At 53.3% G+C, this 69,105-nt stretch overlaps 3 protein-coding genes across 6 annotated transcripts in view; 2 read left to right on the plus strand and 1 right to left on the minus strand.

Moving 5' to 3' along the window:
* Positions 1-14,534: 14,534 nt before the first annotated feature.
* On the minus strand, positions 14,535-41,116 carry P2RX3 (purinergic receptor P2X 3). Of its 2 annotated transcripts, XM_077820807.1 has the most exons (13): positions 41,045-41,116; positions 39,309-39,428; positions 36,758-36,893; positions 22,580-22,651; positions 22,266-22,332; positions 21,747-21,840; positions 20,693-20,770; positions 19,567-19,708; positions 19,167-19,303; positions 18,529-18,622; positions 17,839-17,904; positions 15,833-15,910; positions 14,535-15,549 (listed from the first exon to the last, which is right to left on the minus strand). In XM_077820807.1, exons 2-13 carry the CDS (start codon positions 39,425-39,427, stop codon positions 15,436-15,438), a joined length of 1,197 nt encoding a protein of 398 aa, XP_077676933.1. In that variant the 5' UTR covers position 39,428; positions 41,045-41,116; the 3' UTR covers positions 14,535-15,435. The 2 variants fall into 2 exon arrangements, with proteins under 2 accessions (XP_077676933.1, XP_077676932.1); XM_077820806.1 differs by lacking the exon at positions 41,045-41,116 and having other exon boundaries at positions 39,309-40,018.
* Positions 41,117-41,140: 24 nt separating this feature from the next.
* Positions 41,141-55,377, plus strand: SSRP1 (structure specific recognition protein 1). Its single transcript, XM_077820805.1, has 17 exons — positions 41,141-41,209; positions 41,956-42,185; positions 43,781-43,966; positions 46,105-46,210; positions 47,080-47,270; positions 47,425-47,655; positions 47,937-48,040; positions 48,528-48,656; positions 49,186-49,407; positions 49,704-49,776; positions 50,333-50,471; positions 50,758-50,803; positions 53,036-53,153; positions 53,717-53,887; positions 54,252-54,343; positions 54,563-54,725; positions 54,819-55,377. Exons 2-17 carry the CDS (start codon positions 42,132-42,134, stop codon positions 54,885-54,887), a joined length of 2,094 nt encoding a protein of 697 aa, XP_077676931.1. The 5' UTR covers positions 41,141-41,209; positions 41,956-42,131; the 3' UTR covers positions 54,888-55,377.
* An 8,862-nt stretch (positions 55,378-64,239) lies between these two features.
* Positions 64,240-69,105, plus strand: part of TNKS1BP1 (tankyrase 1 binding protein 1) — a 19,205-nt gene continuing 14,339 nt past the window's right edge. For all 3 annotated transcript variants that reach the window (XM_077820808.1, XM_077820810.1, XM_077820809.1), the window contains exons 1-4: positions 64,240-64,368; positions 65,408-65,558; positions 66,248-67,025; positions 68,194-68,266. In XM_077820808.1, coding sequence (XP_077676934.1) covers positions 65,456-65,558; positions 66,248-67,025; positions 68,194-68,266 — 954 coding nt within the window. In that variant the 5' untranslated portion in view covers positions 64,240-64,368; positions 65,408-65,455. The remainder of the gene's footprint in view (positions 64,369-65,407; positions 65,559-66,247; positions 67,026-68,193; positions 68,267-69,105) is intronic.

Here is a 69,105-nt window from a genome sequence, read left to right on the forward strand (position 1 = left end):
CCTAACATCCCTTGCACTGTGATTACTCTTTTTTACACAACTGTACCCTGATTACACTTCCATCTTGTACAACTAGACACAACTAGGGGCAGCCAAGTTAAGTTCCAAAAGAAACCTCTTCCATCCTTTAGTGATTTTGATTACATTACCCAATAGTCAAATAATTTTGCTCAGATTCTCTCTCTGCCTGCTGCCTGCAGCAGTCCCCTATAGACCATTTCTGTGGGAAAAGGGCCGATTTTCCCCTCAGAATAGCTATAAAGGCTTCTGGGGACAGAAGCATAGTGGTGGTAGTAGCCACTCGACCTGACCCCCTTGGATAATCTAATTACCAAGCTTCCATCCAATGTGACTGCCCAGAGTTGCACATACAGTTACATTTATATAACTGGGTTTTATCATTAAACAAAAACTTCCTTCTTGACATCTCACATAAGTATCCAAAGTACCCTCCATTAAAACTTCAGAAAAACAAAAGAGTGTGGAAAGGCAGGTTGCACTTTGAAACTTTTATTTTTTTTTTTTTCTCCACTCCCCCAGGACCAAGTCTCAGATCCAGTCTCTAAAGGTGGTCTGTTAACTCTGCTTTTGACCTTAAACCTTTTTGTGCCAAATCATCTTTCACTACCCCTAACTAATTTACAACCCTTCAGCAGCCCTTGCTGAAGCAGCACCAAACTTGAAAGATTACTGGCAGCTTCCCATAATGCTGCCCTTACTTCAAACCTCTCAAGCAGACTGAAGTGCCTCTTTTCCCTGGGAGGCATTCAGTCCCCATGGGCAGGTACCTTCTTCCCCTACCCATATACCAAGGAGGGTGGGCTCCTCAGCCACCCCCCATACCTCTGGGTCCCCTAACACTTCCTCCATTTCCTTTTTAATCTTATCCCAGGTTGACCCCTGTACCTGGTATGGGCCCTGGTCCTCCCTTATCCATTCATCCAAAAAATCCTTTACCCTGGCTTGCCAGAACCCGCAACTACCATCACGAGAGTTCGCGATACCCCCTCCAAGCAGCTGCGCGGACTGTTGGGGAGGGGGACTTACAGGCTGCCACTCACCTATCCAATGCGATGCATCCGAGTCACTGGCACCAAGATGTTAGAGGGCTTATTCCTTCACCCACTTACTTCCCTGGTCCTTCTCGCATGAACAGAGAGCAACAATACCCGAAGTCCAAAGGTGCAAACAATTCGATGTTTATTGGGGTGAACTTCCAGCAAGCATGATTCCAGTTTCCTTCCTTAGTATCCTCCTTCCCAGCTCTGACACCACAGAGCCTTACACCTGTGTCCCTGTTCCCATTCCTACCCTTAGCTAAACATGATTCCAACTTCCTTACTCCCATTCCCTGTTCCCATTTCCCCCTTTAGCAAAACATGATTCCAATTTTCTTACCCCCATTCCCTGTTCCCATCTCACACACCCACATGCCCACCCCCACCCCCACCCACACCCAGTCACTTCCTCATTGACTACAGATTATATAGTAAAACTTGACTTCTGCTTAGCTATACCTTAACCAATCATTTTCCTGAAATTTAACTAACCAATCCTAACATATTGTAACATGATTATGTAACCAATTATATCCCACCACCTCAATTAGTTTACACCCAGCAAAATTAATTATACAGCAGACAGGAACAATCACAGAACCAGACAGAGATTATACAGACAAACAACAGCAAAGTGGGAACTATAATGACAAAACAATACAGAAGTGAGGATTTCACATCCCAGCTATTGATAAGTGAGTTCTTGCCAGACAGGATGCTATCAAACTAAGTTTCCTTTTACATTGTCTAGGCACTTCCCTTTCTCTGGAGGTGATAGGAACTATCCTGTCCTGATAGTGCCTAACAGCCCAATAGCACCTTATTTCAGTGTGACTAGTTTGGAATGTGAGGATGTGACCGTTCGCTTCCCAGCTTATGGCTGCCTCTGCTGCTTAGCCAAAGGCCTGAGCCTAAGCACAGGGCCACAAACTGTCACAGTAAGAGAAGGCCCTTACACTGGCAGACAGTGGTTTTGATTCTTTCTTTTATACCTCTATCACTAGCCAAGTGATAAGAATACACCTAAATTCTTAGAGTATAGGCCTTTATAGACAGGCCTGAATATCTATATCCTAACACTCCACCCCTTTTTTTTTTCTTTTTCTTTTGGGATCCTCCTGCCCAGGTATCCCTGGAAAAGCATAGGACATATGGCGACACATTTCCTGATAGGGCCAGGCATCAAGGTGGAAGGTGTCGATATTCCATTTGTCCCACTGCCCCTTGTGTAGTATTGTGCCCTGCACCTTCTCTCATACGGGCATACCACACTTATTCCAATTAGTGTTCCAGACTTCCCATTAGAGTGGGCCTGAGAAGGTTGGGTCCGGGTTGTCTAGTACACTGCAGGGTTTGGAGGGCTTATTACATTCCTAATAGGTTATCTCCCTATGCAACGTAACACAAGTATAGTTAACAATACAAAATCCACAGCAACACCGAGTCCTGACCACTGCAGTATGGTCCAACATCCGAGACACCCCCAAAATACTGCCTCTCCTCCTTCGATGGGGTCACGATCTTGTGTCCAGTTGCTGGCAGTTGCAACAAGCTGCTCCTGCAAGTTTTGTATGCTTTTGTCCATATCACAAGTCCATTGAATGTTCACAGAGAAATGGGATATTGTCCAAACCAGCTTGACCACTTGGTATGGAATCAGGCAGTAGGCACTGGCTTATTCACAGCAATAAGATTCACAGATCCATTTGTGCACCAAAGTCCATATAGCAGCATGTAGATGGGTGTAGTTTGGTTATGGGCCGGTGTAATTGTGCCCCCAGTAATATGTACATTCCCAGCAAAACACCTTATACACAGTACACCCAATTGTCCACCCCTTGCATAGGCCATTGATCCTGCTCCTCTATAGTCATAGGAGAGGGGCACATCCAAACATCTTCTATTGATTTACACTATTTTACACACCCCTCCATTAATTCCCAGTGAGCTCCTCCCCTTTTCATTATTTCCATAGGGCTTGTGGGGGCCACCTTAGTTGCCATTCCATTTCCAGGTACCACGGTAGCTATTACACAGGTCCTGGCCTCCTAGTTGAGAATTTGCATTCCCATACACATCTTCCCCCCCCAAGGCCAGCCTTTTGAAGCCACCCCCCACCCATATCATGAGGTTTTCTGTTCATTAAAACACAACAATGCTAGCAACAAGACAAACACCACAGACAAACAACACAAAACATAGATCCATGGTATTCTGGGTTATTTTTCCCGCTGGCGCCAGCTTGCTTGTAGAGTGTCTGAAAAACAAAAGAAACAATTTCCTTCCCCATGGTGGGGACAGATTATTGCTTAATAATAATACCACTTTCTTTTACAAATGTCCTTGCTACTTGCAGGAAAAACAGAAGAATTACCTCCAGACTGTCCTTATTTTGTTCTATAGTCAGGCTAGTGAATTACCTCACTCACTGGTCATTTATGAAATTCATGAGATGGTGTACCTCAGTTTCCCCTCTTGTACAACAGACCAAGTTTGCAATAGTTTCTCTGCTGTACCAAGCTTTAAGTTTATTCTCAGGTAATAGCTGAGACACAGCTTCAGATTTTAGCACTGTACACACACACACACACACACACACACACACACCCCTTAAGGTTAACCTGTCCCCCTTATTTTCAGGCTTGACTTGTTTTTTTTTTTTCACCTCCCTTTCCTGAAGGGCCATAATCTGAGTCTTCTAGTAGCTTGTTTGCTGACCAGATGTATTCAGTTATTTGCAGCTCCTTTGTGCCCATCAGCTAGGTAATTTGCATTTGCACACAGAGGCTTACTAGCTTGCTTCTGGGTCCAAAGCTGTTAGCAGCTCAGACACTGTCTTAAAAGGGAAGCATTTTACTTCCACCAGAGTTCTGATTACTTTCCACTTTCATCTCCTGCTCCAAAACACAACGATCTGAAAAAGAAAGCACAACCTATTGTGGCTCCTTTTGGAGCCCTATTAGGATTTTAATGAAGTACCATGTTTTATTTGCATTTCTTTTACTCCTTTTTCAATATACACTGCACATGTCCTGGGAAAATGCAAATTCCTTCCATATAGTTTAACCTCCATAACATCATATTAGCCAAATTAATTTTACACAAGGTATAACTGCCTCCCCCATGCCTACAGAGTTTTCATGCACACCCACCAAAGCAACAATCTAATCCCCCAGAGCCATCCCAAGGCTCAGTGTTCCCATCATTCCTCCCCTTTTCCTTTTCTTTTACCTGTGCACACACACACAAAATTCTGTTTTGCCTAACATCCCTTGCACTGTGATTACTCTTTTTTACACAACTGTACCCTGATTACACTTCCATCTTGTACAACTAGACACAACTAGGGGCAGCCAAGTTAAGTTCCAAAAGAAACCTCTTCCATCCTTTAGTGATTTTGATTACATTACCCAATAGTCAAATAATTTTGCTCAGATTCTCTCTCTGCCTGCTGCCTGCAGCAGTCCCCTATAGACCATTTCTGTGGGAAAAGGGCCGATTTTCCCCTCAGAATAGCTATAAAGGCTTCTGGGGACAGAAGCATAGTGGTGGTAGTAGCCACTCGACCTGACCCCCTTGGATAATCTAATTACCAAGCTTCCATCCAATGTGACTGCCCAGAGTTGCACATACAGTTACATTTATATAACTGGGTTTTATCATTAAACAAAAACTTCCTTCTTGACATCTCACATAAGTATCCAAAGTACCCTCCATTAAAACTTCAGAAAAACAAAAGAGTGTGGAAAGGCAGGTTGCACTTTGAAACTTTTATTTTTTTTTTTTCTCCACTCCCCCAGGACCAAGTCTCAGATCCAGTCTCTAAAGGTGGTCTGTTAACTCTGCTTTTGACCTTAAACCCTTTTGTGCCAAATCATCTTTCACTACCCCTAACTAATTTACAACCCTTCAGCAGCCCTTGCTGAAGCAGCACCAAACTTGAAAGATTACTGGCAGCTTCCCATAATGCTGCCCTTACTTCAAACCTCTCAAGCAGACTGAAGTGCCTCTTTTCCCTGGGAGGCATTCAGTCCCCATGGGCAGGGACCTTCTTCCCCTACCCATATACCAAGGAGGGTGGGCTCCTCAGCCACCCCCCATACCTCTGGGTCCCCTAACACTTCCTCCATTTCCTTTTTAATCTTATCCCAGGTTGACCCCTGTACCTGGTATGGGCCCTGGTCCTCCCTTATCCATTCATCCAAAAAATCCTTTACCCTGGCTTGCCAGAACCCGCAACTACCATCACGAGAGTTCGCGATACCCCCTCCAAGCAGCTGCGCGGACTGTTGGGGAGGGGGACTTACAGGCTGCCACTCACCTATCCAATGCGATGCATCCGAGTCACTGGCACCAAGATGTTAGAGGGCTTATTCCTTCACCCACTTACTTCCCTGGTCCTTCTCGCATGAACAGAGAGCAACAATACCCGAAGTCCAAAGGTGCAAACAATTCGATGTTTATTGGGGTGAACTTCCAGCAAGCATGATTCCAGTTTCCTTTCTTAGTATCCTCCTTCCCAGCTCTGACACCACAGAGCCTTACACCTGTGTCCCTGTTCCCATTCCTACCCTTAGCTAAACATGATTCCAACTTCCTTACTCCCATTCCCTGTTCCCATTTCCCCCTTTAGCAAAACATGATTCCAATTTTCTTACCCCCATTCCCTGTTCCCATCTCACACACCCACATGCCCACCCCCACCCACACCCACACCCAGTCACTTCCTCATTGACTACAGATTATATAGTAAAACTTGACTTCTGCTTAGCTATACCTTAACCAATCATTTTCCTGAAATTTAACTAACCAATCCTAACATATTGTAACATGATTATGTAACCAATTATATCCCACCACCTCAATTAGTTTACACCCAGCAAAATTAATTATACAGCAGACAGGAACAATCACAGAACCAGACAGAGATTATACAGACAAACAACAGCAAAGTGGGAACTATAATGACAAAACAATACAGAAGTGAGGATTTCACATCCCAGCTATTGATAAGTGAGTTCTTGCCAGACAGGATGCTATCAAACTAAGTTTCCTTTTACATTGTCTAGGCACTTCCCTTTCTCTGGAGGTGATAGGAACTATCCTGTCCTGATAGTGCCTAACAGCCCAATAGCACCTTATTTCAGTGTGACTAGTTTGGAATGTGAGGATGTGACCGTTCGCTTCCCAGCTTATGGCTGCCTCTGCTGCTTAGCCAAAGGCCTGAGCCTAAGCACAGGGCCACAAACTGTCACAGTAAGAGAAGGCCCTTACACTGGCAGACAGTGGTTTTGATTCTTTCTTTTATACCTCTATCACTAGCCAAGTGATAAGAATACACCTAAATTCTTAGAGTATAGGCCTTTACAGACAGGCCTGAATATCTATATCCTAACAGATCCCACTGAGAGTTACCAAAAGAAACTACAGCATTTGCTCAAGAAACTTCCTGAAAAAGCACAAGATCAAATCCGCACAGACACATCCCTGGAACCCCGACCTGGGATATTCTATCTACTACCCAAGATCCATAAACCTGGAAATCCTGGGCGCCCCATCATCTCAGGCATTGGCACCCTGACAGCAGGATTGTCTGGCTATGTAGACTCCCTCCTCAGGCCCTACGCTACCAGCACTCCCAGCTACCTTCGAGACACCACTGACTTCCTGAGGAAACTTCAATCCATCGGTGATCTTCCTGATAACACCATCCTGGCCACTATGGATGTAGAAGCCCTCTACACCAACATGCCACACAAAGATGGACTACAAGCCGTCAAGAACACTATCCCCGATAATGTCACGGCTAACCTGGTGGCTGAACTTTGTGACTTTGTCCTTACCCATGACTATTTTACATTTGGGGACAATGTATACCTTCAGATCAGCGGCACTGCTATGGGTACCCGCATGGCCCCACAGTATGCCAACATTTTTATGGCTGATTTAGAACAACGCTTCCTCAGCTCTCGTCCCCTAACGCCCCTACTCTACTTGCGCTATATTGATGACATCTTCATCATCTGGACCCATGGAAAAGAAGCCCTTGAGGAATTCCACCATGATTTCAACAATTTCCATCCCACCATCAACCTCAGCCTGGTCCAGTCCACACAAGAGATCCACTTCCTGGACACAACAGTACTAATAGACAATGGTCACATAAACACCACCCTATACCGGAAACCTACTGACCGCTATTCCTACCTACATGCCTCCAGCTTTCACCCTGACCACACCACACGATCCATCGTCTACAGCCAAGCTCTGAGAAACAACCGCATTTGCTCCAACCCCTCAGACAGAGACAAACACCTACAAGATCTCTGTCAAGCTTTCTTACAACTACAATACCCACCTGCGGAAGTGAAGAAACAGATTGACAGAGCCAGAAGAGTTCCCAGAAGTCTCCTACTACAGGACAGGCCTAACAAAGAAAATAACAGAACGCCACTAGCCGTCACCTTCAGCCCCCAACTAAAACCCCTCCAACGCATTATTAAGGATCTACAACCTATCCTGAAGGATGACCCAACACTCTCACAAATCTTGGGAGACAGGCCAGTCCTTGCTTACAGACAGCCCCCCAACCTGAAGCAAATACTCACCAGCAACCACATACCACACTACAGACCCACTAACCCAGGAACTTATCCTTGCAACAAAGCCCGTTGCCAACTGTGCCCACATATCTATTCAGGGGACACCATCACAGGGCCTAATAACATCAGCCACACGATCAGAGGCTCATTCACCTGCACATCCACCAATGTGATATATGCCATCATGTGCCAGCAATGCCCCTCTGCCATGTACATTGGTCAAACTGGACAGTCTCTACGTAAAAGAATAAATGGACACAAATCAGATGTCAAGAATTATAACATTCATAAACCAGTCGGAGAACACCTCAATCTCTCTGGTCACGCAATCACAGACATGAAGGTCACTATCTTATAACAAAAAAACTTCATATCCAGACTCCAGCGAGAAACTGCTGAATTGGAATTCATTTGCAAATTGGATACTATTAATTTAGGCTTAAATAGAGACTGGGAGTGGCTAAGTCATTATGCAAGGTAGCCTATTTCCCCTTGTTTTTTCCTACCCCCGCCCCCCAGACATTCTGGTTAAACTTGGATTTAAACTTGGAGAGTGGTCAGTTTGGATGAGCTATTGCCAGCAGGAGAGTGAGTTTGTGTGTGTATGGGGGGGGGGGGTGAGAAAGCCTGGATTTGTGCTGGAAATGGCCCACCTTGATTATCATACACATTGTGAAGAGAGTGGTCACTTTGGATGGGCTATTACTAGCAGGAGAGTGAGTTTGTGTGGGGGGGGGCGGAGGGTGAGAAAACCTGGATTTGTGCTGGAAATGGCCCAACTTGATGATCACTTTAGATAAGCTATTACCAGCAGGACAGTGGGGTGGGAGGAGGTATTGTTTCATGGTATCTGTGTGTATATAATGTCTTCTGCAGTTTCCACGGTATGCATCCGATGAAGTGAGCTGTAGCTCACGAAAGCTCATGCTCAAATAAATTGGTTAGTCTCTAAGGTGCCACAAGTACTCCTTTTCTTTTCACCTGACAAAATGGGGCATCAGCCCGGCTAGGGTCAATGGGCGGGATCCAAGCTGGTGTCAATCAGCCGTAGCTCCACTGGAGTCAGTGGGCCAGATCCCAGATGGTGTAAAGCATATTTGGCTCTATTGACCCCAACCTCCCAATGGGGGCGGGTCCCATTGAGTTGCTGTGTGTGTAACATTCCCCTCCACACCTTGGCACCCAGTGCTGGGGACACCAGGTCTGGAGTGAGATCCCAGGGCCAGGGACCCACATGGCTCTCACAATGCCCCTCAATCCCTTCCCACCCCCACTGCTGTCCCAGCCCCCCCACAGCTCAGAGTCACACCTCAGAGCCAGCCTTCTTAACAGCCTGATATTACACAGTTTAGATGAAAGGGGATGATGTGACTTTCTGCTTCTTAGCTCATGGCTGCTGCTGCTTACTAAAGAAAAAGGCCACAGACCTTACAACACATCCAACACTCCACCACCCAATGTACTCCCCCATCATCTACAGCCCTCCCCGTACTCCCTAAAGCCTCCAAACACCCAACACCCCCCCACACACACACCCCTGCATTGCCCCAGGGTCCCATCTCTCAGACAGATGCTCCCACCTTGGGGTGAAGCTGCTAGAACCAGGGCAGATGCTGACAGGCAGCCCTTAGGGACCCAGCCCTCTCTCCCCAGTCTGGCCACCCTGGCTCCACCCCTCACTTCCCCTGGCCCAGCCCCATGGAGCTGAAGGGCAGTTGGTGCCCTGGTCCTGGGGCAGGAAGGAGCGATACCAGGGGATGATGCAATTTTTTACTGCAGGGAGTCACAGGCACTCACCAAGAATAGGGGACAGGGGCTTCCCCACCATGTGGGGAGCTGGGGCCAGGCTGGGAGCAGAGCCAAGTCCACGGAGCAGAATGGAAGGGCTTTTTCTGTTGCTGGTCAACATGACTCTCTCACTGGCCAACACGACAGTCTTCAAACCAAGCTGGGCATGCGGCACAAACAGTCCACGGCTACTAATGGGCATAGAAGACTTTTGGCCTCTAGATTGCTGGGTCAAATACAGCCTGGCTTTGAACTCCAAGCCCATACCGTATGACAGCTGTTTGGTGGCTTATGGCATGTGTGAGTGTAAGCAGAGTCAGGATGAGCTCCACCCTGACATCTGGTGGTGAGGTGTGGCAAGTTGTGGAAAAGAATTTCAGGGGCTGATCTCATTTGCATAAGCACACCCACCCCACCTAGAATGAGGCCACAGCTGCCCAAATGGTCACTTTGGCTGCTGTGGGATCCTCAGTGTCTCTGTTATTGGGGCAGGAAGAATAAGTTGTTATTACCCTGATAATGGGAATAAAGGACAGTGGAACTGTACTTGGCCTTTTGTTATGATGGAGGGACTCACCATCAACTAAGTAGCACTCGCTAGGCAAGGGACATGGGTTCCAAAACTCTGTGAATAGAGAAACTAGGAACAGGTATTAATATGTGGTGGTGTGAGGGCTTTATATGCTAATTGCACTTCCTTCTTTCTCCACTGTGGAATATCAGAGCTAATTTTAATTCCATTAGGAGTCTAGTTACAGGCTACTGAACTGAATTCACTTTGGGCTAATGGTATAGCAGCACTGTGGCTCCCCTACTAGAAGCTGAAATCACTGAGTGTTGTGTTAAGTAGTAGGGAAGCCTGAAGCTATATGGTAGAGCCGTTTGCAGCATGGTGAGTGGAGTGGCTGGTGGAGCAGTTCAGTTTGTGGGATGGTGAGTGGAGCAGAGTGGCTGGCGGAGCAGAGTGGCTGGCAGAGCAGAGCGGCTGGTGGAGCAGAGCCCCATGGAGAGGTGGGGCCATCAGTGTTGGACCACGTAAGGTGCCCCTTAACACCCCCTGCCCCAAACTCCACCCAGGTTGGGAGGTAAAAACTCTGCAGATAAACTTTTGAACTCTGGGGCTGCCCTGACCAAGGACAGAGACTTTTGGGACATTGGACTCAACAACCAAAGGGAAAGGACATGCCCCAATTTGCTGGGGGTGGGTTTTGCTCGTGGGTTGTGTTATGAATCCTGTTGGTGGTGTTTCCCCAACATAATGCCACATTGTTTCTGTTATTAAAAGGCTTTTTGCTACACTCAGACTCTGTGCTTGCGAGAGGGGAAGTATTGCCTCTTGGAGGCACCCAGCAGGGGTAGTATATATTTGTCCCAGGTCACTGGGTGGGGGCTGGAGCCGGTTTTGCATTGTGTTATTGGAATGGAACCCCTAGATACTGAACCCGGCCCTTGTTGCTGCCAACTCTGCCAGGCAGAAGGGTTACATGAGTTTGCTGTCTTGCGTCAGGCCACAGCAGATGAGTGTATACAGCACAAAATAGCTCTTGGCAATTAGCGTTAATCCCCTTTCCCGCATACACACACCTTCTCCTTGCTGGTGATCTGCTCTTGCACCTTCCCTTGAAGCATCTGGCACTGGCCAGTGATGGGGTACTGAGAGACAGATCTCGGGTCTGACCTAGCTTGGCCCTAAGGGGATTGAGCTTGGTCCCTGGGAGCTTTGTCAGTGCTGCCATCTCTCCAGACATGAGGATGCATCTTTTCATATGTGGGGTTTCTGTTACAGCCCCAGTTCCTGGAGTCAGGTGATTCTGTGGGGCTCCCAGCATCCATTTAACAGGGAAAAGAAGTCTCACCCTCGTGGCTGCCCAGAAAGGCTTGCAAACATGACTGCAAAGACTCCAAATGTAGAGGAGAACCGAGACTCCAACCTTAAAAATCTCACGATCGTTAAACCAATCTTAGGAATTTTGGAGGAGCTGAGACCATTTTTGAATGCTTGGGGGTGACACTATTTCATAGATTTGAATGCCAGAAGGGACCACTGTGATCATCTAGTCTGACCTCCTTTATAACACAAGCCAGAGACCTGCCCTGAAATCATTCCCAGAGCAGAATTTTAGAAAACCAGCCCATCTTGACTGAAAAATTGCCAGTGATAAAGAAGCCACCAGGACCCTTGGTCAATTGTTCCAATTGCTAATGCCCCTCACTGTCAAAAATGTACACCTTATTTCCAGTCTGAATTTGTCCAGCGACTGTTTCCAGCCTTTGGAATAAACTTGGGATTGCTCAGCCCACATATTGTTGTAGAAATACCACTGGTTGACTGACTGTGCCACTGGGAGCATATATTTTTTCCCTTGGGGTGGGTCAGGGCCAAGATATTAAACAAAGAGTGAAATAGCCTCATGGACTGAGGCCTGCTCAATGCGCAGCTTGTACTGAGGTATCTCTGGGATGAACATGCCAAGCAGACACCTATGATTCCCATCAACCCCCTCTCCACTGGCCAGGTAGGAGGAGAGGGCAAAAAATCCATGAAAAGATTCTGCCGCAGGAAATGGGCATGTTCTGTTGGGAAGTTGGGTGGCCAGTTTTGGTTGGCTGTATTCCTGGAGGTTTCCTCACATGACATAATCTTTAATTAAAGATTAATCTTTAATTCCTGGAGACTCCAGGACAATCCTGCAGATCACAACCCTGTGAAGCAGTGACTGCCTGGCAGCAGGGAGCTGCAGAGAAGCTGGATGCAGAGAGGCACACCCAGGAACTGTACCCAGGGCTGCGTGCGGAACTGGCTGCGAGTGCCAGACAGCACAGCCGAGTGCAGGTCTGTGCGCGGCAGCAGCAGAGGGGCCCCAGTGAGAGATGCCAACTGAGCCTGGCAGGGAAACCTGCAAGCTTGTTTGCTTGACTGGAGTGGTGAGGGCACTGTAGGCACCAGCCCTGAAGAGCCCTGCCTGTCCCGAAACAAGAACCTCTATTGCTCATTGTGGACTGTCACAGCTTATGCCTCTTGGCACCCATGGGGGGCTAGTGCCTACAAACCCTAGCTGCTGATGCATTGACAGTGCTTGCCTCCAAGTCCTGGCACGGTCGAAGCACCTCTAAGGGTTGGGGTCGCCAGTGCTGAGCAGCCCCAATAATTACCATGGCTACAACTGTGGGTAATTTACTGGCACACTTATACTGGCACCACCCCTAGGGCAGAAGTTATAAAAGTGCTGTGATGGGGTGGCCTGGCTATTTAAGGGCCTGACCCCTGCTGTCACATGACCCCAATTAGTCCTGCTTTCATAGGCTGGGAGGCCACTGATTATGGCACAGCCTGGGCTGATTGAACTAGGGCTGGTTAGACCAGGCCTCCTGGCCTTAAAGGGGCAGGTACCCTGGCACAGGTGTCTTACACCAGGGGAGCTCACTCCCCTTCCCAAACAGGGGTCACTGTCTCAGTATAAAGCACCATTACGCTGGTCTGACTTTGACAAGTACAACAATAGCCCGCACAAACCTTACAGAACAAAGTTGAACCTCATTGAATTAAGTGTCAGTATTTTGGGAGGCCAGTGTATTGAAAATGCAAATGTTTCTGCTCTTATTGGGAGATGGCATAGGGGGAAGGCCACGATTAATGCAATTGTGGGAAGACATTAGGGACGTCAAAGGACTTTTGGGGGCAATACATCTGAAGTGGATTTGCTGGGAAATCCACGGAGGGGCAGGAAAATGCAAACAACCCACCTCAAATCCCTCCTTTTGCAGCGGCACGGTGAGCAGTGACCCAGTGTCTGTCTGATGGCCTGTTCAGGATCTCTTCACAGGCCCAAACGGGAGCAATGATTGACTCAGTCACAGGTTGTTCTCTTTCTGAGCAAAGTATGACAAATGTGTAATGCCAGGGTGGCTCCTGCCAGCCCCATGCTAGAGGGGTTGAGCTCGGATGAGCTGAGTAGCAGGCACGTAGGTTCTTTTACGGTTTGAATGTTTTCTCTGTAGTGCCTTTACCACAAGAATAAAATGCGCTTGCTTAGAAGAGCTGAGTGGTACCTTCTAACTGTGGGCAGTTACGCTGTTGTTAACCGACGGCGAGAAAGCAAGCAGGCCTACATAGGCAGTCTGATCCTGAAAGGATGGGCCAGGACACATGCGAAGGGGAAAGGTGGGGAAAGCGCTCCCTGCTGGGGGATGACTCCCCTCTCTGTGCACTGTGAGGGAATAACACTGTGCTGCCTGGCAAGAGAAAGACAAACATGGGTCTCTCCCTGTGAAAGGCAGTGGCTGGGGAGCTAGACAGGGTTGTCCCTAGCTATTCTGGGGCCCTACGCAGCCCCCCCGCAAGGGGGGCAGGCCTCCACAGGGTGGGCGGGGTTTGGCTTGCGGGGCAGGGCGGAACCACCCCCCAGCACTCACTGGCAGCACAGCTGGGGCCGGGTTGCTGCACTTCCTGCTGCTGGTGAGTGCAGGCCCGGCCCTGCTTCAGTCCTCATGGGAGTGGGGGTGGGACTGGGGCAGAGTGGGGGCGGGAAGGGGCGGGGCAGGGGCTTTGGGGATGGGGTTGAGTGGGGGCAGGGCTGGAGTGGAGCAGGGGTGGGAAGAGGCAGGGCTAGGGCAGAGCAGGGGCGGGGGCCATGGGGAAGAGGCGTGGCAGGGGCTGGACAGCACACAGCTGCGCAGGGCACCAGGAAATTTGGAGCACCAAATTTCCTGGTGCCCTACGCAGCTGCATACTTTGTGTATGGGTAGGGACCGCCCTGGAGCTAGAAGCCTTCGGATGGTGGCCTGGCTGGACTAAGGAAGGGAAATACAGGTGCAGTCGCCCCAACTAGTGACACTAACCAGGTCCACACTGGTGGGGGTCGTGCCAGGACTGGTAAAACTTCTGCTGTAGCTGAGGGCTCAGAAGCTGAGGCTACACCCCAAGGAGAGCCCCAGCCTGAAACAGGCTAAGATGTTTCTGGTAAGCAGCAGTACGACCGCTTCCCCAAGCAGTGCGGTCATGGTGCTGAAATCTCAGCAATCTCCCTAGTTGGGCTTGAACAGATGAGCCCTGGCTCTGGCCAATCCAGCGCTGATCAGTGGTGATGGTAACACCGGCCATGCAGAACAGAAAGCTCCTGTTACATGTGCCTGCCACCTCCATGTCCCCCAGCAAGCCCTGGAGAGAGCCGCAACCTACACGCCTGCCCCAGCACAGTCCAGAGGGACACCGACAAGAAAGTGAGTTTTATTGATTAAAAAGCCCTGGCGTGGGAGAATGGAGTCAGCACTGGAGGGGGGTAATAGCATGTCCCTGGGTCCGGATGCCCTGTCCCGCCAAGGCCTGCTTCCTCCTCCTCCCCCCTCCAGAATCTGGAAATCTGCCAGGATGGAAATAGGAGCGAAGATGGGGAGAGAACCCCCCGCTGGCGAAAAGAGATCCCACACTCCCACCCTTGGGGTGCCCCTCTCAGTGCTGGAGAGAGTGCCTGAGCTGGAAGGACAGCCCCCTGCTGGGACAAGGGAACCAATCCCATCCACCCCTCCGTTGAAAGGGTGCCCTCCTGAGCTCTCAGCACCCAGCCAAACCCGGAGAGAGTGTGCCCTGCTGAGGAGCATGTGCTCCCCAGGGTGAAGAGTGCTGCCCATTTCTTGTACAGTGCCAGGCATGCTGGTAACTGAGTGGTGCCAGTACCAGCAGCCACCACATTGGCCTCTGCCTGCCATGCCTGCTCCTTGGCACTGTCCAGGTTTGATGGGGAGGGAATGGTACACGCTTCCTGAGGGAGATGGCAATGCTTTCTTGAGGACATTCCGGAGGAGAGATTTCCACCCCCTTGGCGAAGGAACCTATGAGGAAGACTCTGGTCGGTGATGAGGAAGATGGAAGAAGCAGAGGATCAGAGGAGGGGAGTGTACAAAAGATTCCCTTGCCAATGAGCAGGGGCAAGGTGCCTGCGGCAACAGAGGGCGGGCAGGAAACTGTCTAGTTGCCAGGGGCAGGGGCACTAGAGGCCGATGGAGTAGGCCCCCGAGTCGGTGGATTGCTTCTCATCGTTCCGGCCTCCCAGCATCTGGCTGCTCCTGTACACGGGGCTGTGGCACAGGGTCACATCCGTCACCTGCAGGGGGCACAGAGCTGGGTCAGTGCCCACCACAAGGGCATGGAGTGATCTCTCCTTGCCCGACAGCCAGCGCTCCCAACCCCACTCCCCCCAGTGCCCCCTTCTTGGAGAGGCTGGGACTGGAGCAGCCGGAAGCTCCCCACACAGCCAGCGCCCCCACCCTGCTCCCTGCAGCACCCCCTGCTGGGAGACATCAGGACTGGAGTAGCCAGGAGCACCCCCAGGAGCCTGCACTCCGCTCTCTGCTGGGTATGCCAGGCTCCGCCTCCCTTGGACTCACCTCTTCGAACTTCTTTGCCTTGTACTGCTCTGCGCCCTTCAGGAAGTTGAGGAGGATGATGTCGCACAGCACAGTTCCCTGCAGGGGAGGGGAGACAAGCTGAAGGGGGGCCCAGCCAGGCTCAGCAGAGGGTGTGTGTGAGTTATTGACATAATCTGGGACCATATAGATCATTGTTGCAACCAAGGTCCTGTAGTGGCACCAAATCTTGTATGAAGACGGTCAAATGAGGTGTCTAAGACAAGGTTATGATTTGCTTGTTAGGATTATGCTGTCTATATGTGTGTATCATTTTGTACTTAAAGTTATGATATTGGCTCTATACTGTCTGTATTTACAAACTTGTGCTATGGTTCTGGGGAACACCCCAGACAAGTTGGTGTCAGCTCTGCCTAGCCTGCTTGATGGCCCGTTAAGGACCATCAACTATACAATTGACCCATTGAGAGAAGGCAGATACGCCTTGCGACTCAGCAAGGTATGCAGGGACCTGCCTATGGACAGAACTCTGAGGTGTTTCCAGGCCATGTGATGGACAGCTTGTCTTTGGAACAAAGAAAGAGAGACCACATGGCAAGAGACTATAGAAAGCTGCTGCAGCTCCTCCATCTGGTCTTCAATCCTGCTTCTTACCTCTGGAGGAACCTTACTACGCTGAAGCTTTGAACAAAAGTCTGAATGACCCATCCCAGCTGTGGATGTGCTCCAGAGACTTGATTTGAACCTGCAGTTTATTCTATCACTGCTGCAAGCCTGAACCAAGAACTTTGCCATTACTGTATGTAATTGATTCCATTTCAGCACTTCTAGCTCTCATCTATATCTTTTTCCTTTTATGAAGAAACCTTTAGATTTTAGATTTTAAAGGATTGGCAGCAGCGTGATTTGTGGTAAGATCTGATTTGTATATTGACCTGGGTCTGAGCCTTGGTCCTTTGGGATCGAGAGAACCTTTTTTCTTTTACGGGGGTACTGGTTTTCATAACCATTTGTCCCCATGACGAGTGGCACTGGTGGTGATACTGGGAAAGTGGAATGTCGAAGGGAATTGCTTGTGTGACTTGTGGTTAGCCAGTGGGGGAAAACCAAAGTCTTCTCTGTTTGGCTGGTTTGGTTTGCCTTGGTGTGCAAGAAACCCCAGCCTTGGGCTGAAACTGCCCTGCTTTAAGCAATTTGTCCTGAATTGGCACTCTCAGTTGGGTCCCGCCAGAACCAGCCTCGTTACAGCGGGGCCTTCCTTTCTGGGTGTGGGGCCGTCCCCAATCACCTGGGGATGACAGGGGCCCAAAGGTAGCAGGGCAGGACCCACAGGCCAGGGGGACTCTGGGAGCAGGAGGCTGGACATGGATCCTTAGCCAAGAGAGGCTGATGAGCTGGCTTAGCCCTTCCCCTTCAGAGCTGGGCTGAGCGCAGGTGCCCGGACTCGTGTGTTCAGAGCCTACACTGCTGGAGCATCAGTAACTTCTCTCTGGGGTCCGGCCACCATTAGCAGGGACAGAGCCCTACACTGCGTGTGGTGGGTGACAAACTGCTGAATGGAGGTTAGAGCACCTCCCGTGGCATCGCCATGGTGCCATTTTGGATTCCCCCGGGCCACTGCCATGGTGCCATCTTGGATTCCCCCTGCACCGTTCCACAGCACTGTCTTGGATTCCACTGTCTTGGATTCCCACCCTGTTTCTATGGCACCATCTTGGATGCCCCCGTGCCATCACCACAGTGCCAACTTGGATTCCCCTGTGCCAACACCACAGCGCCAGAGCACCTCCCGTGGCATCACCATGGTCCCATCTTGGATTCTCTCTGTGGTTCTGCTGTCCCTGGCAAGCCTGGATTTGACCTTTGACTCAGGGCTTCACTAAGCAGCGAGGAGGCCTGCCCAGATGAGCAGCTCTTTGCTCGGCCCAGGGCCTCCCTTTTCCCTGCAGCCCGGGGCTTGCTCACCCTGGCTCCTGTGGAGCAGGCGGAGGGGAAGAAGAAGGAGGCAGAGAGACTGTTGCACTCACCACCCCGACGGAGGTGAAGGCTGCCACGGTGTTTATCAGGGTTGGGATGATGTTGAATTTCCCAGCCTGAGAGGACAGAGAGTGGAGTTAGTGGTTAGGGGAGGGAAGGTTTGCCCCTAGGACGCCACATGAGGGGGGGCCCCCTCCTTCTTCTGTACAGGGTGGTGTAACCCCCTCTCCACAGCCAGCCTCAGGATCTGTGTCCCCTCCCCTCCTGCCTTGTGGCTTCTGTTGGGCACGTGAGTCTTAGGACTCTTGTCCTCCTTCATTAAACGTGGCCACCAGGTGGCACTGCATATCCAGATGCATGACCACACCCAGCCAACTCCTCCTACACCCCATGGCGCTTCGGCAGGGGCTTGAGTCCATGCGGGGGAGTCCTCCATTCTCATTGCATGGGGAGGAGGGATAGTGAGGGGCCAACCTGGAACCCTTCTCACCAACAGGAGGTGGGGTGGCATGGAGAGTCAGGCACATGGGGGCAGTCCCAAGCCTGGACCACATGGAGGTGAGGAGGAGCTCCAATGTTTTGATTGGCCAAGAGCTACACATGCTCACAGGGTGGTCTCTACAAGCCTTGTATAGACCCCTCAGACACATTGGTGATTCCCCATCAGCTCCCTTCCCCTGTCCTAGGGCTTCAGTGCTGGTTCCTCGCAGTGACCCTGCTGGCTGCCTGGCCGTACATACGTTCCCGTAGACCAGCACATCGAAACGGATGCCGAAAGCCTTCATCAGGGTCCGGTACTCGGTGCCATTCTCTCGCCTGTAGTACTTGGCATACCTGGGGGACAGGGAGAGGGACTGTGACTTGCCATCCCCTGGTCCCCGCTGCACCAAGGTGTGCACACCGACGGGCGGCTGTGTATGAGGGGGGGGGTGACACACAGTGTGTGGAAGAAAGAGTCTGGTATGAAGGTAGTGGTTGCGTGTGTGTAGCAGGGAGGGTGTATGTAACTCGGTGAGTCAGTATGTAGGTGTGGGTGTGTAACTAGGAGAGTGTGTGTAACAGTGAGTCGGGTGTATCTAGTGTGTATGTGGAGGGCAGTGTGCGTTGTGTGTGTAGTTGGGTGTATCTGGTGTTTTAGTGTGTATCTGGAAAGCGGTGTGTGTACTTGGGAGTATCTGGTGTGTCAGTGTGTATGTAGAGGGCAGCGTACATAGTCAGGGGTATGTGCTGTGTCTGTGTGTAGCTGGAAGGTACAGTATGCCCGTGTGAGAAGAGGTATATGTGCCCAGAGAGTGTCCAAGCGAGTGAGTTAACCCCAGGGTCTCACACAGCTTTTTCCTTGTGTTTGCATGTGTGCATGTACACCCTCTGTGCTTGCCTGAAGTTGTAGCCGGGAGAGACGTTGTTCTTCTCGGAGACACTATCAAGGCGGGTGAAGGTGTAGCTGGGCACGCAGTGCTCCCATGAGCGATCCAGGTCACACACCCACCCGATCTTGATCCCCAGAATTCCTCCCTGTGCACAGAGATGGGGTGTTAAGCCAAACTACCCCAGGCAGCATCATAGAGGGGCCACTACGCTGGGTCACTGGGCGGACCCCTTCCCCCATGCTAAGGGACTGACCAAGGCCCCAGAGTCCCCTGCAGCTCCCCGCTTCCGCTGCGTGTTGAAGGACACTCCATGGAGATGGTCCTAGCTCACATGCGCCATCACACATGTGCTCTCTCCTGGCATGAGGCTGTCAGGCCACAGCCCATGGGGGAAGCCGTGAATCTCACCGTGGAGGCCAGCTTGGCAAAATCCTGGCCGGCAAAGCGGACGATGTCGCCCAGGCGCAGGATGGGGCAGAAGGGCTGGGTGACGGGATGGAAGCGGCACGTCCGGATGTCCTGGGCCGTGAGGTTGGGCAGCAGGTTACCCCTTGGAGGGAGGGAGACACAGAGAGGGGACTGTGAGAACAGGGTCCCATGGGGAAAGCCCATCCCTAACCCCACCCCATCCATAAACCCAAAGCCTACTCCCAATCCTAACCCCCTTCCATAGTCTCTAACCCTAACCCCAACCCCAACCCCTGGCTGGCTCGGCCACAGGCTCCCCTGCTGTTATTCCCAGCTGGAGGGAAATCTTGACCATCACCAGGAGGAGGGTGGCTCCAGGAGCTGGGAAGTCCTGTTTATCTGCAATGCAGCCGCTCAGACACACACAGCCTGGGGGCATGGCTCTCTGTGAGGCAGAAGGTCCAATCCTCAGCTTGCCAGATCCTGTGCTTGGGGCAGGCTCAGATGGGGAGGTAAAGGGGCTTCAGACCTGCTTTGCACTCGCCATACTCTGGGGGCCTGCCTGGTCCTCAGTATCAATTAGAGCAGCCTCAGGGCTGCATGGACTTAGACCTTACTTTCTATGGCCCATGGGGGGCAGATAACAGCCACAGTGCCATCACCCCCAGTCATGACCCTGCTTCATCTTCTATGGACTTGGGGAAAATGGGGGGGCAGAGAATAGCCACAGCGCAGACACCTGGCCATGCCCCCGTTCCACCCACTATAGGCCCTGGGGGGCAGAGAATAGCCACAATGCAGTTCCATCTGGCCAAGCCCCCAATCCACCCCCTATGGGCCCTGGGGAGCACAGAATAACCACAATGCAGTGCCACCTGGGCCATATTTCTGATTTAGTGTCTGGGAGCAGGGTGCATGCAGGGCCCTTGCCCCAGTCCCATGCCAGCTGGGGAGACTCCTCCACCATGGGTCCTCAGGGGTCATTTCCACCCACCTCAAGGCCCATCTACACTGCCAATGCAGGGCAAAGCAAATTCCATGTCCCTGAGTGTCAGCCCCTGACCCCAAGGTGAGCTGAGGCGGATGGGTCCTGTACACACCCCATGCAAATGCCCCAAGTACTCACTTCTCGAAGTCAAAGAGCGGGAAGCGGATGCTGTTCTTAATGAAGAGGGTGAAATTCTCTGCCTCCAGCATGATGGGCCTGCAGGGAGAGTGCCCCGAGAAATCACCCACATTGGATATAGGCAGGGGGCCGTGGCCTGGGGCCTGCCTGGGTGGCAATGTCCCATTCCCATCTGCCCCCCTGCTCCTGTTATTTACCCACCGCAGCTTAGGGCTCTTTGTGTCTGTGGAGTCTGTGCAGCTCCTTGCACAATCAGGGAAAGCTGTACATGGCCTGGGCTGAGGGGCGCTGATGTGATTGAGAATAATCCTGTCGGGCTGGATGGGCTCTGAGGCCAGGTACAGTGTGGATGGCAGTAGCTTGAGCTCAAGGTGACTAAACAGTAAAGATCCCTTTGGGCCTGTGGGGCAGAGCATAGTCACAGCACAGTGCCACCAGGCCATGGCCCCAATCCACCCTCTATGGACGCTGTGGGGCAGAGCACAGACACAGCACAGTTATACCCGGCCATGGCCCCAATCCACCCCCTATAGGCCCTGTGAGGCAGAGAATAGCCACAGCACAGTGCCACCCGACCATGGCCCCAGTCCACCCCCTATGGACTCTGTGGGGTACAGCATAGTCACAGCACAGTGCCACCAGGCCACGGCCCCTATAGGCCTTGGGGGGCAGAGCAGAGACACAGCACAGTACACCCTGGCCATGACCCCGATCTGTCCTCTCTTGGCCCTGGACAGCAGAGAATAACCACAGTGCAGTGCCACCTGATATACCACATTTCTGCTTCACCCCCTATGGGTCAGAGAATAGTGCACAGTGGGGTCCCCCCTTCATGTCAAGAGCTGAGGATGTGAGAGGCTCTCTGCACCTGGCCATGCGGAACAGGTGACACAGCCAAGCACAACTGCCACCAGAAGGTGGCCCTGGTACGGCGCCCCAGACTCCTCTAGGTGCCAGTGACTTCCAGGAGGGCTCTCAGAATGGGGACCCCTACGCTGACAGAACAGGGTGCTGAAGCGGGGAAAGGGGGACTGCCCCGAAGGGCCCAGCTTACGCCTGGACGGTGTCCACCTCAGCCGGGCACCAGCCCTGGATCTCACAGGTCCACAGGCTCCTGTTGTAGTTCACACACCGGCCAGTCAGGATCCCTGTGGAACCACCCCCCATTTATTAGCATCACAAATCCCACTCCCAGCCCCTCCACCCTGCCTCCTGTGCCCACATTGGTCCCTGCTGCCACCCCCACAGAGCCCAGATCCTGCAGAGAGGTTTGAGTTGGCTACCACCTCCCAGCTGGCCGGCCTGGCCTTTCGATCACGCCATGGCAACTCCTGATTTTACATCCAGATGCAGCAGGTTCAGACACTGCCAGACATCAATCCATCCATCCACCCCTTCTTCTTCCACTCATCTATTCTTCACTCTCTCCTCCCTCACCGATCCCTCTCCCTCACCCCACAGGCTGATGCTGCTCCCTCCTGGCCATCGCCCCATACTAGGGCATCCACCCACCATTCCCACATGCTAGGCCCTAGCCTCCTGTTGGAGCTGCTGTGTGGTTCTGGGTTCTTACCGCCTCCTGTAGTAGGGACAGGCCTCTGGCAATCACTGTCAGACACACAGCTGTACTTCACTTCGCTCTGGAAAAGGAGAGCAAGGGGGAGGCAGGCAGAGGGAATGAGCCCCAGGGACAGACAGGCAGGCATATAGATTGCCCCCCCCCCTTCCTGCCACCGCTCTGATGGTGGTGGGGACCCTAAATGCCCCAACACCGGGTACCTCAAGGCAACCTCTCCAGAGAATAGCTTCACTTTCAGCGGGGAAGATCAACCCTTCTTCCCCTTCCCAAGCCCTCCCACCATTCTCCCTTACTCCTCACCTGCTTACCTCAGGGCAGAAGCCTTGCACCTGGTTCTCCGTGACAATCTGCTTAGTGATGATCACGAAGACAGACGTCCCCTGCAGAGATGGGATGGGGTCAGAGAGACAGGATAGGGAAGGGCGCAGAGAAGAAACAGAGCAAGTGAAACAGCCAGGAGCTAGGGCGTGTTGAAAACTGTTAAAATTGTGATTGAACACTTTAAATTCTCTGGGATTTTTCCAGGCCCGCATGCAATCAGCATCAATCTGCAGAGAGCCCGCCTAGAGTAAGGTGGGGGGGTGAGTTGTGCTAGAGAGCAGCCTGCTTTGTTTCGCTCTGCTTTTGGTTTTAGTATGTTAAGGTTCTGAGTTCTAAGAAATAAAACCATGTTATGTGGCAGCCTTCCAGCAAGAGCATTTGATAATTTTATTAGGGCTGTCAAGCAATTAAAAAAATTAATCATGATTAATCACACTGTTAAACAATAATAGAATACCATTTAAATATTTTCGGATGTTTTCTACATTTTCAAATATCTTAATTTCAATTACAACATAGAATACAAAGTGTACAGTGCTCACATTATATTTATTTTTGATTACAAGTATTTACACTGTAAAAAAATAAAAGAAATAGTATTTTTCAATTCACTTAATACAAATACTGTAGTGCAATCTCTTTATCGTGAAAGTTGAATTTACAAATGTAGAATTATGTGCAAAAAACCTGCATTCAAAAATAAAACAATGTAAAATTTTAGAGCCTGCAAGTCCACTCAGTCCTACTTCTTGTTCTGCCAATCACTCAGCTCCAGTCTACACTATGAGTTTAGGTCGAATTTAGCAGTGTTACATCGATTTAACCCTGCACCCGTCGACACGACAAAGCCATTTTTGTCGACTTAAAGGGCTCTTAAAATCGATTTCTGTACTCCTCCCTGACAAGGGTATTAGTGCTGAACTCGACATCGCCAGGTCGAATTTGGGGTAGTGTGGACGCAATTCGATGGTATTGGCCTCCAGGAGCTCCATTGTGACCACTCTCGACTGCACTTTCAACTCAGATGCACTAGCCAGGTACACAGGAAAAGCACTAGGAACTTTTGAATTTCATTTCCTGTTTGGCCAGCGTGGCGAGCTCATCAGCAGAGGTGACCATGCAGTCCCAAAATTGCAAAAGAGCTCCAGCATGGACCGAATGGGAGGTACTGGATCTGATCGCTGTATGGGGAGACAAAGCCATGCTATCAGAACTCTGCTCCAAAAGACGAAATGCCAATATATTTGAAAAAATCTCCAAGGGCATGATGGACAGAGGCTATAACTGGGACCTGCAGCAGTGCCGCGTGAAAATTAAGGCGCTCAGGCAAGCCTACCAAAAAACCAAAGAGGCAAACAGCCACTCCGGGTCAGAGCCCCAGACATGCCGCTTCTATGATGAGCTGCATGCAATTTTAAGGGGTGCCCCTACCACTACCCCACCCCTGTCCGTGGACACCTGCAAGGGGGGAGTCTCAAGCAACAGGGATGAGGATTTTGGGGATGAGGAAAATGAGGAGGAGGAGGAGGACAGCACCCAACAGGCAAGTGGAGAAACTGTTCTCTCCAACAGCCAGGAACTGTTTATCACCCTGGAGCCAACACCCTCCCAAGGTGGGCTCCCGGACCATGAAGCCGGAGAAGGCACCTCTGGTGAGTGTACCTTTGTAAATATAATACATGGTTTAAAAGCAAGCGTGTTTAATGATTAATTTGCCCTGAAGACTTGGGATGCATTCACAGCCAGTACAACTACTGCAAAAGTCTGTTAACGTGTCTGGGGATGGAGTGGAAATCCTCCAGGGACATTATTAAGGGGACATTCAGAGGTTGCCATTCCTGCTGGGCTGTTTGCCTGTGGCCGAAAAGAAATCATCCCTGCCTTTAGCCATACGGTGGTGGGGGTAGGGGGGGTTAATGCTGAGCTGTCTGCGTTTGGCTGGGAGCAATCTTCCCTGATACTAGTCCCTAAGTTCCATGAAAGTGCCCTTACGGACGCAAAAGTTTCGCAGCCACTGGGAATCATCCCAGACCTGCAACACTATGCAGTCCTACCCAGTCTGTGCTTGTTTCCTGGGTCCAGAATTGGCGTTCCATGGCATGAGCCTGCCCCATTGCCACCAGGATGTCCAAATTGCCGGGGCCCGTACTTTGAGAGAAGTCTGTGTCCATGTCCTCATCATTCTTGTCACTGCACTGCCATCGCCTCCTCGCCTGCTTTTGCAGGTTCTGGTTCTGCACATACTGCAGGATAATGCATGAGGTGTTTACAATGCTCATAACTGCTGCGGTGATCTGAGCGGGCTCCATGCTTGCCGTGGTATGTCGTCTGCAGGAGAGCAGAGTTGCAGCGGAAGCGGTGGATTACGACAGTTAGCACCGTGCACATTTCCCGAGGAAGAACACACATACCCAGGAGCCCATGACAGACAACATGGAGAAATTCGCTATTGAGACAATAGCAGCAGAGCAGAGTTGCAGCGGAAGTGGTGGATGACAATGGTTAGCAGTCCTACTGCACCGTTTGCTGAAAGCAGTATGGGGTCCGCACAGAAAAAAGGAGTGAAACAACTGTCTGCCGTTGCTTTCATGGATGAGGGGCGACTGACATGTACTCAAAACCACCCGCGACAATGTTTTTGCCCCATCAGGCATTGGGAGCTTAACCCAGAATTCCAATGGGTGGCAAAGACTGTGGGAACTGTGGGATAGCTACCCACAGTGCACCGCTCCGTAAGCCGATGCTAGCCATGGTAGTGAGGACGCACTCCATCAACTTAATGCGTTTAGTGTGGACATACACAATTGACTGTATAAAATGGATTTCTAAAAATCGACTTCTATAATATTGACCTAATTTCATAGTGTAGACATACCATCAGACAAACAAGTTTGTTTACATTTGCAGAAGATAATGCTGCCCGCTTCTTGTTTACAATATCACCTGAAAGTGAGAACAGGCGTTCGCATGGCACTGTTAGAATCACAGAATCATAGAATATCAGGGTTGGAAGAGACCTCAGGAGGTCATCTAGTCCAACGCCCTGCTCAAAGCAGGACCTAATCCCCAACTAAATCATCCCAGCCAGGACTTTGTCAAACCTGACCTTAAAAGCCTCTAAGGAAGGAGATTCCACCACCTCCCTAGGTAACCCATTCCAGTGCTTCACCACTCTCCTAGTGAAAAAGTTTTTCCTAATATCCAACCTAAATGTCCCTCACTGCAACTTGAGAGCATGGAATCTAGCTGGCATCACAAGATATTTATGTGCCAGATGCGCTAAAGATTCATATGTCCCGTCATGCTTCAACCACCATTCCATAGGACATGCTGATGGGTTCTGTTTGATAACAATCCAAAGCAGTGCAGACTGATGCATGTTCATTTTCATTATCTGAGTCAGATGCCACCAACAGAAGGTTGATTTTTTTTTTTTTTTTTTGGTGGTGGTGGTTCAGGTTCTGTAGTTTCTGCATTGGAGTGTTGTTCTTTTAAGGCTTCTGAAAGCATGCTCCACACTTCATCCCTCTCAGATTTTGGAAGGCACGTCAGATTCTTAAACCTTGGGTCAAGTGCTGTAGCTATCTTTAGAAATCTCACATTGGTACTGTGACGTTGCACTCCATATTTTTATAAAAATATGTTTATAAGTGTGGATATGATGTAACTGGAATATGCTTTATGAAAGAGGTATCTTGTAAGGTATCATTACAAAGCTTATAATCTACTGACTGTGGTCATCCTTTTTGTATGAATGTATCATTCTTGTATCTGAAACTAGGAATATTAAATATAACTCTGAGGTCCTACTGTAATTATGCAAAGTGTGGGCCATTAATGGTAGTTTGGAATCTTGATGCCTCCCATCAACCAGGACAATTGGTTGTAAATGGCTCTGTTTACTTGTAAGACTTCCTGTATACATGTGTGCCAGCACGTGGGTAATGAAGCCTCACAGGACATGTGATCATGTCACCTGAACTGGAATACATCTTTAACCTGGTGCTTTTCCATTTAGAAGGAGAGGTGGGGACTCAGAGACAGACAAAGATTCCCGCCTTGTGCTAAAGCTATTAAAGGGGGTGGAACAGAACAAAGTGGGCTGCAGTCATGAGAAATCTCCTAGTTACCACCTGAGCTGGAACTAACAAGAACTGTACCAGGGGAAAGGATTGGGCCCAGACTAAGAAGGAGTCTAGTCTGTGAAAGAAGCTTATTGGAACATCTCTGAGGGTGAGATTTACCTGTATGCAGATTCTCAATGTATTAGGCTTAGACTTGCGTGTTTTTGCTTTATTTTACTTGGTGACTTACTTTGTTCTGTCTGTTATTACTTGGAACCACTTAAATCCTACTTTTTATACTTAATAAAATCACTTTTGTTTATTATTAAACCCAGAGTAAGTGATACCTGGGGGAGCACACAGCTGTGCATATCTCTCTATCAGTGTTATAGAGGCCGGACAATTTATGAATTTACCCTGTATAAGCTTTATACAGAGTAAAGCGGATTTATTTGGGGTTTGGAGCCCATTGGGAGCTGGGTGTCTGGGTGCTGAAGACAGGAACACTTTCTGAGCTGTTTTCTGTTAAGTCTGCAGCTTTGGTTCAGACCCTGGGTCTGTGTTGCACCAGGCTTGCATGTCTGGCTCAACAAGACAGAGTTCTGGAGTCCCAAGCTGTCAAGGTTCCTTCCCCACTCTGAACTCTAGGGTACAGATGTGGGGACCTGCATGAGAACCTCCTAAGCTTACTTTTACCAGCTTAGGTTAAAACTTCCGCAAGGTACAAAATTTTTTTACCCTTGGATTTCCATTGCCACCACCAAATTTTATCTGGGTTTACTGGGAAACGTGGTTTGGACATGTCTTTCCCCCCAAAATCCTCCCAACCCTTGCACCCCACTTCCTGGGGAAGGTTTGGTAAAAATTCTCACCAATTTGCATAGGTGACCACAGACCCAAACCCTTGGATCTGAGAACAATGAAAAAGCATTCAGTTTTCTTACAAGAAGACTTTTAATAGAAGTAAAGGAATCATCTCTGTAAAATCAGGATGGTAGATACCTTACAGGGTAATTAGATTCAAAACATAGAGAATCCCTCTAGGCAAAACCTTAAGTTACAAAAAAGACACACAGACAGGAATAGTCATTCTATTCAGCACAGTTCTTTTCTCAGCCATTTAAAGAAATCATAATCTAACACATACCTAGCTAGATTACTTACTAAATTCTAAGACTCCATTCCTGTTCTGACCCCGGCCAAAGCATCACACAGACAGACAGACCCTTTGTTTTTCTCCCTCCTCCCAGCTTTTGAAAGTATCTTGTCTCCTCATTGGTCATTTTGGTCAGGTGCCAGCGAGGTTACCTTTAGCTTCTTAACCCTTTACAGGTGAGAGGATTTTTCCTCTGGCCAGGAGGGATTTTAAAGGGGTTTACCCTTCCCTTTATATTTATGACACAAGCCATCAAAGAAAGTGGGCTCAGAGGTAGTTTCAGCACATCAGCTGACAGTCCCAAGAGGGTTTCTGTGACCGAACCCATCACAGGTACCTTCTTTGCGCTTTGTGAAATCTGCAGTGAATGTGTTCTTAAAATGAACCACATGTGCTGGGTCATCATCCAAGACTGCTATAACATCAAATATATGGCAGAATGTGGGTAAAACAGAGTAGGGGACATACAATTCTCCCCCAAAGAGTTCATTCACAAATTGAATTAACGCGTTATTTTTTTAACATGCGTTATCAGCATGGAAGCATGTCCTCTGGAATGGTGGCTGAAGCATGAAGGGGCATACGAACGCTTGGCGTATCTGGCACGTAAGTACCTTGCAATGCCAGCTACAAAAGTGCCATGCAAATCCTGTTCTCACTTTCTGGTGACATTGTAAATAAGAAGAGGGCAGCATTATTTCCTGTAAATGTAAACAAACTTGTTTGTCTTAGCAATTGGCTGAACAAGAAGTAGGACTGAGTGGACTTACATGGTTTTGTTTTTGAGTGCAGTTATGTAACAAAAAAATCTACATTTGTAAATTGCACTTTCACGACAAAGAGATTGCACTACAGTACTTACATGAGGTGAACTGAAAAATACTATTTCTTTATTATTTTTACAGTGCAAATATTTGTAATAAAAATAATACACACTTCAATTTCAATTACAACACAGAATACAATATTTGTGAAAGTGTAGAAAAACATCCAAAATATTTAATAAATTTCAATTGGTATTCTATTGTATTACAGTGCGATTAAAACTGCGATTAATTGTGATTAATTTTTTAATCACGATTAATTTTTTTGAGTTAATCACGTGAGATAACTGTGATTAACTGACAGCCCTAATTTTTATCTAACTGCTCAGCCTGTATGCCATGAACACAACAGGATCGATGTGATTAATGACATGTTAGACATGAGTGAGGATTGAATGAGAGATCTCAAGAGCGCATTCCCTTTCATTCTGACTCCTGTGTCCCCCCTCTGCTGAGCAGTGGCAGATATCCAGGGTCTTGCAGATCAGTTTCCCAGATGAGGGTAAATCAGCAATACAGCATCTGGGTCTTTCCTAAAGATCTGCTCTCACTGCAGAGATAACTTGAGTGATGCTGGTGTTAGCTCCTCTTGAGTCAGCTCAGCTCCAGTGAGAGCTCCACACTGCAAAATGACACTGGCCTGCAAACGTGAGCTCACTTGAGCTGTCGCCTCTCCCACCAACACTGGAACCAGGGGCAAAGGTATAGGGGACCATTCCCCTCCCCACTTTTTAACAAAAGAAACATATGCATTATGGGAAAAATAATTGTACTGCTAAAGGGCAAGACACACTGTGTACTCCTGGGGGAATTCTGCGCCACTGCACAAGTGTAGAATTCATGTCCCCTGCAGATTTCTTTTTTCCATGTAGAATAATAGATTCTGCCAGGGAGGCACTGCAATTACACCTTTCGCCCACCAGGGGCTGCTGTGGCGCCAGAAGAGAAGGCAGCTGGCTCACCACCGGAGCAGATAGCTGCAGAGAGGGAAGTGGCACTTTGGCCTTGGCCCCCCACTTCTACAAAGATTCCAGTGTCCTTGGCCTCTCCCCTTCTTGGGCTGGCTAGCTCAGCTTAGGAGCACCACCGCGACCGAGGAAAGGATCTGTGAGGATGGTGTGGATTGAACCCTCAGCAAGTTTGCAGATGACACTAAACTGGGAGGAGAGGTAGATACGCTGGAGGGTAGGGATAGGATACAGAGGGACCTAGACACATTAGAGGATTGGGCCAAAAGAAATCTGATGAGGTTCAACAAGGACAAGTACAGAGTCCTGCTCTTAGGACGGAAGAATCCCATGCACCGCTACAGACTAGGGACTGAATGGCTCGGCAGCAGTTCTGCAGAAAAGGACCTAGGGGTTACAGTGGATGAGAAGCTGGATATGAGTCAACAGTGTGCCCTTGTTGCCAAGAAGGCCAATGGCATTTTGGGATGTATATGTAGGGGCATTGCCAGCAGATCGAGGGATGTGATTTTTCCCCTCTATTCAACATTGGTGAGGCCTCATCTGGAGTACTGTGTCCAGTTTTGGGCCCCACACTACAAGGAGAATGTGGAAAAATTGGAAAGAGTCCAGTGGAGGGTAACAAAAATGATTAGGGGACTGGAACACATGACTTATAAGGAGATGCTGAGGGAACTGGGATTGTTTAGTCTGCAGAAGAGAAGAATGAGGGGGGATTTGAAAGCTGCTTTCAACTACCTGAAAGGGGGTTCCAAAGAGGATGGATCTAGACTGTTCTCAGTGGTATCAGATGACAGAACAAGGAGTAGTGGTCTCAAGTTGCAGTGGGGGAGGTTTAGGTTGGATATTAGGAAAAACTTTTTCACCAGGAGGGTGGTGAAGCACTGGAATGCATTACCTAGGCAGGTGGTGGAATCTCCTTCCTTTGAGGTTTTTAAGATCAGGCTTGACAAAGCCCTGGCTGGGATGATTTAGTTGGGGATTGGTCCTGCTTTGAGCAGGGGGTTGGACTAGATGACCTCCTGAGGTCCCTTCCAACCCTGATATTCTATGATTCTATGTGTGCGTGGACAGGGCTCCAGTTGAGGCAACATTGGAGCTAACTCTGCACTGAAGATCAGCACTGGGGGAAAAATCACCCAAAACCTTTTTTGGGTGAAAAATGCAGATGCCGTGCCTCCAAAACATTTTGTAAATTCAGGGTGGTTTTGCTGAGTTGTTCATATCAGTGGGTGTATTTTTACAAAGTCAGAACATTTTGTTTAGACATTTGCTCAGTGAAACCTTTCCACCTTTTTAGTGCAGAGCAGATTTTCCTTTCAAAACTTCCATCAATTTTTTTTCCTAAAAATTATTTAAAATCCACTTGCAATCAAAACAAACTGTTTTATTCTATCCAAAATGATTTTTTCCCCCAGTTCACTGAAAATTTCAAAACACTTCATTTTTGGGTGGACCTGAAACATTTTCTCCCCCAGCCCCTACTTTTCCTATTTGCCAATGAACCCAAAATGTTGTTGGTTCCTGAAGGTAACTTGCATGGGAGGGTGTGTTCCTCCCTGGAGACAGGCCTCACAGCTTGCTCCTGACCATGCACGTGTTGCATCTGATCAGCCCTGATCATGTCTTGCATAGCTGGCAACCCCCTACCTAAAGCCTCACCCCCCCACCCCAGGAACTCTGGGATCTGTATGAGGCACCGTGTGTGGGTGGTGGGCTCAAATCCTAAACCTTGTAGATTCTGAGCAGGGCTTTGCATTCGATCCAGCAAGCTGGTGGAGCTCACGCCCTGGGTCTGTTGCGGTCTCTACTTACCAGGCCAGTGGGCAGCTGGGTGCTGTATGAGCTGGAGTTTCCATGTAGGTTTTCCTACCAACCCCAGCTGGCTAAACGTTCACTGTGGTCTCTATAGCACAACCTGTGGACAGGGATCCAGTCCGAGCCAGAGGGCACATAAGCAATAACAACTGCTGTTCTACAGCATTCTCAACCACAGAGCCCAGCGCACATTACAAGGGAGTCCCTGCCAGGGGAGCTGTAAGCCCTCATATGTTTTGATTGTGCAAAGATGATCCAAAAGCGAACCCCAATTTGTTCCCCAGACTGCTGGGTCAATAGCACAAGGATTACTCTCAGCACGCTGGAAATTGAGGCTAGATGCAGACAGCTTTCGCAAACCCAAGGGTTTAGTCTTCGCCAGATTGAAGCTAGGGCTCATCCATCCTGTGATATCAGAGAAGCAAAGCGATCCCAGACAACGTGAGTGACAACTGTGTCAGTGGTTGTACCAGAGTGTGTGTGTGTGAGAACTTCCCTCTGATGTACAAGCCAGGATGTGAAATTTTTAGTAGCAGTATGAGATTAGTAACTGAGACCAGGGCCCTGTTGTGCCAGGTGCTGCACAGACACACAGTGAGAGACAGGCCCTGCCCCAGCTGAGATCAGGGCCCCATGGGGCGGGGCGCTGCACAGACACACAGTGAGAGACGGGCCCTGTCCCAGCTCAGATCGGAGCCCTGTTGTGTCCCTGCCTTAAAGTGCTACAATCTGAAAGACAAAGGGTGGGAGGGGAAACTGAGGCACAAAGTGGGGCAGTGACATGCGGAGGACAGTTAGCCTTCAGAATAAGCCCAGCAGCCAGCCATCCCAAGCCTGTCTCACTATGCATTGAGCAGCGGTCACCCATCACGTTCAGATGTGAAGTCCAGAAAACCAAGCATGTCTCACATGCCCACTGAGCACTCCCTTGGCCTGCCCTCCATAGGGAGCTGCAGCAGGACAGTAGGCGAGGCTGAGACACAGGGGCCATTGAGGAGGGCTTGGCCAGCCCACTCTGCCCCCTGCCTCTCAGCATGAGGCAAGCAGCCCCATGACTAGCACTCCCTGGGGCTCGCATGAGTGAAGATGACTGAATGGCACTGACCTCCTCTGTGACAGGCAGCCTCACCAGCCTGTCAGGACACACCCCCAAGTCCTTTTGGGAAGGGTTAATGATCCTGGTCCCTTTAATGACCAGAGCAGATCACGGGGCTGGTGGGAAATGAGCAAATTGCTCATTGCAGCTGAGCAGCCAAGCCTCAGGATAAGGTCAGCCTCAGCATAGCTGCAGCTACAGATTTTCAGTGTGCGTGTGTATTGGACACTGGGCCAGATCCCCAGCTCATGTCAATGGGCCATGGCTCCATTGAAGTAAATGGGCCAGATCTGCAGCCCCAGCACTAGTGGCTCCTTCTCCCAGAAACAGTGGGTCTGAAAATGCCTTTTATTTCCACAGGAAATTTTGAATTGTTGGCAAAAACAACCAGAAATCAAAATATTTCCATTTGGAAACATCACTGTGGTGCCTCATGGGAGCTGTAGTTCTGGTGCCTCATTCATCCCCTGGTTCTCCTCTCTAGGCCAGGTTTCTTGGCCAGACTACACCTCCCATGATGCACTGCAGTCTCCCCTCATGGTGAAGGGAAGTGGGTGTGTCATGAAATGAATGAGGGAGGCAACCTAGTGACAGAGGATGTGGAAAAAGCTAATGTACTCAATGCTTTCTTTGCCTCTGTTTTCACTAACAAGGTCAGCTCCCAGACTGCTACGCTGGGCATCACAAAATGGGGAAGAGATGGCCAGCCCTCTGTGGAGATAGAGGTGGTTAGGGACTATTTAGAAAAGCTGGACGTGCACAAGTCCATGGGGCCGGACGAGTTGCATCCGAGAGTGCTGAAGGAATTGGCGGCTGTGATTGCAGAGCCATTGGCCATTATCTTTGAAAACTCGTGGCGAACCGGGGAAGTCCCGGATGACTGGAAAAAGGCTAATGTAGTACCAATCTTTAAAAAAGGGAAGAAGGAGGATCCTGGGAACTACAGGCCAGTCAGCCTCACCTCAGTCCCTGGAAAAATCATGGAGCAGGTCCTCAAAGAATCAATCTTGAAGTACTTGCATGAGAGGAAAGTGATCAGGAACAGCCAGCATGGATTCACCAAGGGAAGGTCATGCCTGACTAATCTAATCGCCTTTTATCATGAGATTACTGGTTCTGTGGATGAAGGGAAAGCAGTGGATGTATTGTTTCTTGACTTTAGCAAAGCTTTTGACACGGTCTCCCACAGTATTCTTGTCAGCAAGTTAAGGAAGTATGGGCTGGATGAATGCACTATAGGGTGGGTAGAAAGCTGGCTAGATTGTCGGGCTCAACGGGTAGTGATCAATGGCTCCATGTCTAGTTGGCAGCCGGTGTCAAGTGGAGTGCCCCAGGGGTCGGTCCTGGGGCCGGTTTTGTTCAATATCTTCATAAATGATCTGGAGGATGGTGTGGATTGCACTCTCAGCAAATTTGCGGACGATACTAAACTGGGAGGAGTGGTAGATACGCTGGAGGGGAGGGATAGGATACAGAAGGACCTAGACAAATTGGAGGATTGGGCCAAAAGAAATCTGATGAGGTTCAATAAGGATAAGTGCAGGGTCCTGCACTTAGGACGGAAGAATCCAATGCACCGCTACAGACTAGGGACCGAATGGCTAGGCAGCAGTTCAGCGGAAAAGGACCTAGGGGTGACAGTGGACGAGAAGCTGGATATGAGTCAGCAGTGTGCCCTTGTTGCCAAGAAGGCCAATGGCATTTTGGGATGTATAAGTAGGGGCATAGCGAGCAGATCGAGGGACGTGATCGTCCCCCTCTATTCGACATTGGTGAGGCCTCATCTGGAGTACTGTGTCCAGTTTTGGGCCCCACACTACAAGAAGGATGTGGATAAATTGGAGAGAGTCCAGCGAAGGGCAACAAAAATGATTAGGGGTCTAGAACACATGACTTATGAGGAGAGGCTGAGGGAGCTGGGATTGTTTAGCCTGCAGAAGAGAAGAATGAGGGGGGATTTGATAGCTGCTTTCAACTACCTGAAAGGGGGTTCCAAAGAGGATGGCTCTAGACTGTTCTCAATGGTAGCAGATGACAGAACGAGGAGTAATGGTCTCAAGTTGCAGTGGGGGAGGTTTAGATTGGATATTAGGAAAAACTTTTTCACTAAGAGGGTGGTGAAACACTGGAATGCGTTGCCTAGGGAGGTGGTGGAATCTCCTTCCTTGGAAGTTTTTAAGGTCAGGCTTGACAAAGCCCTGGCTGGGATGATTTAACTGGGAATTGGTCCTGCTTCGAGCAGGGGGTTGGACTAGATGACCTTCAGGGGTCCCTTCCAACCCTGATATTCTATGATTCTATGAAAGCCCCTGACCATTCATGGGAAATGTAGTCTGGCCCAGGAGCCCAACCTACACAGAACAGGAACAAGGGGCAAATGAACTACAACTCCCATGAGGAATGAACGCAGTAATTCCTGACTGAAATATTTTTTTGAGTTTGGGGTGTTTGGTCTTTTTAATGAAAAAAATCCAAATTTTCTGAGGAAAGAGGGCACCTCGCTCAAAAAATGTGTTTGGCTGAAAACCCCATTTCCACTAAAAAACAGTTTTAATGGAAATTTTTCAACCAGCAAGTCTCTTAGATCAAAGCACCTTGATTTGATCCCTGTGCACAGAGCTGGGAGAATTATTTATTTGTATTGACAAACAGATCCTTCATCGAAAAATGCATTTTTCAGCATTCCCCCCCGAAAAATCAAAACATTTCATTTCAAGATGTTTGTGTCATTTTTCACTTTGCTTTTTTGAATTCAAATTTGCCCCATTTTTTTCAAAATTTGCAAAAAAGAAAAATCCACCCAAAAAACAGGTGATTAGAAATGAACAACGTAAACAGAATTTCATTTGACTCACCCAGGATCTGTAGACTAAAAAGCATGAGCCCCTCCTATCTCAGCTCACAGACCTGAACAGAAGCTCTGTGCAGCTTGAAAGCTTGGCTCTTCACCAGCAGAAGCTGGTCCATTAAAAGATATTATCTCATTCAGCTGTCAGCTCACAGCCAGCAGCAGGCTTTACATGATGCAGCCACTAGAGGGAGAAAGCGCCCCATACTGAGTTCTTGTGGTTTCTCCAGGAAGAGCATGACCTAGGGGTTAGACCAATTTTTGCTCCCCTCTCCCTTCCATTTCAACTACAATTTTTGCTCAGTTCTAGTTCTGTATCCTCCATCTTCCTAATTTACTCTGCACCTGCTCTGGGAATTTCCAAGCAGGAGAGCACTGTGTTTGTAGTCCCTGTTTGAGCTAGGGGAAGGAGCAGTAGCTACAATTCAATGTCAAGGCCCGTCTGTTTATCCTGAACACTGTGTGCTTGTGCACACAGCTTGTAAAGGGGGCACAGGAAAGCTGCTGATGGCTCAGAAAAATGCTATATTTAACCTCCTATGTCCTAAGCTGTTCTTAGGAGGGATCAGATATTTTGCTTTATGATTCTGATGAGGCCAAAGTAAAGGAACAGAATTCCCCTAGCTCATGGGTCCCCTCACAGATCCCCCACGCGTGTGTGTATGGGTATCTCCCCCTCCATCTTCATAAAGCTGCTGCCTTCTCCTCTTTCAACCCCCTCCTCTGCCATGACGCCCACAGATCTCTCCCTGTTCTGATCTAGGGTCCTCAACCTCTCAGAGAAGGGACTGCTGGGGTGCCACGGTTCTGTGAGGGGGCACGCAGGGGGCATTTCCTGAACGCAGGAGTACACAGGCCGACAGCTGGTTGTTTAATTGAATAAGGCACATATCAGGGATATAGTTCTTTGAATTCAAGCTTAGAGACTGAAGCAGCAGACAGTAGGGACCAGTATTCATTGTATCAATGTAGTATCAGCCAAGATCGGGGTCCCCACTGTGCCAGGTGCTGCACACATTAGCAAGAGAGAGTCCCTGCCCCAAAGAGCTAGCTAGATAAGATTAGACAAAGTATTATTAACCTCCTCATTTTCTCAGTCAGGGCAGGACCTGTCTCTCGCCGTGTGTCTGTGTAGCGCCTGGCCCCACAGGGCCTGGGTCTCAGCTGGGGCAGGGCCTGTTTCTGTGTGTATGTCCGGGCTGAGCAGAGCCCAGCATGACCAGACCCTGATCTCAGCTGGAGCCTCTAGACACTACCATAACATGAATAATAGCAATAATAATCAAGTCCCTCCAGACCTTTTGGGCATCCTTAGCTCCCATCGCACAATACCCCAGTCCTGACTATTTTTAACCACTCCTCTGGTACTGGCCCTCCAGCATGAGGATTACCTGTGGGGGTGTAACGTAGTCTGCCGTATCCATGACCCTGTTGGTGTATTTGCCGAAGCCCTTGACCTTAGTCACCACAGAGGACTCAATGGAGGTGTCCCGCACCTGGTACGCCTTCTCATGGAGAAACACCCAGCTGCGGGGGGGGGGGGGGGGAAGAGGAGAGGGACAGAGACCCACATTAGCCTCTCACCGGAGGGGCAGGCTGGGGAAACTCCCCCAAAATTCGCCAACCTGGGACAGGCTCGGTAGAGAGCTGTGAAGATCCCTTTGCACTGTCCCCAACTCTTGGGATTTTATTGGGAGTCTTTGCTGGCCTTGCTAAAGCCCCACCTCCTGGAGTCATGGGATTTAGTGACAACCTTAGGTCTTGTCTAAATGCAAATGGTTTTGTTTTCGGGTTAACTTTAGTTTTCTTCAGCCTAAACTGCATTGGGTCCACACACATATCCTGTTTTCAAACGATCCAGCATCTTGTGCCGCATTCATCAATCCGTTTTGGAAGCGGGTGAGCTCTTTCAGACTGAGTTCCTGGAATTCCCCTTTCAAAACGATCATTTTCTCCTGACCTCCCTCCTGCTGCCCTCGCACACTACACTGCTGCCCACCTGGAGCAGCTCATCTGTTTACCTGCGTTCCTTGCTGTGGGATCACCTCCCTGTTTAAACGCTGTCACACAGCCAGCAGTGCCCCTTGGCGAGCTGAGGTCACACACTTTGCTTTCATCAACAGAAACCAAATGCAAGTGTCTAGCCCTGCTGATTACCAAGAAGAACATGATAACAGGACCCCCATGTCGCCTACCAGCTCAGGAACCAGAAGGCAAAGGAATTTTATAAGATTGTTGCCTGATTTTGGGGGCGGGTTGATTCAGTAACCCCAGTTACTGAAATGACACTTCCTTCTAAAAAGCGGCAGCCAATGTTAAAATGTCCCTTTAAAATAACAAGTGAGAGGAACGGGCTCAGAGCCAGCCTGGCTGTAAAAGACACACAGAGCTCTTCTTCCTACACATCTCGTGCCACCTAGTGGCCCCCTGCAGATTCTTCTCTGCAGTTGTATCCCCACCACCTTCACTGCTTTTTCTTATAGCTCCGTGGTAGATTTTCCAAAAGTGCCCAGGTAATGGAGGATCTAACGTCCCAGGACTTAGGAGCCCGAAAAAGAGATTTTCAAAAGAGCACAAAGTCAGATTTTTTTTTTTGCAGTCACCTGGCACACGATGGGGGCCAAATTCGCCAAGCACATGATGGCTTCTGGTGCAACCTAATTGTTTACAAGAACTCAGGGCCAATCGCTAAGATATTTTGGAAATCTGGGCTTTTGTTTTGGGGCATGAAAGGGAGTGAAAGGTTTTTGAAAATCTGGCCCTGAACCTCATTGGAAATCACAGGGATTTAGGATGAAATAATCCAAAGCATCTAAGTGATTTAGGAGTACAAGTCCCATTTTCAAAAGTGCCAAGGGGATCACCGGGGCAGGGGGTGAAGGAGAGGGGGCTGTGTGAATGTCACTAGGCTGGGGGACCATGCAAGGGTCACTGGGCTGCGGGGGAAGGGGTGCATGAGAGCCACGAGGGTTGTGGTTGGGGCTAGAGGGTGCTCAGCAGCCCCATGCTGTCTGTGGTACAGCATCCCTTTTGGGGAAGGACTGGAGGTTAATTCCCTTGGCCTTCACTGATGGTGAAGAAAGTGCCCCACCCTCCCAGCCCCCCCCCCCCATGCATCCCGTCCATCAACCCTCTGCTCTGTCCTCCCAGCCCCTCCTCCCCACTCACACAACCTCTGCTGCACCCCTTCCTCCCAGCCCCACCCCCAGCTCACACAGCCCCCCAGCTCACCCTCAGCTTGCACAACCTTCCCCACCCTCACTTCTCAGATCCACACAGAGCCCTACCTCTCCTGTTCACACAGAGTCACACATACACACCAGCCCTGCTCGGACACCCAACCCAAAGACTGTCTTTACACTCTCCTGCGGGGAAGCTGATGGGCGGGGATGGGCACTGTCAGGCGGGACAGTGTGTACAACCATGCACCAAGGGCTTCTCCAAAACCAGCCTCCCACCCTTCGATTCAGCACATTGGTGGCAAAAAGGGGATAGCTGCCTCTCTAGGTGATGCTGTCTGGCCCCAGTGGTTAGGGCCAGCAGGGCTCAGACCTCTTGTGTCCCCCAGCACAGCCCCACCTGGCAATGCCCATCAGCAGCAAGGAACGGGGAGGAGAGAGACCCTTGCTGTTGGACGAGTTGATTACATTCCTCCCAGAGAGCATCTCCTCCCCACCCCGACCCCTGTGCAACCCACATGCAGGGCCGGGTCGGTGGGCAGGCGGGACTCTTTAGCCTGGGGAGTGATTCTGTGCCAAGCTGAGGTTGACTCATCCCCCAGCCTCCTTCCTCCGGGAGTGGGGCTCTTTGGAGATCAGTGTATGATGGTACCCACCCTGAAGAATAATTCTCCTGGTCCTCTGGGACGAGGCCCAAGGGGAAAGGGGTTTGGCCATGAAGCCCGAGTGCCAGGGAGACTCCCCTGGCCTGGGGGGCACTCACCCGATGAAGTATGAGATGACGAGCAGCTGCACAACCCGGTTGATCACGCCAACGGTCCAGCTCTTCACCACCACCGACTTGGTGGTCTCATAGGTGAAGAACTCAGCTACGCAGTTCATGCTGGAGGAGAGCATGGGCATCAGGAGCAGGGCGTGGCCCACCAGCCCAGGGCAGACGGGATACCTGGACTAGAGACTAGGAGGCAAGGGGTACCCCAGGGGGTGATGGATGCACAGGGCTAATTGGGAGGGCTGTCCCTTTAAGATAGGGAACAGAAGTGGAGTCTTCCTGTGCCCTGCGGCTACTCTGGGCTGCCTGGAGCCAAGGGACCCCTTTAATATACCTCCCCCCCCCACCCCTGTGGTGATGCCATCAGGGAAAGGTGGGGCTTCCTAGCCCATCCATTACCAGTTGGAGTCTCTGGGGTGTGGTGGGGGGGGGGGAAGGTCTTTAATGCATTCCATGAGTCCAGAAAGGAATCTGCTCTCTGCACATTTCATCTCAGCTCTCATCCTTCCTGCAACAGCTCTGCTGGTGCCCCTCACTTCCAACCCGAACCCCTGTTCCAGCCATGGGCTCCCCCCACCCCACCACACCCCAGCTCTGCTGGTGTCCCTCAATCTCAACCTGCAGCCCCTGGCTATCCCATCCCTGGCCCAACACACAGGCAGCTGTGGAAGAACAGCCAGAAAGGAGAGCCAGCTAAACAAATACCACACTGATTTTTCTCTGGAGACAAATTAGCAGCTGATGGAATATGCTGGGCAGTGGCAGTCCCTGAGCCTGAGGTTCTGTAATTATCCTCAGAGCATGCACAGTATGGGCTGATGCAGGGCTCTTGCTTGGCTTCCCCTGTGAGACAGATCCCCATCCCCCAGGGCCCAGGCTATCCGTGGCCCTGACCCCTCTGCTTAGGCTGCCAAGAAGGGAGTCATCTGAATAACTCGCGCCAGTGGGACTGGTGGCTTCTGCAGTGTTTGACACCCCCATTCTGCTAGAGAAAAGAAATGACCCCTGGTCGTTTCCCACAGCCCTAGGGGTGGATTTTCCAGGTCAGTTGGGGAAGGGTGTTGCGGAGACATGCAAATCCCACCAGGCCCCCTCCGAGCAGCAGCTCGCCCAGGCCACAAGCCTCCCATGGACTATCCAGTAAGGTTTGCTCCTCCAAGGCACAGGGTGCTGTGTGAGCAGTAACTGCAATGTAAGCGATGGCTAGGCTGCACAAGTATACTGCAATGGGGGCAGATGTCTGGTGTAATCTCCCCTTGCCAGACAGTTTCCCTTGGAAAGAGCACGGCAGCAGAGCGAGCCAGGCCTACGCAGAGGGGGAGCAGCCCCGTGGTTCTTTCAGTCAAGCTGTAGCAGCTTGCGAGGCCCCCAGTTTGTTAGTCACGGCGGCCTCCTCGGTCACACTAGCACAGGGATCGCAGCCTCCATTACAGTGTCCCAGTGGAGCGGTTCGCAGTTGGGGGTCACGCCGGCTGTGCGGGACCATCCAGCGAGGTCAAAGCCGGGCGAAGGGGCGGCTGAGAGTCCGGAGGGTCAAGGTGGAGATGGGAGAGGGGCCTAGGGGTGTGGTCTGGCGATACAGGCCGGGGAGGGGGGGTTGCGGGCGGTGTCTAGGAGGCTGGCGAAGGGAGGGGGCTGGGGGGAGGCTCGGTGTGCTCGCGGCCCCAGCTCCGCCTCCCATCCCGGCGCTGCCAGACAAGCTAACGCAGGACAGCTCGAGGACGGACCTGGAACCGCCCCAGAGGGCCCCATCGACCGAAGCCGCACTCGGACTCTATGGTAGGAGCAGTGCGCACGCGCGAGGCGCCCTTCATGGCCGGCGTCTCTATGGTAGCGCGGGCCGGAAGGTGGATGGAGGGAGGTTTCCGGTAGGGAGGGAGGCTCCGCATGAGGTTCGTGCTGCGCAGGCGGGAAATCGCCCCAAGGGGTTGGGGGGGTGTGTGTGTGTGTGTACCTGGGGCAGAGGTGGGTCAGTGCCCGGGGCAGGGGGTTCCGGGGCACGGAGGGGAAGTGGGGAGGGTCCATGTCTGGGGATGGAGTTGGCGCAGGGTGGGGTGTGTGTTGGGGTTCTGGGGCAGGGAGGGGAAGTGGGGGGGGTCGGTGTCTGGGGGTGGGGTTGGCGCAGGGTGGGGTGTGTGTTGGTGCCAGGGTCGGGGGGGGGGCAGGGGGTTCTGGGGCAAGGAGGGAATGTGGGGAGGGTCGGTGTCTGGGGATGGGGTTGGCGCAGGGTGGGGTGTGGTGTTGGGGTCAGGGGGGAGGCAGGGGGTTCTGGGGCAGGGAGGGAACGTGGGGAGGGTCGGTGTCTGGGGGTGGGGTTGGCGCAGGGTGGGGTGTGTGTTCGGGTTGGGGGGGGCAGGGAGGGGATTGGCCTCTAGGAGGGTCTGGTGGCAGGGTGAAGCCAGGGATGGGGAGGGTTCTGTGTGATCCTTCTGCTGGTGCTCAGCCTCCAGCCCCTGGAGAGCTCTGTAATGCTCTCCAGCTGCCCAGGCCCAGCTGGGTGAGGCTCGCTGGTTGGATGGGAGCCAGCCCCTGTATCTACTCTGTGGCTACCCCATGGGTTCAGTCTCTGGGGGTCCCTGAGCTGGGTCCCTGCTGGGCCTCATCTGCTGGTGGAGTCATCTCTCTCCTTTCTCCCCAGGTGCTTCGCGGCTTCCTCCCCTCTGTGCTACTCTGGGCATGTGGGACTTGGGAGGGGACTGAAGAACTTCATCATCTCTGGAGAGCTCCCTGACTGAACCTAGTCTCCAAAGCTCTCCCAAACCGGTTGCTGGGAGACAGACCCCACCAGAGTGGGCGAGGTGGGGAGGGGCCATCATGGCGGACACGCTGGAGTTCAACGAAATATACCAGGAGGTGAAGGGGTCCATGGTGAGAGACGCAGGAAGCCTGGAAAGCCATGCCTTCCTGGGGGTGGGAAGCACAGAGTCTGGGAAGGTGTCGTTATTGTGGCTGGTTGAGTGATGTGTCTAGGGCTGAGAGAAGGTGCTGAACCATGGTTCCGATTTCATTACAGCTCTCAAGCTAAGTGGGGTCACAGCTGGAGTGCCACCCCAAAGTAAAACCTAGAAGCTGTAAGTGACTTGGGGGAGGGGTGTGTGCTTTTCCCCTGAGTCATTACTGAGCCCACAGATCAAGCAGCATGCTAGGGGACCTGGGATGAGACAAAACATGGCCAGACCCCTGTAAGTATTAAAGATCCAGTGACACTTTCCTGGGTGTTGGGGAGTTAGCGCCAGTTCCTGGCTGCATTCCCGCTCTGGTAGGTAACACTCAGCTGACCGAAGTTCACAGCCCGTTGGACTTCAGGGAGCAGACTCCTTGCATTTCATTCTAAACTCTTGCATGATGTCACCAAGTGCTGTGGGAACTGACGTTTGGCCTAGCCTGAATGGCTGAAACTTGGGAGCCTTTCAGAAAATGCAATGCACGATCCTGTTTATTCCCAGACATGAGTGTTTAAGTGATCTCTCTCCTGCCGTCCATCTCCACCCTCTAACAAACAGAGGCTAGGGACACCATTCCTTACCCATCCTGGCTAATAGCCATTAATGGACCTAACCTCCATGAATTTATCCAGTTCTCTTTTAAACCCTGTTATATTCCTAGTCTTCACAACCTCCTCAGGCAAGGAGTTCCACAGGTTGGCTGTGCACTGTGTGAAGAACTTCCTTTTATTTGTTTTAAACCTGCTACCCATTAATTTCATTTGGTGGCCCCTAGTTCTTATATTATGGGAACAAGTAAATAATTTTTCCTTATTCACTTTTTCCACACCACTCATGATTTTATATAGCTCTATCATATCCCCCCTTAGTCTCCTCTTTTTCAAGCTGAAAAGTCCTAGCCTCTTTAATCTCTCCTCATATGGGACCCGTTTCAAACCCCTAATCATTGCCAATTTACAGCGAAGGTGCATGGTGGCCTGAGCTTCATAAATGAGTCGGTTTCCATGCCAAGAAATCCAAATCTTTGGCTGTTAGTAGTGATGGTTACACTGGGGAATGTTGTCCCTACATCTGAGAAATGCCCTTGATTGGGCTATTGTTCCTAAGTGGCCAGTCAGTCCTCAAGCTAAAGCGAATACAGGCTTTATGGTGCCGCTCTGGCTGACTTAAACTGCAGAGCTGGTGCTATGGCCCTGTGATGCATGTGGAGGTAGTTGGAGGGGGAGGAGGGGGGAATCTTGGAGTGAAGCTTGCATGCGGGTGAGGGAGTGTGTTTGGGGTGGTGTTAGTTGGATATGGGGTGAGTGCACCCCGTGTGGGAGAGGAGAGATGGTGGGGTTTCTGTTTTAAATGTATGGGGGTGGGTGTTAAGTAGCCTTTTCCCTGGAAGAAGAAGGGTGTGACTGGCTGATGTGGGGTTCCGGGTGTATTCTTTGACACCATTCCAGAGTGTCACCACTGTTGTTCTCACTAGCGTGTTGTCCCTGTGCCCCCTACCAACCCATCTCTCTCTGTCAGAATGATGGGCGGCTGCGGCTGAGCCGCCAGGGTGTCATCTTCAAGAACAGCAAGACAGGCAAGGTGGACAACATCCAGGCCTCAGAGCTAGCAGAGGGCATCTGGCGCCGTGTGGCACTAGGCCACGGCCTCAAGCTGCTCACCAAGAATGGACACGTCTACAAGTATGACGGCTTCAGGGAATCGGTGAGACCTTTGGCCTGGCCAGCTCCCCCTCCTAGAAGCTCCCACCCCACCGTGTGTCAGGACTCCCAGGGGGAATTTATGTGGGTGGGCATCCCCAACCAGCTACAAGGTGACAATTGCTTGGCAACCTCCCGGATTTGCCCATGGCATTAGTGCCTCAGTGCAGCCCACATGCTCACGAGCCCTGGATCCCATGTGGCTCTGTGTAAACACCTCTCTCGCCCTGCCGTAAGGATCCTGTTCTTGGCCCAAACCGTTTGCCATGAGTTTAAGCTTCCAGGCTCTCTCCTAGGAGTCTTTTTCAATTAATTGTGTTTATTATGGTAATGCCTAAGGGTCAGCTGAGAATGGGTCCCATTGCCCTAGGCTCTGTACAGAGTAGTAGATAGACCCTGCCCTGAAGAATTTAGTCTAAATAGACCAGACGGACACTGGGGTGGGAGTGGAAAGCACAAGCCCAGTGAACTGTGTGATGGCAGCAAGTGTCTTGTTAGTGCCCTGGTGTTCTTTCCTGGTGGGTGTAGTTAGGAGGGGATCAGCCAAAGGGAATGGGGGGAGAGAATGGAACAGGTATCGAGGGAAATTTAGGTGAAGAGACTGTGAGCAAGGGGCAGTATTCCCTCTAATTTTTCCCACCTATGTGTGGAATGAATTTTGTTATGTGCACCAATATGGAGGTGATATGTGACACATCATCTTCATATTGGTGAATGTAACAAAATTCATGTGGTGGGTGTGGGGCCAAGGAGTTTGGAGTATGGGAGGGGGCTCAGGGCTGGGGCAAAGGGTTGTGGGGGGAGGTGAGGGTTCCAGCTGTGGGTGTGGTCTCTGACAGGGCCATCCCTAGTGGGGTGTGGGGCCTGGGACAAATCAGCCTGTATGGCCCCCCCCTTAACATTTTTTATAAGGTGAAATCTGGTGTGGGGAGGGGACACCAGTGCTGCGGGGCGAGGGATGATGCAGAGTCACAGGGTGGCACCTGTGCTAGGGGCCAGTGGGCCCCCTGTGCTGGGGGATCCTGCAAAAGGGAGGGGTCCGGGGTGGAAGGGCAACGGATAGGGTCAGCCTGGCCCTGGCTTGTTCTGGCAGCACTAGGATGGTGGTAGCAGGCGAGCAAGAAAAAGAAATACCACACGCACTTCCTGCCGGCTAGTGCGGGCCCGAGTCCTGCTGCCGGCACCAAGCCCCCCTGCTAACCTCCTGGGCTGGCCTGGGCCCCCTAACCCCACCCCTCCTGGGCCAGCCTATCACCCCCCGCAAGACCCACACACACTGAAGTGTGGGGCCTGGAGCAGTTGTCCTGGTTCACCATACTAAAGGGATGGCTCTGGGGTGGGGCTGGGGCTTGGGGTGCAGGCTGCCCTGGGGTTATGGCGGGGAGAAAGGACTCCCCCCAGCTCTCTCTCCCCGCAGCAGCACCTGGGCTGGGGGGGAGGGGTGCCTCTCATGGCTGTGGCAGGTCCAGGCTGGGACTGGATTTGGGCCAGGGGAGGGGCACTTCTTCCCTGACCGTGGCAGGTCTGTAGCCGGGCTGGGTTGCGTCCGGGGCTGTGGGAGAGGAATCTCTCCCCACCACAGTCCTGAGTGCCTGCACAGTGCTTAATAGGCTGCTACACAGCTTAAAGGGAACTTAGGCGAGTGGGAGGGCTGGAACAAACAGCCCATCAGCACCAGGTAGAAAAAGTCCAGTCAAACTGCAGGGAGTTCTTTGAACATGTAAGTGTCCCTGCTTTGACTGCAGCTGCTTCGATCAGCTGGGGACTCTGGCTGACTCCTCTGCAGGTGCCAGTCATGTAGTGGGTGTATCCCTCCGAGAGGTTTCAGCTCCACATGAGCATCCAGCAAAGATGCAGGGCTGGTAACTCCTGTTTGCTCTCCCTTAGCTCTGTGGTCGTAGTTCTCCTAGTGACTGATTCTTTCCCCAGCTCACTTGCTTCCTGGCACATGCTGTGTGTTGCAGCGAGCCATCCTAGATGGAAGAGCGCTGGAGCTCCCCGCTGCTGCTGTTTGTTACCAAGGGGGAGCTGTGGGGTAGTAGCAGTGGCCGGACCTCTCTGGGAGGGAAGGAGCCCAGGAACCGCTTCTCAGGCTGCTAGGTTATGGTGGCTTCTGATGGCTGTTCTCTACTTCCCACTCAGGAGTTTGACAAGCTGTCAGAATTCTTCAAGTCCCATTATCATCTGGAGCTGGCGGAGAAGGATCTGTGTGTGAAGGGCTGGAACTGGGGGACTGTAAAGTTTGGAGGTGACTCTGGGGCTATGTCTTCGCTGCTTGTGAAGCTTGGGACACATTTACCTGTGGTAGCCTAACCCATGACAGTGCATTTACCCTGCTTTCACACCCCATACCTGTGCTGGCACTGTATCTGGTCCTTGCAAGCCATAGAGCTAGCTCCAGGTTCATAGCACCACAACTCCTTGTGTCACTCTGCTCGTATTCATGGGGCATTGGGGACGACTTGTCTGCCTGCCCTGGATGCTCATCCCTGGGCAGGTTAGCCCGCCTCCTCCTCTACCAGATGGAGGCTAGTGGAGAGGCTGCAAATGGAGAGCTGAGCAGAGGAAGACAGACAGTCCATTTCCGGTCAGGGGGCTGATGGGAAGGGATTGGAGGATCTCATGTCTCAGTGGGTGTGAGCGCCTATGGCTTTTCTTGACTGCATCTACCTCAGGGCAGCAGTACATGTTGACAGCCGCCTGCTTCATGGGGCTGTGTGAACACAGAGCACTTTGGGGAAGAACCTGTGACTGAGCTGGAGTTAAGCCTCTCCGGTGAAGACCAGCTCTGGGAAAAGAGGGGTGTATAGCAGGGAGAGGAGCACAGCTCCTGCAGTGACTTGGATTTGGGGGCTAGCGTTGGGAGTGGATGGCTCAGTGTGCTGCAGAGAGGAAGTAGTTTGTAGCTCCACCTTCTCCTGCAGGGGGCGCTGTGTTGTGAGGAGCTCTGAGTTGCTCCTGTCTGCCCAGTACCAGCTATAAGCAGCTATAAGGTGCTCAGCCCTGTCCTTGCCATCTGGGCTGCTGACTGCGGAGGTTGTCTGACAGGAGGAGCAGCTGGCTGTGGGAGGTGCTCCATTGCCTCCTGCTGACTCACTGGGTTCCCCCTCCCCACAGGCCAGCTCCTGTCATTTGACATTGGGGAGCAGCCCGTGTTCGAGATCCCGCTCAGCAATGTGTCCCAGTGCACCACGGGCAAGAATGAGGTGACGCTGGAGTTCCACCAGAATGACGACGCCGAGGTGTCGCTCATGGAGGTCCGCTTCTACGTGCCGCCCACTCAGGAGGATGGCTTGGATCCTGTGGAAGTGCGTGTGGGCCAGGGTGGGGGTGGCGTGGCCCATGTGGAGGTGGGAGTTCATATGGGATGGGGTTGTGGCCTGTGTGAAGGTGCTTGGAAGGGTTATGGGGGGCTGCATACAGCTGTCCAGAATAAAGCCCCCCATCCTCCCCCACCCTTAGGCCTTTGCCCAGAATGTGCTGTCCAAGGCGGATGTGATCCAGGCAACTGGGGATGCCATCTGCATCTTCCGGGAGCTGCAGTGCCTGACACCACGCGGCCGCTATGATATCCGCATCTACCCCACCTTCCTGCACCTGCACGGCAAGACTTTTGACTACAAGATCCCCTACACCACTGTGCTGCGCCTCTTCTTGCTGCCCCATAAGGACCAGCGCCAGATGTTCTTTGTGGTGAGGAGGGGGGCAGGGAGCTGGCAGATCCCCCACTGCATTTGAGGGGAATGGGGGGGCTGGTAGATCCCACTCCAGTGTGCCTGGGGGGTGGGGTAGCCAGCGGATCAGAAGGCCCAGACCAGCTACTTGTGTTGGGGGCTGAGAACTCGGGGGGGCGGGGACTGCCCTGCAGTACTTGGGAGGGATGTTGCATGAAGGTGGGAGCAGGCTGGAATGGAGGAGAGCCCTTGGGGGTTCTGGGATCCCTCACCTGTCCATATCCTTGGCTTCCTTTCCAGATCAGCCTAGACCCTCCGATCAAGCAGGGCCAGACACGCTATCACTTCCTGATCCTGCTCTTCTCCAAAGACGAGGACATCTCCCTGACCCTTAACATGAATGAGTGAGTGGCCTTTCTTCCCTCCTCCGCCAATCTGGCCCTGCCCCCAACCCCGTACGCTCGCAGGATCCCTCTGCCCCTGCCAGCCTGGCCCTGCCCTGTGCCCTGGCCTGACCCCCTCTCTTCTGCCCACTCCTGCCATCCTGGCTCTGCCCCGTGGCAAGACCCCCCATCTTCTACTAGCCTTGCCATGCTCCTGGCAGGATCCCTCCAATCTCATGTGGACTCCCAACCATTGTCTGGCATAAGTGTCTGGCCATCCCCATCCGGACTGACTCACTTCCAAGCCTTGGGCGGGGGTTAGCATCTACTCCCAAGAGAAGAGGTTGCCCGAGGACTATGCATTGTCCTCCTTGGTGGCCCTTTCATTTCTGGGTGCTGAGGGCATGCTGTCTCTCAGTTGGCATGGGAGTTCCTGCGTGTTGTTCCTGCTGGTGCTGGGCTCTGTCCTGCCTTCTGTCCTCATGCTGCCATTCTCCCCATGCTGTAGGGATGAGGTGGAGAAGCGCTTTGAGGGCCGACTCACCAAGAACATGTCTGGCTCACTCTATGAGATGGTCAGTCGGGTCATGAAAGCGCTGGTGAACCGCAAGATCACTGTGCCCGGCAACTTCCAGGGGTGAGCACACAGTGCGCAGGGGAGTGGGACATGGGGCCTTCCCCTCTAGGGGGCTCCTGTCCCAGGGCATGGGTAATGTCTAACTCAGGGGGTGGTGAATGGGACATGGGGCCTTTTCCTTCTAACAGGCTCTGGCTCCAATCTGGTCCCAGGTGGGAGATTGTCTTGGGGTGGGGAATCGAATATGGGCCCTTTCATCTCTAGGGGGCACCAGCTGCGATTCTGGTCTGGCTAGCTCGGGTGGCAGGGAATGGGATACAGAGTCTGTTGCTAATTAAATGTTTAGAAATGACTCTGATCTGAGGTCCCGTCCCTACACACCTGGCTCTGGTGGACTTTTTCCCCATCCTGTGGCTGGGAGTTCCCAGTGGTGGGTGGGAGAAGAGTTGTGCCTCAGAGGTACGTGTGACAGATTCTCATCCCTTTATTCTGCCCCCCATTGGCTGCTGTCCCATGGGGGAGCGTCTGTGCAAGGAAGCCTTGCTGGTGTAACCCCCACTTTGTCTCCCTCCTCTCCCCCTCCCCCAAGGCACTCGGGAGCCCAATGCATCACCTGCTCCTACAAGGCCAGCTCGGGGCTGCTCTACCCACTGGAGCGTGGCTTCATCTATGTGCACAAGCCCCCGGTGCACATTCGCTTTGATGAGATCTCCTTCGTCAACTTCGCCCGCGGCACCACCACCACCCGCTCCTTCGACTTCGAGATCGAGACCAAGCAGGGCACGCAGTACACCTTCAGCAGTATAGAGAGGTGAGGGTGAACCCCTGCCCAAGCAGCTGCTGTCTGCTCTCTCCCCTCTGTACCCATGGCTGTACTGCCTATTGCCCCGTCTGTTCTCCTGGGCCGCCGCCACTCTCTCACAGCCTGCACTGGTATCCTGCTCCTCACTCAGCCCTGGGAAGCCATTCGTACCACAGCCTGGCAGTGCAGGGGAGTGCCATTCTCCATGCCATCACTGTGCACTGCCCTCTCGCTTGCTCATGGTTGGGGGAGCGTTAGACTTCGCCTCTCCGTGACCCCGTCTCCCTACTGTTACCCACCTGCAGGGAGGAGTACGGGAAGCTGTTTGACTTTGTCAACGCCAAGAAGCTGAACATCAAGAACCGAGGCCACAAGGAGGTACCTGCAGTGGGGTGGGGTGGGGCGGGGCACTTGCTGGGTCCCCTGTCCCATCCCAACCAGGAGCCCCATAGCATCCGGGGGGTGCTGGGTGAGGGCAGGGGTTCTTTCTCTCTCTCTTTCCCTGCAGATTCTGCCTCCTCACTTTCTCTTCTCTCCTTGCCCTTGTAGAAGAAAAAGGTCCGTGCGATTTCCCCTCCTCCTGGTGCAGGTCTCCTCTGCATGGCTGTGGTGCTCTCTACTAATCACAGTAACCCCGCATGAGCCATGGGAGGGAAGGGGGGAGCCATGCCTCCCCCCCCCCCCCGGATCTCCTTGCCAAGTGGGCCCCACCTAACCCGGTTAACACCACTCCTCTGGTCCGTGCATGCAGCCTGTGCTGGAAGTGCTGGGGATCCTTTCCTGGAGTGGGGGGTGCCCCCAGGAGCATGTTGGGAGTTGTAGTTCTCATTTTTCTGCACACTTGGGGTGGGGAGTGGCGTCTGCCCTTCCCCTCTGCTGAGGTGGGAGGGGTGGAGAGTGGCACTCACATGACCTCCCCCTGCTCCCCCTGCAGTCCATGCCACAGAGCTATGATGAATACGCTGACTCTGACGAGGACCAGCATGATGCCTACCTGGAGAGGATGAAGGAGGAGGGAAAGATCCGGGAGGAGAATGCTGATGACAGCAGTGATGAGTCTGGGGAGGAGACAGGTGAGACGTGCTCCTGTGCCTGGGGCTCCTCCCCCTGGCTGTGAGATCTGCCCTGTCTGTCCAGTGTTTGGGGCTCCTCCCCCAGCTGTGAGATCTGCCCAAGGCTGTCCAGCGACTGGGGCTCCTCCCCGTGGCTGAGAGATCTGCCCCCAGCTGGGGTCAGAGAAACATTCCCATGCTCTTTACTCAGCCCTTTCCCCATGACTGTTGCCATCCCCATCCCCCTCTCCTGCCCCGCCCCCCACCCAGAGGGGGAGAATGACCAGTGCATTCCTTTTCCTTCCAGATGAGTCATTTAACCCGGGGGAGGAGGACGAGGATGTAGCAGAAGAGTGAGTAGGGGACAGGGGCTGCCTGGCATGGGGCTTTCGGGCTGTGACCTCGCCCTTTGATTGGCCCATTCTCAGATGGGAACTCTCCGCACGGGGGCCACAGGGGCAGGACATTGAACATGTAGTGCCATCAGTGCTGGCCTCCCTCTGGTGCTATGGGGTGCCATACACAGCGAGTGGCTCAGTACGGGGTGCTCTGCCTTTGTGGGGTCTCCAGAGCAGATGGCTCAGCAGGAGGCACTGTCACCTCTGCTAGTGCTCCAGTGTGCTTGGTGGCCTGGTGGTGCTGTCTGAGGTTTTTGTCTCCCTGGCCCTTTTCACAGGGTTAAGGCCATTAGGCTCAGTGGCCAGCCATCAACCCTTCTGTTGGCCTAAATTGCCCTGTAGCCCCAGTTGAACGTGGGGTTCTTCTCTTCCTGTCCTGAGCTGTTAAACAGCTTCTGCCTTTCTCCTCTGAGGTGGCTGCATCTCAGTGTTGGGTTGTACAACTGTCTGAAATCAATGGGCTGCTTAGATTGTCTGGGGCAGGGACTGTCTTTCTTGCTATGTGCCTGTACAGCGTCTTGCACAGTGGCGCCCTGATCTCTGACTGGTGCGACCACAATACAAATAATAGGCTCCCTGAATGAGGCAGAGTGGTTTCAGAGCAGAGGATATGCACTAGGTTTTTGCCTCTGCTGCTTGCAGAGATCTGTGCTCTGGAATGAGCTGGAGCAGTGCAGTTGGCACGCCTGCCAGAGGGAACACTGCTGGCAGTCACAGAAACGATCGGGGCTGAGGGGACTGCCTAATGGGGAAGATGCCTCTGTAGCATGGAACAGCAATAACTGTGGGTAGACGTTGTATAGCTCTGTGAATCCTCGACCTTGGAGGACCAGGAATCTGGGGGTGCTACTCAGGGCATGATGGGAGCAAATGGCAACAGGCAGAACTCTGGCGAAGATTTCCCACCACCGAGATCCACTGGGCTGTGGGATGGTGTCACAGATACAGTGTCCAGTCCATGCCCAGCCTATAACCAGTTCCTTGGGAGTGACCCCTTCAGTGTGCTAGGCCCCAAGGACCCACACAGGGGAAGGCTCATGGCCTCCAGGACTCCCAAACTGGGCCTTGGGGCCCCAGTGATCCCTGCCTCTCTCCGTGGCTCCCTGCAGCAAATCCAGCCGAGCCAGACCCCTGCGGGAGGTTTGTACCATCCCCCTTCGGGGCGCCGTGCTGTCAGTGATATCTGCAGCAACATCAGCAGTCTTCCCAGGCACGGGGGAACAGTATATTAGTCGCCTGGTCCATGAGATCAGAAAGGCCTTGGGTTAGCACAGAGAGTCAAAGGTTGAGCCATAGTCCAGCCTGGCCAGCGCTGGTGCAATTAGCCAGCCAAGCTGTTATGGCCTCTATCTCCATCTGGCTCCTTGTCAGCCCCGAGGCCTGGCCACCAGCCTCCTTTCCCCTTTGTTCTCCCACTGGGGCCTTTGCACTGCTTCCCAGCTGAGGGCCAGGAGAATATCTCCCTCCTCCTGGCTGGTGGCTGCTAGGGGTGAACAGCCCGGTCATTGAGGTTCCTGATCTCTTGCTAGATTCTCCATTGACGTGGATTGGTGTTCACCAACCCTTCATACCACCCCAACCAGCCACGGGACACACACACTTTGTGGCTCTTGCTGTTCGAGCAGATTCAACCTTTTTGCACCCCTGCATAGCCGTGCAAAGTATAGAGGGAAACTGAGGCATGAAATGAGGTTCATAACAATGTTACAGAATATTCCCTCTCGGTCCCAGGTCAGGTCCCGTGTCAGGAACAGGGAACCCGTCGCCTGGAAGGCTGGGAAGTGGCCTGGAGGGAGCAGCCCCATGCTCTGCTCAAAGGGGCCCACGTCTCTCCAGCGGGGATGTCTGTTCTTGGCATTGCCACTCGGGTTCTGCTGCCAGCAGGTCTGGGGTGACACCCAGGGATGGGAACAGTTGGTGTGGGGAAGAGCTGTCTGTGCCCCTTGTACCCTGTCCAGAGTGCTTGGCAGAGCCCCTTGCCACCCTGTTTCCAGGGACAGGTGAGGTAGCTGTTGCCATGCCCAAGCCATACTGGGGATGCCCTATCTCTTCCAGTCAGCACCCCTCGAGCAATCTGCCCATGCTAGGCCTGATCTCTACTAACCTCGCTGAGCTGGGGGCTGTCGGCCCTGGGACCAGGGGTGTTTGGGGATGGGGCTGACGCCAGGCTACCATTCCCTCCTGCAGGTTCGACAGCGAAGTCTCTGCCAGTAGTGACGGTGGCAGTGACCGTGAGGAAAAGAGGAAGCCAGCCAAGAAAGCCAAGATTGTGAAGGAGCGCAAGCCCCGCAAGAAGTCATCGGAGGTGAGAGCTCCGCCCTGGCAGAGGCGGCTGCGTGGTTCCCAACCGCTGGCTCTGAGGGGTGGGATCCTCTGCCTCCAGCGCACAGGCCAACCCTGTGGGGAGATTGAGCCTTTGGGAGCACTGCTTAGGGGCTGATGAGGCCATGAGTGAGTGTCCTCTGTGATGGGGAGCTGTCCTGAAGGTCCCGCTACTCCCCAGCTTAGGACACTGGACAGCCTCCAGCTGTGGGTGAGTGACTCCGTCCCCGCCATGCCACGGAGCTCTTCAGCCCTGTGCCGCTCCCCCAACCTCACCTGACAGCCTGCCCCAGCTGGGCCCGCTGGCTCCGTCAGGCTCCTTGGCCTTCGCTGCCTTGTCTTAGTCTTGTGCTGCCTGGGCCCCATGAGTGTGTCTGGCTGCTGGGGGGAAGGGCTGGGATGTCAAATGCCCTGCCCCAGTGTTAATGGGGGGCACAAGGGGCCTTTGCCATGGGGGCCAGAGCTTCTGGTCCAAGGAACTCTAGAGCCACTTCTTGATGGATCCCTTTCTTGTTCTATCTCTGTACCTCCACCTCCTCTTGCCAGAGTAAGAAAGGGAAAGACCCCAACGCCCCAAAGAGGCCCATGTCTGCCTACATGCTGTGGCTGAATGCCAGCCGTGAGAAGATCAAATCAGACCACCCTGGCATCAGCATCACTGACCTGTCCAAGAAGGCTGGGGAGCTCTGGAAGGGCATGTCCAAGGAGAAGAAAGAGGTGGCCTTGGTTGGGGGTCGGGGGCATGTTCTAACTCTCTTTTGGTGGTGTGGTTGTTTGGGGGAGGAGGAAGGGGGCTGTGTGAGTGTGGGCTGGCAGGGCTGTGTCTGGGGATGGTAGGGGTAGTATTGGGTGTAGGCCTGGCTTGGGAAATCTTGGGGAACCAAATGGAAGAGGTCTTGGAGGCCACCCCAACATGGGGCAGAGGCTGTGTCTTGTTTAGGGAGGGGATGGGGATGGGCTTCTGGTTTTGGGGGGCTGGCAAAGCAGGCTTGGGGTAGCTTTGTATCTGATGGGGATCAGAAGTTAAACTGTGGGCAGGTGAGCAAGGAGGGTCATTACCAACTCTGTGTTCTGGTAGCAGGAGTGGGATCGCAAGGCGGAAGATGCCAAAAGGGACTATGAGAAGGCGATGAAGGAGTACAGCGAGGGGGGCAAATCTGAGAACTCCAAGAAGTGAGTTGGCTGAGCTGCTGGAAACACTGGGGTGGGTGACGAAGGGCCTTGGCCCCATCTCACTGGAGGGTAGGCGCGAGATGACAGGGAAAGGTGTGGCCCATGTGGAGCGCGAGGAGTGGAGGACTGTCTATTTCCTCCCAGCCCCATGGCACCTCCACCAGTGCAGTAGGGGCTCGGGGTGACTGCTGATTGCTCGCTGTCTCCCACCCTGCACAGAGAGAAATCCAAGAAGAAGAAGCAGCAGGGGAAGGGGAAAGCAGAGAGGAAGGCAGCACCATCCAAGGCCCCAGCCAAGACCCCCGCTAAGCAGCTGGGTGAGAGCTTCAAGAGCAAGGAGTTCGTCTCCAGTGAGGAGAGCTCTGGTGACAACAAGAAGGAGGTAGGTGCGGGTGGGGCAGGAGGGGCTTCCGCCCCAATTGGCAGCTGTGGCTGTATGTGGTCTCCTGTTAACACACTTCCCCTCCCCCCACAGGACTCAGAAGAGGAGGAAATCGCTAGCACGCCCCCCAGCATGGAGGACTCAGCATCTGGCTCGGATTAGAGCAACCCCTCCCTTTAGCCCTGCCCCTTTCCTGACTGCACAGGTCACTGAGTTGAGGCCTAGATATACCCTCTCTCCCCAATGCTCCCACATCCCTTCTGCCAGGGGCATGGGCTGGAGGGGTGACGTGGCTGCTCCATTGGCTCGAACCAGCCCTACTTCCGGACCTTCCCTGACCCTCCTCCCCCATGGAACTGCAGGACCTTTGCTAAACTGGATAAAAGCACAGGGTGCTAGAGAGCAGGGGAGAGGGCTCATCCCTCCTTTCTCTCCATGCTGTGGGAGCCCCCCTGTGTCCTATCAGGAGGCCCTCCCAGCAAACGGTGGGGGGCATGGCCCACAGGCCCTGCAGGGGGGAGCTGGCTGGCTGGGAGGGGTCCATCCCCTGGCCTGTAGTCGGGCTCCATCTGTGTTTTTTATGTTCTGTTTATTTTTGTATTTCTGGTCTGTTCACACGGCAATTGGACGGAATAAAAACCAAGCGACTTCGGACGGCGCTCCTGTCTGTTGGAGCGTGGCCAGGGGACAGATGGACGGATCTCCCAGTGCCGACAGAGCTTCCCCTCTAGAGCAGGCAAAGCCCCCTCTTGCCAGAGGGGGAAAGAGGCCACTCTGCAGCTGCGGTCTCCCCTCCCGACGGCCGCATTTCCCGTACATCGCAGCAGGAGCGGCTCTGCCTGCAGCATGGGGCTGAATATGGGCCAGAGCCTTATCTCACTGTGTTCCAGTAAGCTGTGGCCCTGATTGTATTAAAGGCCATCTGGCGCCTTGGGGAGCCACCTAATGAAGGAGGCAGTCGATAGCAATGAGGTTTAGCCAAGTGTTAGGGGCTCCCTTCCCTCCCCTCTCTGGCTGCTGGGGCCATCACCAGCCTCAGCAAAGCTGGGAGGGTTCCCAAGATGGCTTAATGTAGGGAACTCTAGGACAGCAGGGGCTGCTGTGACCCAGGCTGGGGAAGCCCTTCCCTCCTTGACATACCCAGTACCTCCCAGCTGCGTGTTGCTGAGGGATGCAGTGTCTTGGAGCTATGGGCAATTGGTTGGCATCCAAAACTTCCCGTCCACCTGGTTCTGCTAGCGGCCGCCCTTAGGGCTGCATGGAGGGCTGAGAGCCTCATCGCTATCCCTTCTGGGCCTGGAGCTCTGACCAGCTCCGAGAGTGGGTGATGAGGAGTGTGAGGCGCTGACCAGCAGGTGGATGCAGCATCCATCTCCATTACAGCCATCACAAGCCTTTCTTCAGTGTGCCTTGCTGCCAGGACAACTAATCTGAGCTGGAGGAAGGATGCCTGATCTGATTAGAGCCTATTATCAGACCTCAGTGCCCCATTAAAGTGTCTTTGGCTCCACTTCCAATCACCTGTGTGTCAGAGGGCACACTCTGCCTCACTCTAATTGAATCAGCACTTCTGCCAGGCTGCAGCTCTCAGAGAGGGAAGAGAGCTGTGTGTGCTGTGGGAGGGAGAGGAATGTGCCCCAGAGGCAGTGGCTTTTATAACCAAGGCTGCAGCAGGTTAATTGTGCAGATGGAAGCTGGCTCCCATGGGAAATTCTCCAGGGTCCCATTTCCTTTGGCCTAATTTCTGTGGGTTATTTACCAGAACTCCGCAGCTGCCAGGAGTAAATGGGAAGGAAGGGCTGCAGGGAGCCATGGCAACTCCTCTCTTCAAGCACCATGTACTATGCTAGAACACGGGTCCAGTAATGTTGTGGAGTTTAAAACCAGCAGGGACGTCTGCCCACCTTGATGTTACAGCCACCCAACACCTGCACCCTAAACCCAACAACCAAAATCAGACCACAGCCTTACCTCTGTTCCCCAGCGGCTTCCCCTTTTCACCTCTCCCATCACACAAGGCTATAGCATGGAGTGGGTACAACAGCCTCTGCCCTTCCTGTGTTCATCCTGCAATCCTATCACAGCTGTAATTAGGGGGCTGTTTTTCCCTGGGTGCTGGGCAATGTAAGCAGCTGCCATGATGAGACTGGTTGGTCTTACGAGGGGTGGCTGCCTGGCAGGGGCAATGTAGTGCAGAGAGTCCAAGGGTTGGCTGTTCTTAAGAGTGAGATTTACAGGCCCAAAGAGATTTTCCAGGTGATGTGTTAGGTCATTGCTTAAGACAGGGGCTCTCATCTTTCGTCCTTGGTGCCACCCAGCAGTCCAGGATTTTAATGTAACCAGCACTTAATAGTTTGTTTTAAAGTGTACCCTGATTAATATTGCATATGAAACACTTAAATGTCCTAATTCACACTAAAGTCTAGGGCACTTCAGAAGTCTCTATGCAATGTAAAGCAGTGGATTTTAATAATTATTAGCTGGTTGAAATAAAACCCTAGATGGTTGGAGAGCCTGGAGGACATGAATTTGGCCAGTGTGGTTTAAATTTTGAACTGTTATTTTGCAGAACCTGCAAACTTTCAATCAAGTCCTGCTTGTTTTTTGGCAAACCCATAATTTCTTGATCATCAGGTAGCTCCTCCCCCCCCCTCCCCCTGCCTCTCCTACAGATGGAGCCTGTAGTCTCCATGGTCACCACAGTACACAAGCTTAGAAAGAGGCTTTCCAAGCCCTGGATGTATTGTCTCTTGCTGGGCCCAAGTAAAAATATTTTAAATCTTTGTCTATTTACTCAAAATGAGAGAAGCTTAGGAATGTGAGAGTGAGACAGCATGCTAAAGAGTGAGTCTCACACCCAGTGAGCGACACTTGACGTGTCTGAATGGGGGTGAAACAAATTGAGGGTTTTAAGTCTAGCACAATGTGGACAAATGTCCTCTCCCTGAGCTATTGCCCCGACCTGTCCTCCTTGCTGGTGGTTTCCCAAGAGATACTAATTAACGAACAGGCTTTCACAAACTGAGCAAGGTGGGCATGAGTGTATCCGGAGAGGGGACTCCGGCCTCTGGCCTTGCCCCTCCAGCATTAAAGTTCATGTCACTCTTACACCAAGGAGCCTTTATTAGGGGGGAGGACAGAGGAGCAGGCTTTAGGGGAGCAAGGGGACAAGGATGGGTGAATAGTTAAGATGTCTCTGGAGCTGGGCATCAAGGATTGCAGTGATTCTATTTATTAGGGGGCACTGGCTCTCTGGGTGCAGGACATCTGGTACCAACCTGTGGGGGCTAGTAGCCAGCCCTCTGCAGCTGGCAGGCATGGAGTTGCCTGTTGTGATCACCCTAGATACCAGCTAGGGTGAATACACACACACTCCACACACATGAGCTGGGGAAGAGATCCCTCCCGCACTTAGGGATTAGTGCCGGTGGGGTCCTGGCTCTCCAGCTGACAGAGGCCCCAGGGACATTCCAAGCTGTGGTGGTAGGGATGAAGGGGTCATGCCCTAATGATAACTAGGAGTGGAGAGACAGGTACTCCAGTAACAGCTGGGGAGGACGCAGCCCACTTGTGGGGCAGGAGAGGGGCCCCTCTAGCTCCGCCCTCTATGGCTAACCCTGCCTGTTGGATGATGGCTTCAGCAAGATCACACGTAAGAGTACCCAGGGTGTAGTTATTTGCATAGCTCATGAATATGCAACAGAGGGCGGAGCCGCCCTGCGCCTGTTTTGCTTCTCATGAATATGCCGCAGAGGGGTCGGGGCGGTGCTGACTCCGAGCGCGGCGCGGAGGCCGGTGAGGAGCTGCTGGGATCCGGGTAGGTAGGGGACGTCGGTGTCTGTGTTGAGAGTTTTTGGAAGGAGGAGTGTGTGGTGTGACTGGGGGTCCCCAGGATGGGGTGTGCGTGGGGTTGAGGGTGCGAACAGGAATGGAGTGTGTGGGGTAATTGGGGTCCCAGGTTGAGGGGTGGGTTTTGTTGGCTGCAGGTGGTGGGAAAGGGGGTATGGGGTTTTGAGGCTTTGGAAGGGACAAGGCATGGGTAGGAGCAGGAAAGTCAACAAACTTTCCCGAGTATAACAACTTGGGCGGTGGGGGGCATGGCAGCAGGGACGGGGTGATGGAGGGGAAGGGCAGGCTATGAATGCCAGGGTGGCCAGACACAGTGTGTCACTCAGCCCCATGTGTCACTGGGGGTCTCAGTACAGTGTCCCAGGGTGCCTCTCGCTAGCATCACTGGTCCTCAGCCAGGGCCAGCTCTAGGATTTTTGCTGCCCCAAGCAAAAAATTTTTTGGCCGCCCCTGCTTTTTTTTTATGCCTCCCTCCCCGTCCCAGGCTCTGCCCCAACTCTGCCCCTTCCCAACCCTTTCCCCAAATCCCCGGCCCCGCCTCCTCCTCTGAGTGTGCCACATTTCCACCCCCCGCCATTGCCTCCTGCAGCTCACCTCCGCTCCGCCCGCCTGCTCCCCTGAACACGCCACCGCTTCGCTTCTCCCCCCTCCCTCTCAGGCGAGGGAGAGGCAGCGCATTCAGGGGAGCAGGCGGAGCGGAGGTGAGTGAGGGTGGGGGGGAAATGCGGAAGTGCAGGAAGTAACGGGGGGGGTAGAGGACCCTCTCCCTGCCCCAGCTCACCTCCGCTCCACCACCGCTGCCTCCCCCGAGCACGCCGCTACTCGGCTTCTCCACCCTCTCTCCCAGGCTTGCTGCGCCAAACAGCTGTTTCGCGTGCGGCAAGCCTGGGAGGGACGGGGAGAAGCGGAGCGGCGGCAGCGCGCTCAGGGGAGCAGGTGGAGGTGGAGGTGGAGCAGAGGCGAGCTGGGGCGGTGGGGGCACGTTCCTGGGGCAGCATAGCCAGCTCCAGAAAGCCACCCCTAGAAATGTGCCACCCCAAGCACCTGCTTGTTTTGCTGGTGCCTAGAGCTGGCCCTGGCCTCAGCCACACCCTGGGGCTGTTCCCAGCTCCCACTCTTTGACCTCTGGCCTCGGCCTGCCCTGGAGGATTCAACCTGTATCTCCTCCACAGCTCCTCCCATCGGTTGGCCAAGCCCTCTGGGCCCTTGCCAGAGCCAGGCCCTGGACTAGCTCATAGAGTTGCCTGCAAAGGGTTGTGTGTCTGTGTCTCTGGGAGGACCCGGTCTGGTCAGACAGCGCTCACAGTGCCACCCTCAGCCACTTGGCCCCAGGTTTCTGTCAGGAGGGCACCCCCGCAACCCTCCCATTTGAAGTCCAACCTGTGCCCTCATCAGCAACGCACTCTTTCCTGACCACCCCTCCCTGCATCCACCTCCTGCCTGCCTACAGCTGGACACGGCCTGCTGCCTCCACCCCTGCCTGGCCGTGTTTGTCCAGCATCTTGATCCCAGCCTCCCCACCCCAGCTGCTGAACACCTTCTCCTCACCAGCGCTCTCCATCTGCACGGCTCCCTGCCACCCTTCCTCTCCCTCCCGCAGCAGCCTGGGCTGGTTTCCCTCTGGCTACAACAGCTCACAGCCACTCTCCGTAAAGTAGCTAATAGGCTTCTCCTTCCTGCTGGAGGGGGAAGGTGAAGGCTCAGTTTTGCCTTTCACCCTCCTGGATCCGAGTGCCTGGTCAGCTGGGCTGGCCCCTAGCTCTGCAGGTGCCAGAGTCCCTGCGAGCAAGGGCTTGGTCCTGTCCATTGCACTGTGCTGATCCCTGGAGCCACACAGGGCTTGGCCCTCTTGCTCTTTTCACTTTGCCTCCCCAGGCGTGGGCCTGGTCTGCACCACAGTTAGGTCAACCTAACTCTGTCAGTGTCTACACTACAGTGGGGCTCCTGCCGATAGAAGTTCCCCACTACACTGACTTAATAACTCCACCTGTGGTGGAGGAGGAGTGCTTAGGGTGATGCAGTGTCTGTATAGATGCTGCGTTACTTAGGTTGCCTGTTGGCTGTCAGCCCCAGATGTCAGCTGACAGCTGGAGTCTCCCTCCCCCCTCTTCCCAGTGCTGACAGCCTGAGCTGTCAGTCGGGCATAGGGCACACAGCTGGAACTGCCCCCTGACCTGGGGCCCAGGTCTGAGCCAGGGGGCTCAATTTCACAGCAGGGTGCCAACCAGCAGTGAAACTGACATTTTTGTCAGTTTCACAGCTGCTATTATTTCACATTTTGTGAGCCCTGTGTGGCTGTCATTGCCCCACAATGACCCACTTCACTTGGTGCAAGCGCTCCTGGTGAGAATGTGCACCACTGGCAGAAGGAGAGCAGTATGGACACCAACAGCTGATTTACTTGCTGTGGTGGCTGTAGGTCAACCTAACTGAAGTTGACCTAATTTTGTAGTGCAGACAAACCCTTGGTCTCCTGTGCATCACTGTTAGCTGTGACCATGACTAGCTGCATGTAGCTTTGGACTCCTTCCTGCTCATTCCCTCTGCCTGTCCTAAGATAGTTCCTGGCCTGGTTTGAACATTTCCAATATGAACATGGAGGTGTCCCATGGGAAGACCCACGTCAGAGGCCTGGCACCCTTGGGTATTCCCTCCCCTGCTTCAGCTTACCCTCTGCCAGTAACCTTGGCCTCCTTCTGTCTGAACTGTCCTCTGTCCCCAGGCCTGGTCTCCACTTAAAATCTACACTAGAAACTTGCATCAGCACCGCTGTAGTGCTTGCAGTGAAGATGCTCTAAGCTGACGGGAGAGAGGTCAATAGCTACGCTGGCAAGAGAAGATTTCCCGCCAACACAGTGCTCCCTAAACTGAGGGTTAGATTTTCCACACCCCTGAATGACATAGTTATAACGAAGTAAGTGTGTAGTGTATGTAGATCTAGCTTTAGCTAGATACTTTTTCTGCACTCCAAGGTCTGAATAATCCATGTGTAGTTGCAGCTAGGTGGATAGACGAATGCTTCTATCAGCCTAGCTACTGTCACTCAGGGAGGTGGTGTTGATACATGGATGGAAAACCTCCGTCCGCCGCTGTAGCGTGTGTCTACACTACAGCATTACAGCAGCATCGCTACAGCACCTTAGCTGGGCTGCTGTAATGCCCATAGTGTAGACATGGCCGAAGTCTCCTTTGCTTGCTACTCTGCCCGTGGACTCTATCTTTATTGAGGCTCGTCCCGCAGGGATCTCCTCTCACCTTGATGATTTGTTTCCCTTCTCCATGTCCCAGTGTGGCCAGAAGCTGCCATCCACCTTCTTGCACCTATGCAGAACCCAAACCACGACTCCCGTGTCCTTGGACGTCTTCTTTGGGTCCATGATTGGCTGTAGATACGGTCTACGTGGTTGGTCCTGTTCTCAACCCCTTCTGTGGAGCAACCTGGTCTTTTAGTAAGTATTTGATGACTGGCTCTTCAGTCTAGCAGACAAAGGTCTAATGAGCCAAGGCTGAAGCTAGACAAATTCAGACTGGAAATAAGGTAGACATTTTTAACAGTAAGGGGAATTAACCATTGGACCAACTTACTAAGGCTTGTGATGGCTTCTCTAGTACTGGCAAGATTTCAAACAAGAGGGGATGTTTTCCTAAAAGCTCTGCTCTAGTTGGTCAGGGAAGTCCTATGGCCCGTGTTACATACAGATGATCACTGTAGACCCTTCTAAGTTCTATGACTCTATCCCATGAACCCTATTGCCGGCTCTTGTATCCCTACTTGACCTCCTCCATGAGCCTTCTCCTGTGGTGGCCCCTGAGACTTGCCTTCCTCCCAGGACTCATCTGTAAGCAACTTAATTCTCACTGGGGCCTGAACCACTTTTAAATCCTCTTCCACTTGATTCCTCGCCTGTGGACCGCCCGTGCTGTAATTGAATCGCTGTTTAAATGGTTCAGTTATCTGCAGAGCCCACGGGGGCCTGGCCTGAGCTGTGTGGTTGTCTGCAATGGTGTTGGGGGTATGTCACTTTTGGGGTGCAGGAGGATTCCCCAGGAGTGGGGGAGGCAGGCTGGGGGCGCAGATCACTAGAGGAGTGTCCCTCCGTGACCATCCTTGCCTCCCCCAGCACCTGCCCACTGAACCACTCGCCCCGCAGCAGGCAGGAGAGCCAGAGATATTCAGATCCTGCCTCTGTGCAGTCTGGCTTGCCCAGGGATTGGCACAAGCTGGGATCTGTTATCCACTGAAGGGAGAGCACTGTGCAGGGTCTCAGAGCAGAGCTCAGGAGGTAAGGGAGGGGCGCTGACTGCTGGCAAATGGTGATAGCGCTAGGAATCCTCACTCAGCTGGAAGGTCTGGTGATGCCAGGGCCTGGTGCGGGAGGAAGGCAAGGGGCATGGGCAGGAGGCTGCAGCAGTGTTGGGAAGAAGCAGGAGAGGGTCAGGGGCACAAGAGGAGTGGGCATAGAGGAAGAGGGAGGAGTGGGAAGGGGGTATTGATATGGGGGGAGGCAGGGTGTGGAGAAGGGGGCTATGTGTGGATGGGACATGGGGGGGTATTAGCACGGGGAGGCAGAGTGTGGGGGAGGCAGTGGGGAAATGTGTGTGGGGGGTACTGCACAGTGGAGGGAAGGCAGGGTGTGGGGAAGGGGTGTGGTGTGGATGGGATATAAGGGGTATTGGCCCAGGGGGAGGTAGGATGTGGGGAGTATTGGCATAGGGAGGAGGCAGAGGGTGGATGCTATGTGGAGTGGGTTGGCACAGTAGGAGAAGGCAGGGTTTCGGGAGGGGGCATGGTGTGATGGGGGGGTATTGGCAGGGGGGAAAGCAACTTCCGCATGCCTAGTCTTCCCTGATGCTTGTTCTGCCCCGCAGCCCCCGTCAATTCCCTCCTGCCCCGCCCTCCCAGCACCCCGCGATTCGTGCGCCGCCCTGTCTCTTAGAAGCCCGTGTGGGTTTGGCACGGGACCGCCACCCCTTCTTCTCCCTGCTCTGGCTCGCTGCGCAGATTCAGGCAGGAGCCGGCCGCCGTGGCGCAGCTGGGCCGCCTCGGATCCCAGCGCCGCGCCAGGAGGCTGGGAAATTGGGTGAGCGGGAATTGGGGAGAGAAACCCGATGGCTTCCAGATGTGCCCGCCCCGCCCGGCTTGGCTGGGGCAGCTGTGACGCCAGCTCCCCGGGGCGGGGCGGAGATCGGTTCCCACTGCGCCGGGATGGGGAGACTGTGACTGGGGGTGGGGGGCGGGTTAGGAGACGGAATGGGGGAAGCGGGTGGGGCTGGAGAAGAGGGGGGATAGGGCAGCAGGAGTGGTGGAGGGGAGGGGGAAGGGAGGCAGAAGAAAAGGGGAGTGGAGCGGAGCGGAGCGGAGCAGGAGTGGGCGGGGTAAGGGAGGCGGGGCTGGGGGGAGTGGGACGGGTTAGGGGGTGGGGCTGGGGGAGAGAAGAGGGGGAGTGAGGCAAGAGGAGTGGTGAAGGGGAGGGGCTGGGGGAAGTGGGGCAGGGCTGGGGGGAGAGGAGATGCGGAATGAGTCAGGAGGAGGGGTGAAGGGGAGGGGCTGGGGGAAGGGAGGCGGGGCTGGGGAGGGTGAGGAGAGGGGGAGTGGGGCAGGAGGAGGGGTGAAGGGGAGGGGTTGGGGGAGTGGGGCGGGGGAGGGAGGCGGGGCTGGGGCTGGGGCTGGGGCTGGAAGGGGAGGGCTCGGAGTCAGGCCCTCGGAGCTAGCTGGTTTTTCTCGTCCCTGCAGCCTGAGTCACGGGAGCTTGTGCACCCCAGCCCGGCCTACGATGAGGCAGCTGCCGGGAAGGTGAGCCAGGCTCCCAGCGGCCGGCCCAGGAGAGTCCAGCTGGTGCTGAACCACGCTTGACCCAGAGGGGTGTGGGCGCCGTGCGTGCGTGCGGGGGCGGGTAGAGAGTTGGGGGCCAGGTTGGCACCGGGAGTTGGCACTGTGTGGGTGGGGAGTCAGCGCTGTGAATGGGACAGGGCTTGGGGCGTTTGTGGGGGAGTGAGGGGTTGGAACTGTGTGCAGAGGGCTGGGTGGGGCAGGGGGACTGGCACTATGTACAGGGGCTTGGCATGTGTGGGGAGGGCTGGGGGTGTGGGCCGGGGGACTGGCACTGTGGAGGGTGTTGGCTCCATATGTGGTGGTAGGGGTGGGGAGTTGGTGCTGTGTATGGGGGTGCTGAGGGGAGGCAAGGGTCTGGCACTGTAGGGACATGAGAGTTTGGAACTGCGTAGGGAGGAGCAGGGGGTTGGCACTGTGTGGGGGGTAGGGGTGAGAAGTTGGTGATGTGCATAGGGGGCTGAGGGGAGGCAGGGGTCTGTCACTGTGTGTGGGGGTGGGGGTTGGCACTGAATAAGGCTGGGTGGGTGTTTGGCACCATGTGTGGGGGCGGGGTGGGGAGTTGATACTGTGCATGGGGGCACTGAGGGGAGGCAAGGGTCTGGCACTGTGGGAGGAGTGCAGGGGTCGGCACTGTGTGGGGGGGGGCAGGGTGGAAGTTGGGGTAGGGGACTTTGTTTGCCAGCTGTACATGGGGTGCAGAGCAATGGAGGTCGAGGTGCGGCTGGGGCTGTGCAGTGAGTGTGGGGCCTGTGGTGGAGGGGTGGTACAATGCCCTGCGTGGCTAGGGGGCATCCTCGGGAGGTGACAGCATGATGTGGCCAGAGGGAGGCGGGGGCTGATGGGGGCCATGTGGGGCTTTCACAGGAGCAGCAAGGAGGGGGCTGCAGCTGGAGCTGAGGGGCATGCTGGAAAATCAGGCCATGGCTGGGAGCTGGGGTGGGGAGGACCAAATCTGATTGCTCCTTTCTAAGACAGCCCTGATCTACCATCTCTCACCTAGGGGCTGACGTGTGCACCGAGTTCATCGAGCCTCAGCCCAGGTGCCACCATGGCCTCCCAGACACACTCCCTGCGCCCCCCACCTCCCTGCGCTACCTCCAATGGCAGCATGGGGGCCAGAGGTGGGCAGCTGGCAGGCAGCCCTGAGACAGGTACGTGCTGGTGGGTAAGGGAAGAGTAGAGGGGGGCTGGGATGGAGAATAACAGAGCTGGGGAGCAGCTCGCTTGAGTGATGGGCACAGGGGAATGAGGAGCATCACAGAGTTCAGAAAATGCCTGGGGGTGTGGAGTGGGACATGGAACCTTTCCCCTCTGGGGCCATCCGCTCTGATCCTGCCCCAGGCTGACTCTGGGGGTGGGAGGTGGGACATGGAACCTTTCCCCTCTGGGGCCATCCGCTCTGATCCTGCCCCAGGCTGACTCTGGGGGTGGGAGGTGGGACATGGAACCTTTCCCCTCTGGGGCCATCCGCTCTGATCCTGCCCCAGGCTGACTCTGGGGGTGGGAGGTGGGACATGGAACCTTTCCCCTCTGGGGACATCCGCTTCGATCCTGCCCCAGGCTGACTCTGAGGGTGGGAGGTGGGACACAGGGCCATGCTTTTCAGGGGTCCATCTGTGAGACAAATTTGAGTTCTCAGAGTGGTGCAACCATCATAACCCCCCAGCACTGAGCATCTGTCAGCGCAGACCCTGGAGAGCCATGTCCACCCCGGAATGGCTAGTCTGCGGGGGTGGGGTTGCTTGGGCTGTCTGGGTTGCCCCTGCTGGGGGGCTGGCCAGGGCAGTGACTGCTCTGTGGCTGGGCTCTGAGAGAAGCTCTTTCTCTCCCCCTGCCCCAGGTGACACTTGCCTGAAGCCGCCAGTTGGGCCCAAACCCCGCATGTTGCCCAAACCGGCTGTACCTGCCAAGCCCTGCACCCCGGCACTGTCCCCTGGGTCGCGGCCTCCCCGCCTCGAGTTCCCCTCTGCCGAGAAGATCAACCTGCTGGCGGGTCCCAAGCCATACGGTGGCAGCAGCACAGCCCTTAAACGCCTGTCCTTCGGCCTCAAGAGCCCCCCAGGGGAGACCTCCAATGGGAAGGGGGCACTGCCACCTGCAGTGGGAGCCCCACTCTGTACCACGGAAGAGAGATCGCTTGCTCCTGTGACGCTCCCTGATCCGGGGCCCCTAGGAGTCCTCAAGGGCACTGCCGCGTTCAAAGTGAAGCCGGTGCCAGTGGCGGCCAAGCGGGAGCGCTTCCCCGGCACCACAGTGGAAGAGATCTTGGCCAAGATGGAGCGCCCCTGCAAAGAGGGGTCGGGCAGTCCTGACCCAGCCTGGGGCCCGCGCTCAATCTTCAGCCCTGATGGCAGCTCCCGCTTCGGGCCCAAAGGCTATGCCGCCTTTCGGAGACAGCCTAGTGCTGAGGGAGGGGAAGGTGACGCCATCGCCCCCCGCTTTGAGGCCTCCTGGGTATCTGGGCCCCCCAAAGCACAGGAGAGCAGAGCGTCCTGTGGGGACAAGCCGGTCGCTAGCAGGATGAAGAGGGAAGGAAGCCCGAGTCCCATTGGAGAACGCCCGCCAGAGCCCTCAGATGGAGAAGCAGAGAGACACCCTGGCTCAGCCTCCAGGGAAAGGTGAGGGGCTGATGTGCAGAGGTGGGGCATGCAGGACATTGTGGGTAAAGGCCTTGTCTGTTCTGTGCTGGAAGGGGTGTGTGTGGAGGAGGAGTGGGCAAGGTGTGCTGCACTACGTTATGGGTAAGAATCTGGCAAAGGCGCTAGGATCTGGTGCCAGATCTTCCCCCCAGGGAAGCGGAGAGGAAGCCAGAAAGGGGATTGTTACATGGTGCTTCCTGGATGTAGAGGAGAATCCTAGAGGCATCCAAACAGCTCTTTGACACCTGTATAAAATCAGCCCGGTAGTTAGATGAGTGCAGCTCTGCATATGGACAAGACCTTAACACTTAATACAGAGTTAGCCTGTGGAACTCCTTGCCACAGGATGTGGCTGAGGTCACAAACTTGGCATGATTCCCAAAGGGAGTGGATATTAGATAATTGTAACATGTCCACAAGGCCTTGGTTTATTTTGAGTTGGTTAGGAATGCAGTTAAGCTAAACCAAAATAAGCTGTTCAGTAAGGGTCCACATGTCAGGACTGTGTGCTTGGTTTAATTAAACCAAGTGAGTTGACAGTAGATGAGGCCTGGGAGATGTTCCCATTCCCTGAAAGCTGGCAGTCTGAGACACACAACATGGAGGTACGTGGCGAGAGTGCCAGGTAGGAAGGAACCCTGGAGAAATGTTTGGAAGAGGAGAGTGGACCTGGAGCATGATCCTGGTGCAGGGGACACTGGGTGGCTGGTGTGGGAGAGGATGGGAGAAGATCAGCTGTGGGCAGGTGGTGAGGTTCTGACTGGCTTTGGATGTGAGGGTGAAGGGCTCTTAGTAGAGAGAAGGGGCCATCAATAGAGGTGGGAGTTGAATGGGATGCAACTGTGGAGTTAGAGAGGACAGGGTGGATCCTGGTGAAGATAATAGTATCGAGCTCTTCTGGAGAGCTTTAAATCCATAGATCTCAAAGCACTTTCCCAAGGAGGTCAATATCATTATCCCCATTTTACACATGGGAAAACTTGAGGCACAGGGAAGGGATATCCAAGGCACTCAGCAGCAGAGCTGCAAATAGACCTCCGGAGTCCAGTGCCCTACCCGCTAAGCCATGCTGCCTCCATCCTGCTGACTAAAATATTCCTTGTTCTGGAGACTAACCCCCCATTTCTCCATGTTTTCTCTCTCTCAGTGGCTCCTCCCCAGCCAGCGCCAGCTGCAACGGGGACCAGTCCGGACGCAGAAAGCCGCCGTCCCCCCCTGGTGTGAGTTCTCGGCTCGCCCCCTCCAGCGTGGCAGCTGCTCTGCTCAGTGCTCTCCTTCCGGGCTCTCCTGTCTCCTCCTGGGCTCCCTCTCTCTGGGGTGCGTGTCTCCTCTCCCTTCTCTGCCAGCCCTAGGGCACCAGCTCCTGCAGCTCTCCCGGGAGGTGAGGCCATAGGAACTCAAGTGTCCTGCATGGCACCATGGGTCCCCCACTTGTTGAGTCCTTGGCACATTGAACCTCCCCCATGCATGGGAAGGGAGTGATCAAGAACCCAGGTGTTCCATGGGTCTCTGGGCCTATTGAACCTCCCCCAGGCATGGAAAGGGAGTAATCAAGAACCCAGGCATCCTGCATGACACCATGGGTCCCTGAGCCTATTGAACCTCACCCAGGCATGGAAAGGGAGTGATCAAGAACCCAGGCGTACTGCATGGCACCATGGGTCCTCCACCCATAGGCTCCTAGGCCAATGCTGTTTTATCTCGCCCAGCCCTGGGGAGCGGGTTGGACACACGAGACCACGCCAGCCAATATAATCAGGATCTCCTGAGGGGGGTGCTTCCCCCCGTGGCAGCAGCCCTGGGTGGTTGGCCCAGGGGACTGGGAACCCGGCGCTCACTCTCAGTCTGTATGCCTGCACCCAGGAGGGAGCAGCCCTGACTCACCGTGTTGGGCTCGCTGACCTGGCAGGTATGCAGCAGGCGGGCGGTTCCCAGCCCCACTGGGCCCTTGGCCAAACCTCTAGGCAGGGAGGGTGGAGAGGGCCCGCCCCCCCCCCCCAAGCCACTCCTCTCAGGATTCCTGGGAGATAGCCAGGAAGAGGTTAACCATTAACTCCCT

Source organism: Eretmochelys imbricata, chromosome 6 (assembly GCF_965152235.1).
Source record: "Eretmochelys imbricata isolate rEreImb1 chromosome 6, rEreImb1.hap1, whole genome shotgun sequence".
In the NCBI taxonomy this organism is placed as follows: domain Eukaryota; kingdom Metazoa; phylum Chordata; order Testudines; family Cheloniidae; genus Eretmochelys; species Eretmochelys imbricata.

Coding starts and splice junctions, on each gene's coding strand:
- P2RX3 (XM_077820806.1), bottom strand. CDS start 39,448: ATGCCCATGCTCTCCTCCAGCATGAACTGCGTAGCTGAGTTCTTCACC. Junction 22,652..36,757: donor ACTACGTTACACCCCCACAG/GTAATCCTCATG, acceptor CCATCTCTGCAG/GGGACGTCTGTCTTCGTGAT. Junction 20,771..21,746: donor GAGGTGGACACCGTCCAGGC/GTAAGCTGGGCC, acceptor CTCTCCCTGCAG/GCCCATCATGCTGGAGGCAG.
- SSRP1 (XM_077820805.1), top strand. CDS start 42,132: ATGGCGGACACGCTGGAGTTCAACGAAATATACCAGGAGGTGAAGGGG. Junction 42,186..43,780: donor AGGAGGTGAAGGGGTCCATG/GTGAGAGACGCA, acceptor TCTCTCTGTCAG/AATGATGGGCGGCTGCGGCT. Junction 54,726..54,818: donor CTGGTGACAACAAGAAGGAG/GTAGGTGCGGGT, acceptor CTCCCCCCACAG/GACTCAGAAGAGGAGGAAAT.